This window comes from Cryptomeria japonica, chromosome 8 (genome assembly GCF_030272615.1).
Source record: "Cryptomeria japonica chromosome 8, Sugi_1.0, whole genome shotgun sequence".
Classification (NCBI taxonomy): domain Eukaryota; kingdom Viridiplantae; phylum Streptophyta; class Pinopsida; order Cupressales; family Cupressaceae; genus Cryptomeria; species Cryptomeria japonica.
Genome location: NC_081412.1, coordinates 226,878,724 through 226,950,812, shown reverse-complemented (window position 1 = coordinate 226,950,812; position 72,089 = coordinate 226,878,724). Strand labels below are relative to the sequence as shown.

General features: G+C 36.8%; 2 protein-coding genes across 7 annotated transcripts; both read left to right on the top strand.

The window, feature by feature from the left end:
- Positions 1–30,090: 30,090 nt before the first annotated feature.
- Positions 30,091–64,130, top strand: LOC131049274 (aspartate aminotransferase). 6 transcript variants are annotated; one of them, XM_057983326.2, is made up of 7 exons: positions 30,091–30,616; positions 59,469–59,705; positions 59,821–59,914; positions 60,052–60,155; positions 63,350–63,452; positions 63,577–63,620; positions 63,871–64,130. In XM_057983326.2, exons 2-7 carry the CDS (start codon positions 59,601–59,603, stop codon positions 63,871–63,873), a joined length of 453 nt encoding a protein of 150 aa, XP_057839309.2. In that variant the 5' UTR covers positions 30,091–30,616; positions 59,469–59,600; the 3' UTR covers positions 63,874–64,130. The 6 variants fall into 6 exon arrangements, with proteins under 6 accessions (XP_057839309.2, XP_057839308.2, XP_059065793.1 ...); XM_057983325.2 differs by having other exon boundaries at positions 30,092–30,616; positions 63,350–63,435; XM_059209810.1 differs by having other exon boundaries at positions 30,095–30,629; positions 63,577–64,130.
- Positions 35,520–36,506, top strand: LOC131857362 (uncharacterized). Its single transcript, XM_059209812.1, has 2 exons — positions 35,520–35,864; positions 35,998–36,506. The coding sequence occupies exons 1-2, from the start codon at positions 35,559–35,561 to the stop codon at positions 36,148–36,150; spliced, it is 459 nt and encodes a 152-aa protein (XP_059065795.1). The 5' UTR covers positions 35,520–35,558; the 3' UTR covers positions 36,151–36,506.
- Positions 64,131–72,089: the final 7,959 nt, after the last annotated feature.

The following is a 72,089-nucleotide window of genomic DNA, read 5'->3' as shown; positions in this document are numbered from 1 at the left end:
GGGTGTCACCATCATCTCTCCAGTCAGCAAGTGAAACGTGTTATGTTCACTATGCCAGCGCTCTGCTAAAGCTGTCAGTAATCCCTAGTTTATCAGAGGTCGGGGCATGTCAAGAAGGGAAGACAGACCACATCTGCTAATGTGATCTTGCTCCGCCTGATTAAGGCTGGGTATCAGCATCCATGTCTTTGGGAAACGCTCCCAAGACTGAAGAACGCTAAAGTGCTCCTGCAATCAAATCACTTCATCATATCAATTTCTTGATTTATCTATCTATTAGTCTATTTTACCCAATTGAGATTTTTATCAAATCTCATTGAGCCCCTATCAATGACGTTCATCTATCATGAGGTCATTATCAATTTTATCTCATCTCGTGCATGCATCGAGATAATCAGAACTAATTAACAAATTTAACAATCAGGAGCATCTAATTTTATCAATTAGATAGCTAATCAAATCTTACCCTATCAAAAATTGAAAAATCAAATCAAATCCTACCCTTTCAAAAATCAAATCCAATTGACAACAAATTTGAAGAATCAAAAAATCAAATCAACTCATCAAAATCAAAAATCGTGAAAACTCATCAACCAATCGCCAAATTGAAATAAAAAATCGTGAAAACCATCAACCAATCATCAAAATCAAAAATTGAAAAATCAAATCAAAAGCATCAAAAATCAAAAAACTCAATCATCAAAATCAAAAAATCGAAAAACTCAGTCAAAAATAAAAAAATCGAAAAACTCAGTCAAAAAATCGAAAAACTCAGTAAAAATAAAAAAAATAAAAGTCCCCCCCCCCACTCACGGTGCCGCCCGCAGCATCGAAGGCACCCACGGTGGCGCCCAAGGCGCCGCCCATGGCACTCGCGACGCCACTCATGGTGCCCGTGGTGGCACCCAAGGCACCTCTCGTGGTGCTTGCAGTGCCGAAGGCGCCCGCGGCCGCTGCCGAGGCTCCTCTCCTCCGCTCCGCCCTCCGCCTCCGCACCACAGGCTCCCCCTCCCCCCAAAAAAATTTTTGCAGTTTTTAAATATTGCGAAAATTTAAAATTGCAAAAATGACATTATTTTTTTTTTTTAATTGTGAAAATCAAAAACAAAAATTAAAAAAAAACAAACAAATTTATGTATTTTTTTGGAAAATACATGCATGCATAAATAAAAAATTTTGGGAGGCGTATGAATTTTTTTTTAAAAATCTAGAAAAACCCAACGCAAATCTTATGCTACTCCCCCAAATATGCCAACATCAGCATATATGAATCTTCCTACAACATGATATCAACAAACTGTCAGTTCTTTATCCAATCAATCTTATCAATTCTATCAATCCATCTCATCTGATCCTTTCTATCATGTCTTATACAGGATGAATCCTTCCTGGAACCAGACATTTTGATCAAGTCTTATACAAGATATATCATTCCTGAAACCAAACGCTTTGATCATCTTTGTCTTATACAGGAGGTGCCATTCCTAAAACCAAACTTGATCTCGATCTCATCAATCCTATCAATTCAATCAAACTCTATCAATCATCACATCAAGAACCACATCAAAATGATCGAAGAACTCGCACTTTCATCAACCATAGTTGCAGGAATCATCCAATAGTCTATCAGGAAATCAATTTCGCAAAGATCCAAAAAAATCCAAAGGTCAATTATCTCAATTGATCTCCCGAGGGGGCATCCTTCGCATCAATATCTATCAATCAGCGTCTGGGGCATCATATCGGCATCATATCATCTCAAGCATCGAATCCACATCATATCGGCATCATATCATCTCAAACATCGAATTCACATCATATCAGCATCATATCATCTCAAACATCGAATCAACATCATATCGAGATTTATCATCTCCAAGATCAAAACAAAATCATATCAAGATTTATCATCTCCAAATCAAATCAATATCATATCAAAACCAAATCTGCATCAAATGAAGACCAAATCTATATTCTATCGAATCAATAACATCATCAATCGAGCTTTCTTTGAACCAATGCATCGTCACACATCACTTCAAAGAGGGGCAAAATGTATACACCTAAAAATGGTTTGAAGATAGTTAATTAAATACGCAAATATTTGATTAATTCCCCTTCCTAATTAATTTAATTCACAAGCAATTTAATTAATTTCTCTATTCATCTACTAGTAAATAAATCTAAATGATTTATTTATATAGTTCATCTCACATCCCCCTTTGATTAATTAATTCTCAATTAATTAATGTCTCCCCATACTAATCAATTCTTCTAATCCCTAATTAAGATTAACAAACTCAAGTTTGTTGAGATTAATTACCATTTTCCAATTATTTGAATTTCTAAATTCAAATGAGTACATGGCTCCTAACTTTAACCACCCAACCTAACCATCCCCTAACCTAACCCATTCAATCTAATCTTGGGTCTAACTAAACCTATCCTATCTTGCACATTCTAACCTCCTTATCCTAACCTCTCATGGTGTGGATATTCTCTCCTTGAGACACATGGCACTTTTGCCACATATCTCCTCCCTTGGACACTTGCCCTCTCATGAGCAAGGCTCCTTGACACTTGTCACCACAGAGATGACAAGTGTCCCTTCCTCCAACCTCTTCTCCAACTTCCTCAATCTTGGCCCTTGATATCTTCAGATCAAATCTGGACCGTCGATTCCTGCCACCTCAGCTTTGGCCTTGGAAATCCAATAAATACCCCTCATTTTGGAGCAATATGGATCCCATCTCATATCAATTTAGGCATCATCACTATAGGCAATTTGCATTTCAATTATCTAGTAATTAGCATTTGGATTAATCATAGCATGTTAATCTAGTTTCTTGAATCATGCATTTCATATCATCTACATAGTCAATCATGATCAAATTAGCAACTCAACTCTTGAGTTGTCACTTTGGAGGTCATTGCTCCACTGAGAGCCCATCATCCAACACCTTCAAGGTCCTCAAGAATAGAGGAAAATGAGACATTTCAAGGAAGGCTTATGGTTTGCATCTTTCATTTAGTTTTTTAATTAAGCTTTTCAATTATGTTTTTATTGTCTCATTATATGTGTATGCCTCTTATACTAACCACATTTTTAGCATCACAGTAACACTTCATGGTGGAGAAGTAGGACCCTCTTATTGGTCCACTGGATCTACCTCTTCCTGGGTTGCTAGATACCCTTCCTCTATAGTTGCTCTTGCTATTAGAATCCCCACTTTTCTCTATAAGTTTGGACTCTCCTTGGGACCTTTGATCAGCTCTTCTTCCACCGAAATTGCCTCTATGGCCTCTACCATCTCTTCCCCTACCTTTGCCTCGGTTGCTTTGTTCTTGCTTCTTCCTACTTTTCTCTTCCACTTTGAGTGCAGTTGGTAACACTTCTACACTATATTGGGACACAATGAACTTAACTCTTCTTGTATATTCCATCTCAAGCCATTGAGATATCTTGCAAATTTTATGTTCTCATATTCCATAACCTTTGACCTTAAACATAGTCTTTGAAACTCCTTTGTATAGCTGCTCACATCTAACTCCCTTTGCCTCAAATTCTGCCTCTTCTTATGTAGTTAGATTTCATAATCATTTGGTATGTAGGTTTCTTTGATCTTAGACACCATTCCCTTCTAGGTTGCTATAGGTTGTTTCCCCTCTTTTTCTCTCTCAACTTGAATGAACTTCCACCATGTTAAAGCAGCCCCTCTCAACCTAGATTTGGCTACCTTCACCTTCTGGGCCTTTGTCACCCCATCACATTCAAAGTGATTCTCCAAGCCTTCAATCCACTCCATGACTGAATTTGGATCCATCTTTCCACTAAAAAGGGCTACACCTTCTAAGGTTTTTCCACTCAAATCCTTCAAGGCCTTCAAGAAAGGTTCTTGTTCAATAAAAGGGTTAGGTATAGGGATCTAATCTTCTATTGCTACCAATTTTCCCCTATCTCCTACCTTATCACTCACTTCTTCTGTCCTGACCTCTACTAAAACTAGTTTTGTCTCTAGCTACTCCAATCTCTCCCTTAGTGCTCTATTTTTCTCTTCTTTTTATTCTACCTTCTTGGCTAACTCACCATTGGTCACCATATTGAAACTACTCACTTCTACCAAAGACTTACTTCATGCTCTGATACCACTTTGATAGGGAGATACTCAAAAATTGGCTCAAGTTGTGTGTTTGTAATCAATTTGGCTTGCAAGTTCCCTCAAAGGTAATTGTTGAAGGTTTTTCCACTTGTTTAGGTATTGATTCTTTGCTTTCTTTCCTTCTCTATGCTTCATACCAACCCTAAGATCTTCCTACCATGTTAGTTCTTATCTTCATTCATACTTACTCTCAAGACTCACAAAAGTGCAACTTTGCTTCTTAGCTCCAAACACCAAAATCTCTCACCAAAAGTTGAAGGAGGTCTAGGAAATTTTATAACAACCTATTAGGCTTATTTAAACTTGGTTTGGTGATCTATTCAATTGTCTTCTTAGCCAATTTGAAGAAAATCTCAAAACAGGGCTACAAGGGAAGAGCCCCAATTAGCCCTCCAAAACTGCTAAAATGCTTATAACTCCACAAGCTGCCAAAACACTTCATGAAACCCTTGCATATCTGGATACCCTTTATGGATATCTTTCAATTTTGTGCTATGAGGAGGTGTAACAAGACCGTACAACTACTGTCCTATAAATGTGCCTAAAAACAAGAGTTTTCAAGGGTTTTGAGTCTTCAAACACCTTATCACCATTCCAAACTCTTCTTCAAACCACAAAATATTTTGAGAAGGTCTGTACCATAATTATGAAGCCTTCCAACTTCCTTCCCTAAAAGCATAAAGACAAACACTTGATGTGCAACCAAGTTTCAAGAGGAAAAGTGCTCAAAAACCATTGCATTCAACACTTTGGCTACTCAAAATGCATTTCCAACAAAATATTCATTGAAAAATCCTCCGATATGGTCTAAAATATTTGTCCAAATTTCATTCCACCTTAGGAAACCAAAAATGAGGTCCACTTGGTGGGGATTTGCAAAGAAGCTTTGTTTTACACCATGAAAATTCACTAACCGGGCTATAGGAGCTCGCCTAGTAAGCAACAAAAACCATTTTCTTTTTCATTTCCATAAAAAAAAATTGTATATACAAGAAGGATAAGTACATAAAATTGAATCTTAGAGGCCATGGAGAAAGAGCCAAAGAAAATCAAGTTGCTTCCATTGTTGAAGCCAAACCCTTACTCAACCGAAAACAGAGCTAAAACAAAATAATTTTGATACAATGTTAAAACTTCACACCAGCACACAAACCCAGGTGAGAAATATTTAACACAACATAGAAAAACTGCCCAAATGAAAATAGTACAGCCAAATGCTTAGGAAGTACGGATTGCTATAGCATATGGAGCAAAAATGCAAGAAAAGTGACAAAATTCTTAGTTTTTGTATTGAATTCTTCTTGTTTTCAAATGCCAACCTGATAAAAAGTTGTGTGAGGCTTTAAATAGAAACTTTCCACCCAAATCATGCCCAAGTATGGACCAATAACCACCTTTTGCCTTATTTTTACAAATTTTCCAAAAATTGTCAAAATGTTGCTTGACAACTTTGACAATTTTTAGTACAATGAGCATTTTTTACTTGTGAGCCAAATAGACTTAACTCCACCATGTGAAATGGTTTAATATAACCACACAAACATATTTCAATTCCTAACAAGGCTTTATAAGGTGTTTTGACCATTTTTCCATATTTTGCCCATTCCAGGCTTACAAAGCATAAAATGTCAAAAATAGACCAACAACTCAACAAACAACAAAACTAAGACACAAAGGACACTTAAACACACTAAACACACCCTTTGGAAATACAATAAGTCCATTATTCAATTGAGACCAACATAGGCCATTTCAAATCAAAATTTTATGAAGTGCTCCATGAGCTTCACTAGGTGCTCCTGCACCAAAAGGATATTCAAATATTTGGCGGGTAAAATAGACTATCGGTTATAGTATCGAAAAGATGACGATTTCAGACAATATGCATATACAGACTCTGATTGGGCAGGAGATGTGGATGATCGGAAGAGCACTACAGGTGGTGAATTCTTTCTTGGAAAGAAATTGATTTCATGGCTTAGCAAGAAACAATCATAGATTTCATTATCTACTGTTGAAGCTAAATATGTAGTTGTTGCAACTAATTGTACTCAGATTTTATGGATGAAACATATGTTAAAAGATATAAGGGTAAGTTATGATGAGCCTATTGTTATTCGTTGTGATAATACTGCTACTATTGATATGTCAAAGAATCTAGTATTTCATTCCAAATCAAAACACATTTCTATAAGGTATAATTTCTCGAAGGAAAAGGTTGAAGAAAAGGAATTCAGATTGGTTTATGTGCCTACTAAGAAAAAAATTGCATATATTCTAACTAAACCATTGCCTAAAGATATTTTTGAATATCTCAGAGATCAATTGGGTGTCTCCACCCCTTTGAAAGAGACTCAAAGATGCAGGAATGCATCAATCTGGTTAGCCTATCAGCCATACTTTATGATCTTGGTTGATGAGATGATATTGCTACTTAGAGGGAGTAGTTAGATGTTTGGTTTTTTATCCATCTTTTGTCATTGATGTCAAAGGGGGAGATGGTGTTCACATAAAAAATAGTTAATCTTTGGAGGAGATGGTATTCATGTTTTTGATTAAGGAAAATTAGGTTTTAAGGGACGCGAAACCCGATTACATATCGAAAAGAAAAGCAATAGAGAAAATAGAGAAGATAGAACAAAGAGAGAAAGGCTGCAAAAGAACAACACAAAAGACAACAGCCAGAGTAAAGAACAACAAAAGGCCAACGAGAGACTGGCACACCTAAAACAAAATTATATTTCAGGTGAAAATCTTTATAGTCTCTTTCACATACCTGACTAGCATCATCATCACGTTTGCTGCCTCTTTTAGGCCTTTATTTTCCTGCACCTGTTGATTACCTTTGGTCTTCAGCTCCATCTCTCTTGCATTTTGCCTAGTTTTGCGTTTGGAAGAAAGTTGAGCAAAACTAGAAGCCGTCTCGTCATCAACAATCACAATATCTTTATTCTTCTTATCCTGAACTCCAGGCAAGCAACTAGCGCATTCATATTTTGAGAAGACACCTTCAACATAGCCAAGCTATGCTCCATGAATTTCCTCAGAGCACTCTCAATTTTTTGAATCCAATTATTTATAAGATCATTATTAGACTCACCCTTTTCTTTGAGAGTCCTCACCACATCCTCTAGGTGCTTCAAATCTCCCTTTATAATCTCACTTTCTGACCACTCTGAAATTTCTCTTTCATCCTCTGCTGCACTATTATCCTCCGCATTTTCCTCTTTTCCTTTAATGTTGATATCCTTAACCAAATTATCAATTTTGAAATCCAACACTCTCTATTTTTCCTGAATGTTGGTAATGTTATCAACCACCCACTTCTAGAAATTGAACATTTCCAGAGTGCTATTTTTAGCAACATTCAGAATGGAATCCACATTCTCCATGTCCTAGGCAGAATCCTCAGACCTAGGGTTGCCCTCCTCCAAATTATGTTGAGCATCATCCCTATTGTCCAAATCATAGGGATTCTCCTTCGCCTCTGACTCTTCAAATCCTCTTCTCTCTACTTGTTATCCTTGTCTCCTTCCTCACCCTCAACCTCCTTCTCCTGCTCATTCTCTACCTCTTCTTCCACCTCCTTCTCTTGCTCTTGCTTATAAACAACCTTCTCTTCAGTGTCTTCTTCAACTTTTTCACTAACCCTCGATTTATTTTTAGGAGGAAGATTGGAAGAATCCTCATTAGAGTCAGAACCTTTATAATCCTCAGAAATATGGGCATTCTCCACAAAGGGTTCATCCTTATTAGCCTTAACTTTACCCTTAAGATGCTCATATATTAACAAAATAAGACCCTGGTGAGCAATGGGGTAGGAATTAGGTTTCTTAGCATGGTCAGCCAGACTATCATTAAGGGAGGAGCCCAAATAGAAGGGCAGAGATATCTTAGAGCCATGGCGAAAGTGATTAAGGATAACAAAGTGGTAATTATAGACTTTTGAAAACCTACCATCAACTGTAAGATACTCCATTAACACTTTCAACATTTTCTGCCAAAAGGATTTTATCTGGTTAGGGAGATAATAGGAAGTATTATCCTTTTTGGTGAGGCGAGCCCTTTCTTCTTCATTCTTGGGGAAATTATTGATGGCTTCCATCGAGAACTTGTGGTCTTTGTAAAACTTGATTTCGTCCTTCTGCAAACGGGTCACCTCAGCCACCAAATCTTCATCCACTCTCCAGGTCTAACCAAATAGAGTAACTCTGTTATTTTTCCAACCCTTGGCAAAACCACAGGAAACAGTCTTCTTGCTCCCATGCAATTTCTCCATATAATCAGTGAAGCCATATCTATGAAACCTTCTCCAAATTTTCCTTTTACCCTTCCAACTATCACAACTGGTGGGCTCATTACGGTTGAGATTTCCTCCCATAATGTGATAGTTGTTCAAGTTGAAACCCTCAAGGGAGCGCAAACTGACCAAATGCTGAAGAACAGAGAAGTTGGAATCGAAAACCAAGGTGATTTTCTTGTTTTTCAAGTAGCATTTTAAAACATACAAATTAACCCAGTACTTAATATGATAAGGCCCTTCACATCTATACTCATTAGTGCGACGCCTGAGACAGGTCATCATCTGAAAATCCACCTCACTCCAAAATCTATCATTGAAGTCCAAACCCATAAAGGTAATAATGAAATTAATATGTACCATGGATTCTGTCATAAAATAATTGCTCTCAGACTCTGTTCTTACATGATGACTCCCTGATATAATTAGCATCTTCCACTAAAATGACCCCCTTATTGGCTAACAAATCAGCTACCCTATTACCTTCTCTAAGGTATGGGTAATCCAAGAAGGGGAACTAATACCTTTAATAGCCTGAATTATAATAAGGGAATCCCCCTCCAGCCAATTCTTTTAAAATTGAAGCTTTGAACAAGTTGAAGACATTTTAACATTGCTAGAGCTTCTGCCACATGGTTGTTTTGAATTCCAAAGGGAGATGCAATTGCAACAACATAAAAGCCATAAGAGTTTTTGACAACCCCTCCCCCTCAAGCATTCCCTGGATTTCCTTTAGCTGCTCCATCGAAGTTCACCTTAACCCAATCATGAGGAGGGAACCTCCAAACCACATTATCTCTTCTACTCTTCATATCAAACTTCCAAACCTTGTTTATCAAATTTCATTCAGTTAGAATGCTTTTCTCATTATCAGTCATATCAATATAACTACACTGCTTGTTACTTTTGTGAATGGTATTGATGTTTTCTTTAATATCCCTACAAATCTTTTCAAAAACCACCTGAGAAGAACACCTAGTCTCCCTAAAAATTCTATTGTTTCTCTCCTTCCAAATATGCCAACAGGTCATAGGAAGAACAAAGGACCAAAGGGTCTTAATCATGGGAAGCTTGGTAGGGAAAATCCAATGCCAAAGGACTTCCTTAAAACAATTCTGCATAACCCAATCAAATTTCCATTGCGTCCACACTTTACCCTAGATTTCCCAGGTAAAAGAATAGTGAATGAACAAATGATCCGCAAACTCAACCTCTTTCTGACATAGCTCACACCTATTAGGAATCATAAATCCTCTTCGAACTAGGTTATCAATAGTAAGAATCTTGTTATTAATTGCAAGCTAGAAAAACATATTAACTTTTGGAATGAGGAATCTATTCCAAACTTTAGTCCATATAGGGCTGCAGGCCTGAGTAGCTATTTTTTTGTAAGTAGAAGCAATAGTAATATTACCCCTATGATTACTCTTCCATAAGAAGACATCATCCGAATCTTTGCTGACAGAAAAGGACAACAAATCATGCTGGAGCGAAGAAAATCCAGCATAAACCGCATCAAGTCTAGCTCATTTATTCTCTTCCCAATAATTACAAACCATAGAACCAAACCTCCTTTTACAATGTTCAATGAAATGACTACAATCCTGATTAAAAAGAGGCTCATCTTTGATCTAGACATCCTTCCAAAATCTGATTTTGTTACCTTTGCCAAGGACCCAACCAACTCCAGCTTTAGCAACTTTAATAGATTTTATCATACTATTCCATATAAAAGATCTAGCAGGGATATCTTTAGAATAGAGAAGGGAATGAATGGGCTGATTATGGATGTATTTGTCAAACCACACCCTACTCTAATCTCTCTTAATACCATATGCCCTCCAAATCTGTTTGGCTAACAAAGCTTTGTTGAAAGGTTTAAGAGATTTAATACCTAATCCCCCATTACTTTTAGGACCACAGACTTTATCCCAGACAACCAAAGCAATCCTTTTCTTATCTTCCACACCAGACCAAAGAAATCTTTTCTGAATTCTTTCTAAAGCTTCTGCAAATTTGACCGGTATACTAAACAAACTAAGAGCATAAACTTGCAAATTTTGAAGGGTAGCTTGAAGAAGCTAAAGCTTACCAGCCTGCGATAGCATAAAGCCTTTCCAACCAACCAATTTTTTGTTGAACTTATCAATCAAATAATTCCAAAAAGAGTTTGGAGGAGCCAAACCAAGAGGGAGACCCAAATAAGTAGAGGGGAGAAGCTCATCCTTACAGCCAATTATGTTAGCAATCTTCTGCTACCTCAATAAGGGGGTGTTGAAGAAGTAAATAACATATTTATCCCAATTAACCCATTGGCCAGTAGCAAGGGAATAAGATCTGAGAGCACTTTTGAAGGCAGAAGCTTCACTCACAGAAGAGTATCCCAACAATATAGTATCATCAACAAATGGTTGATGAGTGTAGAAGAAATTAGCAAAAGAGGGTTGCAACCCTTTGATGGTCCTATTCTCTTTCAACTTTTAAATCAATCTACTCAAACATTCTACCAAAATAGTGAACAGAATAGGCGAGATAGGATCTCCTTGGCTAAGACCCCTTGAAGATTTAAAAAATTTAGAAGGAGATCCATTAATAAGAATAAAAAAATTTGGTGTAGATATCAACTCTCTAGTGATTTTGATAACCTTCTCATCAAATCCAAAGGCCTCCATGATCCTAAAAAGAACCTGCCATTCAACCCTATCATAGGCTTTTGCCAAATCCATCTTTATGAGAAATCCCTCTTTGTTTGCTGCATTAAGAGAATGGATATTCTCGTGCACAAGAATTATAGAATCCAAGATCTGCCTACCTCGGACAAATCCTTTTTGCTCCTCAAAGATAACAAGGGGAAGAACAACCAGCAATCTAGAAGTCAACAAATTTTGAAATTATCTTGTAAAAAGAATTACATAGAATTATTGGCCTAAACTTACCCATAGAATCAGCTCCAACCACCTTAGGAATTAAAGTAATGAAGGTAAAGTTGAATTCTTTAAGAATTCTTCTGGAACCAAAGAATTATTTGACAACATTGGCCATATCAACCCCAACAATGGGTCCATATTCCTGAAAGAAAAACATGGAGAAACCATCCAGGCCCGGTGCCTTATCCCCTTGAAAGGAGAAAACAACTCTATTAATTTCAGATTAGTCTTTGGGAGATTGTTGGCATTTCTTAGCACTTGGATGTTTTTCACATTCAGTGTTGCCATAAATGCTAAAGGGGGATATTGTTGGCAATATGCTGGATTTGGTTAAGTGTTTTCACTGATGTCAACACTGTATCCCAGTTGGATATGGTTCTGCTATCCTGGTTAGAGTTGGTGTTTATCTTGGTTTTGGCTAAGCTTGTGATCTGGTATGATTAAATCTGTGGATTCGGTTTTGGATAGTTAGTCAAGATGACTATATGATTATCATATTCAGTTGGTTCATGATTTGGTGCTCTGGAAGCTATCGCTTATGTTCCCGATTGGTATTTCCTAGTACCAGTTAGCTTTATTGGTTAGTGATATTTGATGATATGATTTGATATTTTTGGTTTGGCTTATGGGAATTGTTTCTAACATGCTGAAGGTGTTTCTTGATCATGTTCCAATTGTTTGGTGGCTTCGCATTGGCTAGCGTGCTAATATGGTGGTCCTATTTGGATCCGATTAGATATTCTGTGTTATTGCACTGAAGATTTTTATTGGCTGGTGAAATGTGTTAGAGATTTGTCTTACCATGATTTTCAACGCATATAATTGTTTGGGTATTTGAATCAAGTCCATGCTATGTAATATAAATCGTAATATTGGTCCGATGATATTGTGTGATGTAATTTTTGTAATCATGGGTTTAGGGTTTAGCCAACCTTATCATAAGGTTGATGATCTGTATTTATAGGTGACTTATTCATGTAATTTGGATATCGATGGTATGGTATGCGATCGATGGTTATGTCTGCATTATCAGAGGAAGTTTATGTGCGAATAGTGATATATTATTCGACAAAAGGTTTTTTGGTGTTGCAAGCTAGACATCTGTGCTTAAATGAAATTGTATCAAGCATTAGGAGATGCTATTTTCATAGTTCATTCTTTCCGGATTATAGTTTGATGCTTTTGTAAGTTAGTGAAACTTCTCTTTTGTGATGAGCAGTGAGCTCTAGGCTTTTGGCCTGATTGCAAGTGCAATCCCCATTATAATTATTTCACATACTATTGTAGAGGTATTATCTAATTGTGGGTAGGGTATCCCACTGTGGTTTTTCCCTTTACCGGGCTTTCCACATCAATAATATTATTGTTGTGTGTACTATACTTTCATGTTTTATCTTTCATTATGTTGGTTTACTTGTGCTCCAGTATAAAGGTTATAATCTGCAATAGTTCTAATTGCTAATAGAAAAACTGATTCATCCCCCCTCTCAATTTTCTCTCGGTATCAGATCTGTCTAACATTAGAAACTTTCACTTGTTTATCACCTTCATACAAAATCTTAAGCTTCTCCTAGATCTCATGTGCGGTTTGAAGTCCCATTACATTTGTCATCTCAGAACTAGTCAGTGCACTAAGCAATGCTTCCTTTGCTATAATATTATGTTAAGCTTCCTAGATCTCATCAGGGGTAGCTGGTCCATTTGGAGGAATAGTATAGGCATTCTTTGTAATATTCCAGCAATCCTCTCTAGGACATTTCAAGTGTACTTCCATCTAGTTCTTCCATATAGAATAGTTACTTCCATCAAACCTCAAATTGTCCTTCTTAAAGAAAACACCTTGAGCTACCATCTTGGATCACCTCAAGCGGTCGAGCTTCTACTAGAGGATCTAGCTCTGATACCAATTGTTAGCAGTAGCCAAGAAGGAAGATTGAGAAGGGGGGGTGATTCAGTTTTCACTGAAATATCACTTTAACTATAAAAATAGATCTGATAAACTTTAGTAATTAGACAGATAAGAAAAATGAAAGCACAAAACATAACACCAAGATTTTAATGTGGAAAACTTGGTTAAGAAAAAAACCACGATGGGAACCTACCCACGGTAAGATGATACTCTATAGTAGTATGTGAAAATATTACAATGGGGAATGCACATGCATTGAGGCACACTGCTTAGAGCTCACTACTCAAAAGAAAATGGCTTGGAAGGCTACAACCCTCAGGGAAGTCTCACTGACTTACAATAAGATTTAGACTACAATCCAGAAGAAATGAACTGAAAGAATAACATCTTCAAATGCCTAATCACAGTTCTGGTTAAGCATAAATGTCTGCGCTGTAACACTAATCTCTCCTCAATCTCAACACCAAAGGATAAATCTCTTGTTCACACATAAAACTCCCTCTGATAATATAGACACAACATTGACATCTAAATTACATGACAATATCACCTATATATACAATTCATTAATCTTGACAATAAGGTCGGCTAAACCCTCAACCATCAATTACAAAATTACAACACACGATACAAAGATCGACCATTAGACCAATATAATGATTTACATAGCATAACATGGACCTAAGACAAATTCCCAAATCCTCAACTCAACTCAAAATCATGCCAATATCAACTGGAACACGCTACACCACCAGTAAAACTGCACAATATGAAAATCATCACCAGTTGACAGAAACCATGAAAACTCGCATAATGATCAATGTGGATCATCAAAAGAAATAGGAAACAATTAGGAAACACCAGAAAGTAAGTTAGAAACATCAAGAACAACTGCACCAACACAACTTATCAAATCTTCATTGATCAACATCTGAAACTCAGGAACACAACCAATCAACAATTGTCACAAAGAAAGATAACTTACGAAGCACCAAATCACAATCCATCTAAAATGAAGATATACAAGATCATCCCAAGAAATATCCTAAAATCTCAACACAAGATCTGATCACACCGGAATATACCAGAGGAAATACTGAACTCTGCAATACAGTGATCAACAAAACAACACTACAAACTAGATCATAAGATCTTCCTAATTTGTAATCACCAGAGCAATACACAAGAATATGTTAACATCAATGACAACAACATATGCTAGTAGTAGCAATGAGCAATAATATCCAACAACAAATCCATTAGAGTGTTGTAAGAATCAGTTAGAACAACTAATAGGATATGTAGTTATTTCTTCTTGATACCATTCTGAGAGTGCTCTGGTTTTTGTTGCCTTGGGTGTTGGTGACCAGTCCCCCTGTCGAGGTGTTGTTGTGCACTTGGATCTACTCAATGTCCATGTTTCTATATGTTGGTGGATGATGTTGTGTGGTGCCTCAACATTCTTCTATTCCTACTTGAGGGTGTTATATGAGTGGCATGTCTTTGCTTGGCCTTTTTTGTGGCTCATTGCTTTGGCTGGTGATAAGATCAACTTGGTTTTGTGATTAGTTTTTTGTCTACCTTTTCTATAAATATATCTGGAGCCCCTAACAATAGTGTGTGGAGGATCCATTGGTGTACAGTCCTTATCTTGTGTGTTTTCTACAATGGAAGTTTTTGGTTGGGTATTGCAAGTGCATGGACTTCCTAGTCCATTGGGGCCTCTAAACAATGTATCCCCTTTCTTCTTGTGTCGGATATGATCTGGATTTGATATTTTTGGTGCCCTCCCTACCTTTGGGGTCATATGTGGTTTTATAAGACCTTTCTCTAAAGAGTCCCTTTGAGGTGGATTTTTCTTTATTGGGGGTTGATTAAGGCTATTAGGGTGTTGGGTTCTAAGCATTTCTTAATGGAAGATGGATTTTATAGTGGAGTTGGTTATTTACTATTAGTTGTGGGTTGTATGTGGTTGCATACTTAGGGTTGGTTACCATGAGGGTGATTAAACAAAGAGGGCTCTGCTCTCTTCTTACCTACTCCTATGGTCATTTTTTATGCCTTTTGGAGAATGTAGTTTTCTTCTTGGGTCTATGCTTTTTCCCCTACTATTTATTAGCCTCTGGTGTATCTTCCCAAGAAAGGAAGATTGTGGGTTCTATAGCTAATTATGATTCCAAGAATGGTGGAACCCTTACTAATGCTGGCTATCACACTTTGCCTATTGTTACTGTGGACTACAACCCTATTGAGGTGGGGGGTGATCCCATAATAATGGGTTACACTTTTTGGCCAAACTTGACACTGAAATCAACATTTTGCACTAGATCTTTATTTTCTAACACTTCTAGCAGTTAAACAATTCAAAATTTGAACATGAAGTAAACTAGTGATTTGTGAGATTTTATATATATATATATATTTTAAAATAATTAGAAATGAATTTTCCATATTGTTATGTAACTTTTAGTAACTTAATATTTACAATAATTGACATTTTTCAAAAGTGACATTTATTCTATAATGCATAACATTTTTTATAGGAAGAAAGAAATTCTAATTTTAAAAATATAGATTTGTCACACAAATATCTAGTCCATGGATAGTTTTTAATAATTTTTTCTTACATATATTTTTTTAGTTAATTTTTTATGTCAACGTAATTGTAATTTGGACAGAGGTGTATTCCATAATGCATAACTTTTTTTGTAGACATTTGAATTAACTTATTTCTGTGTTGAAATGAGGATATCAATACATAGGGAAAATATATTTTCTATAATTTTTATTCTCTATATTTCAAAATTTCCACGTGTGAAAGACAATCCTTAATGTTTCATTAAAAAACTACATTCATAAAAAATAAAAAATAAATATATTAATGAAATTAAATATATTAAAAGTTATGCTATTTGGAAATCTTATAATAAGGACTTATGTACTTTTAAGAAAAAGTAAATTAAATGAATTCATGTGGACCTCCAAAAGCTAATGTGAAAGTGGGTTTTTATCAACATTTTGATAGGTATGAAGGAGACTCCACTGTAGGTATGATCTAAGAGTAGAGAGGTTCTATCCAAGATATTTTGATCTAAGAGGCTTTGATCTAACTCTCTCATATTAGTTACTTCAAATAGGACCTCTCAAAGGCTCAAATCATTATATTTTCTAAAAACTCTATGGTTTTAGCAAAAATCGAGATGTACCAAAAATTGTAACCCAGTATTGTGGGATCACCCTGGGCCATGATGTGCTTCCTACAGGGATTCCTATCATTAAAAGGTTTAGGGGTGCCTTTCAAAACCATTTAGGCTTATCCGCTATTGTCCATTTTATGACTATATTATTTTGTATTTTTTAAAAATGGATAAGTACTTTTAATATCATGAGGTTTCTAGGTGGCTTAAAAAACCAACTATCTTTGAGACCCTTCTGGTCTCCTCCATTTTTAGAGAAAGCTTCTATTAATGTAGGTCCTTTAGAAAAATGGTTAAGGGATGCCTTTCAAAGTCTTGTATTATCTCTCCAACTCGTTGAGTGTATTTTTTCTAGTGCAAGTGTTTTTGTTTGGATTATGGTTTGGGGTGCTCTCCTATACCCCTTTATTTTAAGAATGTAATCCTATTGAGCGTTCTATACCCTTGTTCTTGACAATTGGGTGCTCTAGTCAAAAGCCTCTATTTAAAAAAAGGGGTTCCCTCTTTTTGGGTGTTGGTAATCTCACTACTTGTGAGTTCCTCTATCTTATGTTAAGGGTTCGGGCCCTCTCCCACTTTAATTAATATGATCAAAGTAAAATGTAGATGCATAAATTAACAAGATTACATTCATCTTTAGAGGTTATATCCATGGATGTATAAAATAATTTGACCTAGGATAAAGCTACGTTTTAGCATAGAATTAAAGATAATACATAGATAAAGAAGTATTGCTTCTCCTATTGAAATTATGTATAAAGTATCATAAACATATCAATTCATTCTTTGGCCAAAGAAATGTACCATTCGTTCATTAAATTTATTTTACATGTTTTAACATCGGATCTAGAACAACACATTATGTGAGTTCTAAATTAGTTATTTTAGGTTAATTTATTACTTATGTAAATACAACCTATTTGATTATTCTAAAATTAATTTTGAATAAATATATTTTTAGTATTATTTTATTTCTTTTAATTCATATACAAATTTTTATAATTTAACAAAACATCTATTCAATAATAGTCATAATATTTTAAATTAGGCTGTAAAAAATAAATGAAAAATTTGATACAATCTCAATGCTTAAGAATAGATATATATTAAGTAAGAGCAAAATGGTATGATTGTTAAGAAAATAATAATTATGATGATAGAAACATAGAAATATTTTAAAATTCTAATACCATGTTATTACAAAATATTTAGTCTACAAATACAAATTATAATTAGCAATTGCACCTTGGTGTGCAATGGGTATGCAAAGAAGTGTATAAGTTCAATTAGCAAAAAAAATTGGTTTACTTTTGGGATAAATTTGTCTAGTAAATGAGTTAAATTGGTATGCCATTTGTTAAATGATGTTATTTGTGCAAAAATGGTCTTAATGGAGAAGTGACAACTTCAATTCAACTATGTATCCAATTACTAGTATCCAGTTATAGATAGTTTGCATTTTAGATCAATGACTACCTCTATGAATATTGCCAACTTGGCCTACCAACTATTGGACTTTAGAGCAAGATTTCCAGTGCATAGATATGAAATCCCCTTTCCTCGTCTAGTTTCTCACATTCATCTTGCAAGGATTTTCATTCTACCAAGCTACCTCATTGATTGGTAGTGAATCTCTTTGCACCCTCACCTCAAATTCTCTTCCCACATTAGTTTCTCTCTATTTTCATTTCTAACTGCTTGGATCTTTCTCAAAATATTGGTTGGGTGTATCATATTGGTGATTTCTCTTTTGGCTTCTTGGGTCGATCTCTGCTCCCCTCTAGATCATCTATCATTTTGGCATGGTTCATATGGGGTTGTAAGATGTCAATGATTGGTCCATGCTAATGTATACTCTATTTTGTTTTGGGTTTATGTTGATTTTCATGGGTTGAGCTCTACTCCCTAGTATCTTCAATGTGGTCTTATACTAGCTAATATTTGTAACTATTTCGTTATATATTAATATAAATATATACGCTCGATTTTTTGCCTTTAAAAAAATAAATAAATTATTATTTGAAATTTCATAAAAAGACATAAATAATTAAAATACAAAATTAATCTTTAGAAGAAGAATAAGAAGAAGAAGAAAGCTATTTTTTCCTTTTTTAGTAATTTTTCTTTTTACTTTTTGAAACTTAAAAACAAAATAGAATATCCTAATAAAAAATATAATATTAAAATACATTCTTATAGAAAAATATAATAATAAAAGAGAGTTTTTTCATTTATGTACATTCTTTTTTTGAATAGTAATTTTAAAAGATATTAATATGCTTCTGTAAACAGATTTGCTGCGGGCATCCCAAAGATTGTTATCACTTCCATCACTATTAAGACAAATATTCACCACTAAGTATCCTTCAGAACTTTTGCTATAAACTGAAATTTATTAAAATTAAATATACTGAAATATATAGAGAGAGAGCTCAAAAGAAAATTAATATTCTATCATATCATACCGACCTAGCATAAGCTTCAAGGCAATAAACGATTTGGCCACCCTTAAACAGCACACACTAACGTTTGACTTCTCCCATTCCGTTTCCCGTTGCATTCCTCTGACTTTCGACAGTCACGGTCACTACAACTTCTGCCCAATCCAGCTGTCACACTCATTCATAATAAAACTGATGGTTAAATTTGAATTTGAATTTCAAATCTGCATCTCCCGCCCAAGCCACTACAAGCAGCAAGAGGAGGATTTATCGCGCTCAAGATATTCCTTCGGGGTTCAACTTTATAAAATCTTCACTCCCGAGCCGCTTCACTTGCCTAAACAGAAAGCTACTTTGATATCGTTTTTTCTCCGCAGCCTTGCTTTAGATGGAGGCATACAAATAAAGATAGCAACGAGATTCAGAAATCATTTGAGATTGCGTTTCATGGATAGGGAATCCATGAAAGTGGCGACATAGGAAAATGATGAAGCTGAAAGGTTCCAACTTTTTACTAGCAAAAAGTATTCTTTGAAAGATTGGTCAATGCTTTGCTTGTCCCGAGTGGGAAACGATGAATTAAACTTAAAAAAATCCTTAATGTCACTCATACCATTGCTTTTTGCGAACATACTTAATATATCCTCAAAATTCATGGTAGATAGGGAAAACATATAAAACAATTCAAGGGATGAAACATGTCATTAATGAGGTTTAAAATGATAGCATATCAAAGGTGTTCTATTGTCAAAGACATCTAATATTGAAATATGTAAAATCTCGTTAGAACAATATTCTTATATGGAACAATGGTCATGCAATTGAGTTTCATATATAAAAAATTTCATTAGTATATATCACATAAATTTGTTGAAGGCACATAAAACAAAAGTTCACTAAGATTATTTGAAAAATAAGAATGATGATTTTGGTGATGACATGTAGAGGACTGTTTGGATTTTTTTATATTGAAACAAAACAAAATTACAAGGAATAACAGCTACCTCAATTGTAGCTGAAAGAAAAAAAATACATTAAACTAGATCACATGAGTAGCAAATAGACCATACAAATTAAGAAACAAATACAACATGCCAACAAGTGGCAGTGCTTGAAGAGGCATTATAGAACACTTGGACAGTTTAGATTTGGTTATAAACTAAAATTGAAGTTTAGATGTAGAAAAATCAATTTTCACTGAAAACTATAATTAGGTAACTTGGACTCTTTATAAATAGAGTGGAGTTTGAGTTGTAAAATGGTGAGTCATTGGTGACAATTTGTGGAAGAGAAAACAATTAAATTTGTTAAAGTGAGTCATAATCATGTTTACTATCTTCTTTTGAATTTTGAGAAAAAGAATTAAAATAAGAGTTAACAAAAGCTATACTAACACAAGCAATAAGCAATAGAAGAAAGTAGTTAGACTTAATACATAAATATATTTTTTAGATACTAATGTAGGGCACAAGAGCCAAGGCATGCCTCACCTATTATTACAATGCATAGAGAATAGAAAACCACTGACTAGACTTGAAAGGAAGATTTCACAATCTAAAGAAACTCAATATTTACAATACATTTCTAGAGTTGAATCCTTTGCAAGAGTATCACCAACATGAGATCTAAAGTAATTCTAACATTATAATAATACTACAAAACTTGCAAAATAACCCATACAATACCCAATCCCCAAGCACATTAATAAATAAGAAAATTGAACTCACAAATCATAGTTGGTTTACTAAGACCGTGGGTCAAAACAATGACCCATAATGACACTATAATTGGTCCAATTTCTAATGCCCAAGGGTGTCATGGTCTTTGTTTGGTATTTTTTGGCATGTTATAGGAGGGGAGGGTTATGTTAGAAAAACCTGACATTTATTAGAGAGGGAAGGTGAATGAGAAAGAAATCAGATTGGAGTATGTATCTACAAAGGAAAAGATTGCAGACGTCTTTACTAAGTCATTGCCTATAGATACTTTTGAGTTTCTCAGAGAGAATTTAGGAGTGATTACCCCTCCTGATAAGAAATAAGATGCATGGATTTGCATCAATACGGTGAGCTTCACAACGATATCTTGTGATCTGGATTGATGGGGTGACCGCTACTCAAGGGGAGTAGTCAGTGTTGTGGTTCAAGATGTTCAAATTTATAATGGTTCAGGTATGCAAATTTGTGCACCTTTGTCATTGATGTCAAAGGGGGAGAGAGAGCATGTGAAAAACCTTGAAGCATTTTGGGGTAGAGATTCAGAGTTGCAGAATTTTGAGTTGTTTGTCTAAGGGGGAGTTGATCCTTTGCATTGATTGTTTTTCACATTCATATATTGCCATCAATGCCAAAGGGGGAGATTGTTAGATATTGGTTGATATGTTGTCATTAATGTCAACATATATGTGGACATTGTTGGATGAGTTTCTGATTGTGTATTTCAGTGTTGCAGTCAGATTGTGTATGTCAGTGCTGCAGTCAGATTGTTGGTTTAGTTTGCATATTGCAGATGAGTTGATGCAGATTAATGTTTTTTGTGATATGTATCTTGAATTGATTCAGTAGAAGTTTTAGGGGTCCACATGTGATGATTTGATCAACTTATGAGGTTTGATATTGAGGTTTGTTATTCAATTGCTCGGTATTGGTAGAGTTTGACAAATCTGTGTGTGTTGCTCCATAATTGCAATATCCTTAGTTGCAGATGTGTGGGATGTGTTCTAGACATTGATGTGTATCCTCAATTCGAGTAGTTCATGATTTGAAAATCCACAAGAAAATCTTTTAGGTTGATAGTCAGTTTTGTGAGTGTTCTTGAGGTTCGGTATAATGATGATGATGATTCTAGTAATGTGAATTGTTGTGGGGCAATTCATGTTGCTTATGGATATTCCTGGATTGTGTGTTATGTGTATTGGTGGTCTGCATTGATCGTTGTGCAAGTTATTGAAGATTTTTCATGTCCAATGATGTTCTTCATGTTATGTGACATTCATGTTGGTGTAGCATGTTGTGGATGATCGAAGCGTATTTCTTGGAGGTGTTTCATATGTGCGGTTGTTGTTTAGGTCCAAACTATGTCTTAACCAACATTGTTTTGGCCTGCATGAATTGTTGTAGCGTGTGGTGAGCCAACCTTGAAATAGAGGTTGATGTCTTGTATAAATATATGTAATAATCATTGTGAGAGGTATATGCAAGTGAATGTGAATGTGTGTGATTGAATGTGTGCAAACAAGTGTTTGATCCTTTGGTAGTGTGAAGAAGTGTGTTGCAGAGCAGATCAAACAATGAGCTTAACCGAAACTTTACTCAAGCATATGGAGATTCTATATCATTAATTCATGATTCTCCATATGCAATATGAATGCTTTGTATGTCAGTGAGACTTCCCTAAGGGTTGTACCCCTTTGAGTTTTGTAATTTGAGCAGTGAGCTCTAGGTAGTGTACCTAAATGCATGTGCATTCCCCATTGTAATATCTCACTTACTCCTAACAAGGTATTATCTCATTGTGGGTGTGTTCCCACCATGGTTTTTTCCTTAACTAGGTTTCCATGTCAAAAATCTTGGTGTTGTGTGTGTTATTGATGTGGGGTTGTTTCATGATTTAATTGTTCATTATCATATCTATTTTGTGGTTTAAGTTGCAAAAGTTTTTGAGCAAACTAATTCACCCCCCCTCTCAATTTGCTGCTTATTGCCAACATACTAAAGGATTGCCTATATTCTAGTTCTTCTTCTTATACTTGACAAATTGGAGTCTCAAATGCAGGCTTCCCCATGGCCCACCAATCTATGATACACTCTTGCAAAGAAGAGTCACAAAGCCACATGAGTTGAAATTTGAAAGAAGGATTTTATGAGAAAGATAAACTGTAAATCGATAAATGAAATAAAGCAAGTACATATCTATGAATCCAAGAGATTTGTGAATGTCAAGATGACAAGATTTCATTATGAGTTCAAAGAAAAGCTACAAAAGAATTATTTCTACAACAATGCAAGTGTATCTCAAGACTAGAATGGATGCCAAATACAAGCTAGGTAGTGAGTTTATATAGACTTGAATACAAGATGGAGGTGGCCAATCCAACTAATAGGGTGTGACCACCAAGTAGTTTAAAAATAGAAAATGATACACCCTTTATATAATGCTCCACCTTTTAAGGAAGGGGACACCTTTACATTATATCCTAAATATTAATTAATTAAACTTTATGAAATCAAGCAAACTTAATAAAAGTGTAGGAAAACCTAGGACTAAGAGAAATAAATATCCCACCATGAAGATAAAAATAAAAGCCCTTACACATTCAATGAGTTGAACTAGTCTTTTATGTTGTATTAAAATGAATAGATTTGGTTTTAATAAAATTTAGATGGGTAGAATTTCAACTATGATACATGAATTTTAATTCTAGTTATTTTTCTACTATACCATAAAAAAAATTGTACTAATTACCATCCTTGAAACAATTCATCATAAATTACATGGATTTTATATAATTTTCTATTTAATTCTAAATTTAATTATGAAAGAGATATGTAACTCTAAGAAAGTTTTATTACATGTTTAAAAAATTAACAACATTTCTATTGAACCTATGAATCTAATTGCTAATTATACTTTTAATGAAAAATTTGGATGATACAATCTCCTAGTAAGAGATGGTGGTAGGTTCTCGAGTATAATTTTTATGATAATTTTAGATAGAAGAATCTCCTAAGGATAAAAAGGTGATATCTTTACATGCATTGGAAACAATATTTAACTCCCTCAAAATATAATCTTTAACTCGCAAATATATACACATATGATAATGTGATTGTTTTGGTATTTTCAAATTTTGATATTGTTTATTTTATAATGGAATTTTGACTCTATCATCAAGGTAAATTTGAGATGGACAACATTTCTTACAAATATTTATTCTACTAATAATATTGTCAAACATGAAAATTTTTAAATATAAGTAAGTAATTCCCTTGTCTAAATTAACTTTCTTGTGACATTTTAAATTAGTGAAACTCCTAAAAATAAAGGATGATATCTTCTAATGCAATTTTTTTACAACATAATGTGAGAGCCTACTTGGTTTAGATTGTTTGACTATATTCACTCAAAAATATTTAGATTTTAATTTTGATGTATGTGGTTTAATTTTTTTATGTATTGAATGATTCTTAAGGTAAGATTATATTTTGACAAAAATATAAAAGTTATTATCAAATCATGTTGTTGTTCAAACATTTATATCATATTTTTCTTCAATTTTTTTATTTTAAAAACACCTTTTATAAACTTTCAAGTATAATTTTGTCAATTTCCACATGTATAACATACATTCTCACATTTGAAGGTAATTAGAACAAAATTTTATTTTAAATGAAATGTTTTCATATAGCCTATAATTTTAAGAGAGAGAATTTAATTTTATTATTGTCAATACATTCTACAGTAAGAACAATAGGTGGACCTTAGAATGCAAGTGTGCTAACAAAAAATCTCATCATTCATCTTAAATTTAGCAACTATTTACACATCAAAATATTAATATTTAATTAAAACATAACATTTCCAAAATAAGCAATACATAAAATTTGCATTCTCCACACATATTATAGTTCACCAAATGGCTCTTGTTCTCTTTTTGCATTTACAGAGAATTGTAAGTCCCATCTGGTGAGCAAACCCATACTCGCCCTCGGCATTGTCGAGCAATTCCATAAACAGAGAATGATAAAAATACTTTGTGGGGATGACATACCTACATCGTTCACTGCCAACATACACTGCACAGGGAGGCCACCACACGATCTGTTCACCAACTCATCTCTTGAGCTGAAATGTCTTTTTCTCTTTGAAGAAAAAGGGCATATCCATCTACTTTAATGGAATAGGCAAACCTACAGAGGACTCTGATTATTTGCTTCGAAATAAGGACTTGGGTATTTTCCTTGCTCCTTGCCATTGCAGAATTGTTAACCAAACTAAATGGAACTGATTTATAAACTAAGGTGAACAACCCAGATAAGAGAAGGTTGGAGATGAGTTAGAAATCTCTGTGAGTAAAGGGAAGAACATGTGGTCGGGCTACGGATCTCAGCTTTTCTTCCTGTCCGCGTTTTGTCGAAGACTATCTTTATTTGACCGTTGGAGACCGCAATCTAAAATTATTTCTGAACCTCGTTGCTACCTTTATCTGTATGCCTCCATCTAAAGCCAGGCTGTAGAGAAAAAAAGACATCAGAGCAGCTTTCTATTTCGGCAAGTGAAGCGGGTCGGGAATGAAGATTTCATAAAGTTGAACCCAGAAAGAATATCTTGAACGCCATAAATCCTCCACTTGCTGCTTTTAGTGGCGTGGGCGGGAGATGCAGATTTGAAATTGAAATTCAAACTTAACTGTCGGTTTTATTATTAAAGAGTGTGACCGCTGGATTGGACAGAAGTTGTCGTGACCGTGACTGTTGAAAGTCAGAGTAGTGCAACAGAAAACAGAAGTCAAACTTTAGTGTGTGATCTTTAAGCCATCCCAAACCTGGCTTAAACAGCACACACTAAGCTGACAGACTGCTTAGGTGGCTCTTGTGGGGTCCATTCAATCATCTACGCCCTTTTCCGTTTTCCGTTCCCGGGGGCAGTCCCGTTATCGCGCGCATAAGCCAAACAAAATTCAAACTCATTACTCTTCCCGCGCTGCAGTACTCCACGTGAAGCTTCTGATAATGGTGTTCCGATAAATCAGGATATAGGCAAAATGGATTTGTTGAAAGGATTTCAGAAACTTTCAAGCAAATGCAATTGGCAGGTGTAAAGCCACGGTCTGCAGCCTTTTCCAGCATTCTCCTTGCCTGTCCCAAAACAGAAGATTTCGATCAGGATATGGACATCTTTCAAAGCTTAATAGAAGGTCTTTTTTATTCCACATTTTAAAGTTCATACGCTCTGGTATATATGTTTGCAAAGTGTGGAAGCATGGGTGAAGCGCGTGAACTGTTTGACATAATGCCTCAGCGATGTCATTCCATGGAACTCAATGATTGTAGGATATGCTAAAAATGGATTTCGCAAGGATGCTCTCTTATTCTTTGATTCAATGAAAGTACTCTGAAACACATTCTAACATTGTAAGCTTTGCTTGTGTATTTTCATGCAGCCATGCGGGTTTAATGACTGAGCGCTATACATAATTCAATCACATAATTAACCCTTATTGCAATCCGTTACAGGTTAAAGCAAAGAGGATTTTGTAGCTGCAACGAGCCTGGTAGACATGTATCCAAAACGTGGAAGCATAGAAAAGAAACATGAACTGTTTGACAGAATGCCTTCAAGAATTGCTTGATAAAATGCCATTATCCCAGAATGTACAAAATGGATTTGTTGAAAGGGTTTTAGAAACTTGCAACCAAATGTCAGAGCGTTTTCTGTGTCATTGGCTGTGTTTATTATATGAGTTGAGCAGCAATATGTATCTGTTCTTGATGGTTTGTAATGGTCTTTATGATTTGTATCTGGCTTGGTTTGTTTAACTCAGTAAGGACTTGAATCTGGTCTTTATGATTGGTATGCATAATTACTCTGGAATTTGGTAAGATTTGTATTTAATTTTTGTGATTGAGAGGCATTTCTGAGGTTAATTTTACTTCAAAATTTGTATTTTCTTTATATGATTGAGAGAATTTTAGGCTAAATTTGTGGAGAATTTATATCTGCTTTTGCATATGTTTGTATTGGCAATGTTATATTTATTTGGAATATGGGCTCTCAAGTTAACTAGCCATATTCAAGTATGAATTATTTTAAGGAATCAATTTTTTTGTTGTTTTGATGAGGGTTAGATGGAATGAATTAGAATAGATTAATTAATAGTAAATATTAAGTTGTAAATTTAATCATATCACAAAATAGTAACTAATGAAATATGATATTATTAATTTTATGATTAAAGATTGACTATTGATTGATGAAGATAATGAAGTTTGTATGTTTAAAATTTTTAGATGTTTGAGTAGTCTTGTATGTGGATCATAATCAAAATATTTCTTTTTGGATGTTTGGTTGACCTCATGAACTTGGAACTAAAATGAAAGTTATAAGTTCGTATTTTATATCCATAAATTCTTGCTATGTCGATTCTAGGCTCTCTTATGTGAATTATAAAGAAAGTTGATTGCTAGGAAATGATATTTTACATCATGCTATCAAAAAGTTTTCTCTCATCTAAAAGTTGGAGTATTTAGGAGCATCTTGATGGAATACAAGCTTCAAATATGCACATGAATTTTAGAAATATTGTTAGGTGATTCACATCACTAGGATAGGTTTGATTATATTTTTTTCTTAATTTCAATGAAAATGTGAATGATTTTACCTTTCAATTTTGGATCTTTCTTGATAAACGCATGATTATATTTCAAGAGTATGGAATCGTAGAAATGAATTTTCATTGTATGAATGAGTGTCTACTATATTACTTAATGAGATATAATATATATTTTCACAAAAAAAGTGAGTAGAAACAAATTAGACCCTAAAATGTCTAGGGAAGGAAAATCCTCAAATAGAAGTAGATAGAAAAAAGTGGTCAAATTGCTAAATTACAACATGGTTATAAAATCATGAGGAAGAAGAGGCAAGCTACATTGAAGGGGGTTCCATTAACCATCTAGGAGGCCCTACCTATCACGAATTGGCTTCCACCCCTTAATCACAACTTCTTAATCACCTTTGTTTAGATGGGGAATAGTTCTCATTAAAGACATAAACAAACTTACATTGTAATTCTTAGGGTATCAATAGGGCAAAAAACTCAAGAGTAATAGGGGAGAAAATACAATTCCTAGGTGACTTTGTAAAAGCCCTTTCCTTGTTTAAAAAAAAACCCATATAAAATTATCTAAAATATTATTAAGTTTCTAGTAGGAGCCCTTACAAGGATCCCACCAAGAAGAGTGATAAACATGCATTTGGGTAAGTATGCTTGAACAAAGATAAAATTTCATAACAAGAGAGAGTGGTTAGGATATGTACTAATGTAACATAAATACCTTCTCCTTTTTGCTTATAACAAGAGATAGTGGTTAGGATATCTACTAATGTAACATAAATACCTTCTCCTTTATGCTTCTTTCAAAATAAATTTATTGTAACATTAAAATTTTTAACTATAGGAGAAAACAACAATAGAAGTCACGCTAGGAAATTTATTGATTAACATCTTTGATCAATTCAATCACCACACTTAGTTGATAAAATGAAGTTGTAAAATGCCTTTATTTTGAGTCTTAAAAGAACGAAGAGGCAAAGAAAGTGCATGGAAGCATTTTATTATGGTTTTTGATGGATTTGGGTATGAAGTCAATAAATCATGCTCATGATTTTAAGCACAAACATAAATTCCTCTTAATTTTATGTCCTTATTCTAATTTTTTTTTACATTTTGATGATCCAAAGGAAAGAAAGTAAATTCACTATCCAATTTTTATGTCCTTGTGGTAAATTTATGTGGGATCCTTGTACGAACTCCTACTGGAAATTGAAAAAATATTTTAAATAATTTTGTATGGGCTTCATTTAAGCAAGGAAAGGGCTTCCACAAAGTCACTTAGGAACTATATTCTCTTCCCCATTACTCTTGAGTTTTTGGTCTTACTGATACCCAAAGAGTTACAATGTAAGTTTGTTTATGTCTCTAATGAGAACTATTCCTCATCTAAGCAAAGAAGATTAAGAAGTTGTGATTAAGGGGTGGAAGCCAATCCGTGATAGGTAGGGCTTCCTAAATGGTTAATGGAAACCCCTTCAATGTGGGCTTGCCTCCTCTTCCTCATGATTTTATAACCATGTTGTGGATTAGCAATTTGACCATTTTTTTCTATCTAATTTCATTTGAGGATTTTCCTTCCCTAAACATTTCAAGGTGTGATTTGTTTCTACTCATTTTTTGTGTGAAAACATATATTATATATCATTAAGATATAATAGACTCCCATTCATAAAAAAAAAATTCATTGCATTCATTTCTATGATGTCCTAATCTTGAAATCTAATCATTTGATCATTGCTTTTATTAGGAAATATTCAAAATTGAAAGGATAATCATTCACAGTTTAATTGAAATTAAAAAATAAATATAATCAAACCTATCCTAGTGATGTGAATCACCTAACAATATTTCTAAACTTCTGTCAAACAGTTCATGTTTCTTTTCTATGCTTCCACGTTTTGGATACATGTCTACCAGGCTAGTTGCAGCTACAAAATCCTCTTTGCTTTAACCTGTACGGATTGCAATAAGGGTTAATCATGTGATTGAATTATTCACAGCTCTCAGTCATTAAACCGGCATGGCTGCATGAAAATACACAAGCAAAGCTTACAATGTTAGAATGTGTTTCAGAGTACTTTCATTGAATCAAAGAATTAGAGAGCATCCTTGCGAAATCCATTTTTAGCATATCCTGCAATCATTGAGTTCCATGGAATGACATCGCTGAGGCATTATGTCAAACAGTTCACGCGCTTCACCCATGCTTCCACACTTTGCAAACATATATACCAGAGCGTATGAACTTTAAAATGTGGAATAAAAAAGACCTTCTATTAAGCTTTGAAAGATATCCATATCCTGATCGAAATCTTCTGTTTTGGGACAGGCAAGGAGAATGCTGGAAAAGGCTGCAGACCGTAGCTTTACACCTGCCAATTGCATTTGCTTGAAAGTTTCTGAAATCCTTTCAACAAATCCATTTTGCCTATATCCTGATTTATCGGGACACCATTATCAGAAGCTCCCCTTGTAGTACGGGCTGGAAGCGACTGGGCACGTGGAGTACTGCAGCGCGGGAAGAGTAATGAGTTTGAATTTTGTTTGGCTTATGCGCGCGATAACGGGACTGCCCACGGGAACGGCAAACGGAAAAAGGCGTAGATGATTGAATGGACCCCACAAGAGCCACCTAAGCAGTCTGTCAGCTTAGTGTGTGCTGTTTAAGGCAAACCTGGTAGTATCCGGTGACTCCTATTGAAAGGATATGTGTGGAAGTCAATTCATGTTGACTAAAGTCGCGAAAAATACACAAGCTTCCAAACAATTGCCCCATTCAACACGACGGGATGACAATGAATGCTTACCCCGAGTTCTTTTGATTTTGATTTGGTTCACATGTTCCAGTGGAGTTTGGAGTGCAGTAAAACCATTAGTATGCTGCATAGGGGTTGCCATGCATAGCCATATGGATGCATCCAATATGGTGAATAGACTTGTTTTGAATGTAATTATAATTAGCACTTGCATGTACTGATTAATTTTGAATGTAATTATTTATTAAGCCGATAGGCTTTAGTTAAGCTGTCAGCCCTCTGGAAATTTGTCAGCCTCTGGTAGCTTTTCGTCGGGACCACGTTTTTGACGGGTCACCATTTCCTGTGGTTTGGCAAGCTTAGTTGTAAGTGGTACGTCTCATGCGAATTTGTCAGTGAAGTTATTTCATCTGGCCTGGACATTGATGGCTGTGCAGACGGTAATCACTTCCATTATTTTGATGGGTCTCCAGAGAATGGACGTTTTTGGTCGGTTCAGCTTTTGGAAGGGCCAAGAACGACATGAGACGATCATTTAGAAAGTGGCAAGGGCGAGCTACAGAGAGACGCAGGTTTTCCAGACCCTTCTGGGTAAGAATCCGAGGTTTAAACCCTGCTTTTGTGCCGTGTTTGGCTTTCTCTTGTTTTCTCATTTTTTTTTTGCTTTGCCTGACCTGTTACAGACCATCTTCATGATAAACTTTAAAAGTGTGAAGGATTTTCCTATAAAAACATATTATGGTTTGTAGTTCGTACACGATTTTCTCAAATGGGTATATCTGCTTTTGCCCCCATTAATATTACACACTTTTTCACTTCAAGATCTAAGCCTTAGAATTTCTAAACAGCAACCGTTTTGGTAATTGGGATTTTATGCAAACCCTATTGTGGTCGTTGGTAATGGTCTTTATTATCTTTCCAATGCCTACATCTTTAACCTAGCATCTTTGAAACTGGCGGATCTGTTACCTAAAGCTACTGCATTATCTGGTGGAGATGCTGATGGCTGTGATGTTAGGCGAGATGCTGTTGGTAAGGCAAAGATTTCATAGAATAATTGCAACCGATGTCACCTTTGCTGAGGGCCTTCGAATGGGGTTTGCAATGTTGTAAGGCAAAATAATTTCTTGAGTCTCATTATCTAATTAGTTTGAGACACATTTTGAAAGCCTTATGATTCATTGGTCAATACTCTTCATTTTCTTTGTTTTCTTTGGTTAATTGCTCATGACCGTTTTGATGAAAAACAAAATTGGAGGCTGGCCTTTTTAATTTTTTTATTGGTTGAAACCTTTTTAGTTTTAATTGTTTAAAACCCATTTCAAATATGTATTGTTTGATTGGTATTGATTTTTAAAAAGTATAACTTTTTTTATATCATGCATATTTTAGAGTTGTTAGTGCCTTGAAAATGATTAGAACAGTATAGCTTATGTGATTAGTTGGAAAAATTGACCACCACAGTAAATTATTCAAATGAAACCATAGAGAATTGTGAATTTTTTTATTGGGTAGTGTTGACGTGTATTTTGTACACAATCACACACAGAATAAAATACCCAAGGGTACCATATCCTCTCTTGAATAAAGCCTCTGATTGCTGAAGATGTCGCAAAAAAGGATCAATTAGGGTGACTCCAATGTTCTTTTATGTAGGGTCTCTATGTGTGGATAAGCACCAGTGGTCGTTGTGATTGCTGTTTCATCAAGGGGCCTTACGTATCCGAATTGCAGGAACAAGATTTCTTTAAACTAACAAGTTCTCAAAAAGATCAAAAGGTAGAGTTTGCAAGGGGTAAATTCTAATCTAATCCTAAGAATGACTCAATGCAGGCTGGACTTGGCAAGATTCTACCAACTTCAATATTGCCATAAAACAACAACTCAACTGAAATTGATGCGATCTTCTAAGGTAACAAATGATCTTTCAATTCATCAAGGATTATAGACACTAGCACAAAGGCACATATCCAAATCTTAATGACGATTGAAGGTTTAAGTAATTCGAGTCTCTCCAGTTGACCACACAAGGCGTTCCTACAATCAATAAGAAGCTAGTGGTTTGGAATGTGAATCTCACCAAAGATCAAGCCCAACACTTAGTCCTTCAAACTTAAATATTACTTTGATTGAGAATGATTCAAGAAAACAAACAACCATGAAGATAGCCACAAGAATTGCAATAAAACACCATAACTTCAATATTTTATTGATCTCAAAGCCAAAATAGACAACAATTGCTTGAAATTCCTTCTTCAAAGCTCAATCTTGCTACAAATACTTTCTTCTCTCAAAAGCTCTAAACTTCTAACTATTTCTTATTGCTCTCTCTTTCTAATTACAAAATGAAAATGAGTGAGGGTATATATAGCATCCTCAATTACAATGAACGACCCAGATCAAAAGAAGATCAACGGTTGAGATTCTGACACATAAACCCTAATTAGGGTTTTATTACAAAAGTTCCCCTTTTTATTGAACAATATTAAATGCATAGCCAAATATTTAATTTGGCACAAAAATCTAGGAAACATAGACCAATGACAATTAGGGTGCCACGTCATCTATAACAACCTCTCTTCTAGAACCTTATTCCCTTTCCAATGCTCCTTTTTAGCATATGCAATGAATCTAGACACGATTCCTTCGATCTCAGCAATTGGAATCTTGGGAAGATTCCTCATTCGTTCTTCCAAGTGGATGACCTGATCGAAAGCTTTGAGAAGAGCCGCGTCCCATTCAGGTTCGAGTTCCTTGATTTTCTCAATCAGGAGCATAGTAGCAAACATTTGATCTCTTTGCTCATCTGTAATAACATTCTCATCTTTGCAAAAGATGACCTTGACCCTCTCTTCCAACTCTTGAAGATCCACATCTGTCTCAACTTCGATTCTTCGGCCAAGAATAGTACAAAAAACCCCAAACACCTTGTCCTGGATGGGATGGATAATCTCTTCAACTTGATTGCATTTGTTACTGATGTCCTCAAAAAGAACTTCCTTCATCTGGAGTAAAGTTGACCATTGGAGTAAACTATGGGGTCCTCCATCCATTATCTTCTCTTGTGCTAGGATCTTCCTTGATGTTTGTCTGATTACTTGTAGGACAAGAATGATAACATCTCTAGTATGGGCAAAGGCGGCTACAGTTATCATTAGGTTGTGGATGATCTCAAGAACCTGGATAGCTTGGTGGATGGTCTGCATCATCCTTGTTGCGAATTCAACAGCAACTGTATGGGATTTGTCAATCCAAGAGCTCATAAGCTGGACCAAACTCTTGACTCTCTCTGCCTCACCAACTGATTCAATGGGAAGTGCCTGCACAGGAGATACTGCTGGATCTTGACGCCCCAAAGGCTGATTGAGATGGCTAAAGTAGCCTCTCCATGCACCGACCTCTCTCTCAAGCTTTCTATTTTTCTCCATTTCTTCCCTAAGCTTGTCTTTTAGTGCTTCAAACCATAGTTTTAAAACTCTTTGACTCGCCTCGGACTCGCCACGGACTCGCGAGTCCTTTGGCGAGCCGAGTCGACTCGCCTAGGACTCGCGTGGCGAGTCCAGGCGAGTCCCTGTGAAAGACTCGCGAGTCTTTCGCAAAGACTCGCGCGAGTCTTTCACTCGGACTCGCGAGTCTTTCACTCGGACTCGCGAGTCTTTCACAGGGACTCGCGGGCCCAGAAAAAACGCGCCCGTGGGGCTTAAAACCAATTTTTTTTTCATTTTTTGACTTCAATTTGGGTTTTTTTTTGCTGGAGCAGGTTAGAAGGGTTTGGAGGAGTAGAGGGAAGAAGGAAAAATCAGCAAGAGAGATCTAGGTAAGGATTTTTCTCCTCCTTTTTTTTTTTCATTTGAATCATTTCATTGTTTTGAAACTGAAAAAAATCTTGAAAAACAAGGGGATATGTTGCCAAATTTTTTTCTATTTTCTTTCCTAAGTTATTTCCTCTTTTTTTTTTCTTGTTTTTGAATGCTATTTTTCCCAAATGATTCATTGTCATTTTTTTTGTTGATTTTCCATAAAACCCTGCTGATTTTTTTTTTTTCATGTTAAATCAGCAATGGCAAGTTCAACTCCAAGGGCAACCCCAAGGTCAGGAAGACAAAGAGATAAAGCTTGGAAATATGGGATTGCAGGAAGCAAAAAGGGGGAGGTCACTTGCACCGAATGCACAAGATGGATGACTGGTGGAATCAATAGATTAAAATACCACCTTGCACAAATACCTGGATATGGTGTGGAGGCATGCCCCAAATCAACTCCTGAAATTATTAGAGAGATGAAGGCCATTCTTGCTGAGAATGATATGCATAAGGAAGAAAGGCAAAAAACAAGAGAAGCCATAGCAGCTGCAATGAATCCCACATTGTCCACTTCGGGTCCCATTGGTCATAGTCGGGGTCGTCAGTCACTTTCATCTTTTGGTGACAATGAGGGTGAGGCTAGTGGCACTCCTGTTAGATCAGACCCTAATTTTTTTGTACCACGCAATGTTCCAGGTGCACAACCTTCACTTGAAGGTACAGGATGGAATAAAGAGAAGCATGAACAAGCACGGATAGCAGCTTCAAACTTTTGGTTTTACAATAATCTATCTTTCAATGCAGCAAACAATGTGTATTGGGAAAGTTTTGTTAATGCATGTACAGTGGCAGGTAAGGGGTTTAAGGCCCCAACAGGTTATGACTTCAGTGGGCCATTGCTAGAGAAAGCTGTGAAAAATACAGAAGGTGTGGTTGATGATCAGAAAAGGTATTGGAAGAGAAAAGGATGCAGCATTTTATCTGATGGATGGACAGATGGACGGAATAGGACTCTTCTCAACTTCTTGGTGGCTTCAAATGGTGCAATGGTATTCATAAAGTCTGTTGATGCCTCAAATGAAATAAAAAATGCAGAGACTTTGTGTAATCTGTTGGATGGTGTGGTTCGGGAAGTTGGAGTTGAGAATGTTGTCCAAATTATCACGGACAACGCAGTTGCATATGTATCTGCAGGTAGAATGCTTATGCAAAGGCATCCTTCGATTACATGGAGTCCTTGTGCTGCACATTGCTTGGACTTGGTGCTAGAGGACATTGGGAAGATTGGATGGGTGAAGAAGGTGGTTGAAGATGCAAAAAGTGTCACCAAATTCATCTACAACCATACTTGGGTGCTTGCTTTGATGAGAAAATACACAAATGGCAAGGACCTTGTGCGACCTGGAGTGACACGATTTGCTAGCCACTTCATCACTTTGCAGAGCATTCTTAGTGCCATTCCTCATCTTAAGCAGATGTTTGTGTCAGATGCTTGGTTGGGGTCTGCATACTCCAAAAGACCTGAAGCAGAGAAGATTGCGACCATTGTTTTTGATGATGGGTTCAATAAAAATGGAGAGGAGTTGACTGCGGTAAGTAACAAACACAAAAGTAAAGTTTATACAATCTTGTCTATTTGCTGATTTTATTTTTTAGGGGTTGATTTTGTATTAATTTAAAATTTGTTTTAATTTTTTTAAGTGACAGAACCTTTGGTGAGGGTTCTTCGTATGGTGGATGGAGAGGGCATGCCAATGGGTTTCATTTATGAGGCCATGGATAGGGCCAAAGAGGCCATTTCACATTACTATCGTGGAAATGCAAGAAAATGTGAAATCTTTTGGCGCATCATTGATCGTAGGTGGACAAACCAACTCCACCAACCGATACATGCCTTCGCCTACTTTTTGAACCCGAAATTCTACTTCTCTGATTCATTTAGGGCTGATGAGGAGGTCATGGCAGGTGTTATTACATGCATTGATAAGATGACACCTGATCCTGAGTTGAGAGACAAGGTTCTTGATGAGTTGGAGGTGAGATTTGACATTTGCAATTGCTCTATCTTTATTTATGAATTCGGAAATGTTCATTATTGAATTTGAGTTTGACACTTTGACTATCTAGTATCTATTTCTGAATTTGGAAATGTTCATTCCATTGTTCAAGATCTACAAAAGTGCAGAGGGGAGACTCTTCTCATCACAACTAGCAATTGATAGGAGAGGAAAACAACAACCAGGTAAAACATTTAGTAACTTAGTTCAACAGTGCAAGAAAAAACCTACAAACTTGATTGTTACATTTTTTTCTCAATTCTAATATTTCTAAATGTTTTTTGTAGATTTATGGTGGGAGAATTATGGTGCCGGCACGCCTAATCTTCAAAAGATAGCTATCCGTGTTTTGTCTCAGCCATGCAGTGCTTCTGGGTGTGAACGAAATTGGAGTGTCTTTGAAAGCATTCACACAAAGAAGAGAAATAGATTGTCACAAAAGCGGCTCAATGATCTAGTATTTGTTCGGTACAACCTTCGCCTTCGAGTTAGACAGGTGGAGGGTGTTTCACATGAGGCCATTGACTTGGATGAAATTGATCCATATGGTGATTGGACCATGAATGAACAAAATGATGGTGATGATGTCCTCCTTACCGAAGAAGAAATTGCAGAAATAGAGAGAGGCGCAGCACAAGATGCAGAAGGAGCAAGATTGGATGAAGATGAGGACGAAGATGAGGATGATGATGAGGACTATGACTTTGAAGAAGACTCATCTCACCATTTAGATACCACAACACCCACTGCTACTACTTCTAGCTCAAGGCCTGAAAAATTGAGCTATATTAGGAAAAATACAAAGAGGAAGATGTAGTCTTCTCTTTGGTTTGTTCATTCACATTGCTGTTTTTCACATTTGCAGTTGGACTTGGACATATCATTATATGTAATTTTGTGAACATTTATATACTTATGCTGCCATTATAGTATTATACATTTTAGAGTTGAAACTTGAAACTTGAATATGCTGCCATGAATGATGAAATTTCAAATATTGCGTGTTTGTACTTTGTAGATCATATGACATGTGTAATGTTTCAATTATGGCACTTATGTTCTCTAAATGCATTAATTTCTTTATGTTTTTTTGTAAAACTACGGTTTTTTTTTTTTGCCGAGTCTTTGACGAGTCTTTCGCGAGTCTTTCACGAGTCCGAGTCCGAGTCCAAAATTTTGGTTTGCCGAGTCCGAGGCGAGTCCGAGATTTTCAACTATGCTTCAAACGAATCGGTTGCCTCATCCAATGTTTGCTCAGTCGTGAGTGGACCAAGCTCAAATGTTTCTACATCATATTCTTCTGCGAGGATTTCACCTTCATACTTGTCCACTGCTGGTGTAGCTATCTGCAATTTCCTGGATCCTGTCTCATCTCTGAGCATCTTGGACATCTTAGGGGCTTTACTCTTTTCTGTCACTTCCTGAGAATGTCCAACAAGGCTTTCTTAATCAATCACATTATCTTCGTCCTCAATCACAATCACCCTTGTTAATCTCTCCTTCAACCAATCTGGAATGGCAGACCTCGTCTCCCTAACTTGTATTTCTTTAGGCAATGTCTCTTCTTCTCGGAGGGGAGATGTCACTTCGTCATCATTCTTGTCTTCATGTAGCTCATTGACTTGGAGAGATCGACTTGATGAACGTTGAGGTGCCTGTCCTTCTTCATGTTTATCGTTCTGTACCATTGATTCCATAGATTCCTCCATTTCAAGTGTCCTCTTCTCTTGTCGAGAAGATGTGCCGGATGAACGATCTCGATTGGCTTCTTTCTTCTTTTTGGAGGATTCTCTTTTCTCAGGTCTCTCTTTCCTCTTTGAGCCTCTAGGATGGGGATTACCTTCACTTGCGCTTCGAAGGTTGCCTTCACTTGTGTTTCTAGGATGAGGATTGCCTTCACTTACACTGGTCCCTCCTTCCCCTGGCCTTTCCTCCAAAGTGAAAGTCATAGATATGTTCTCTTCTCTCAACTTTTGATGTTGCACATCAACCCATCTGCGAGTACAAGACAAAACTGGAGCCATCAAAGCATCTAGATCCAAAACCTCAGGTTCGTTCCAATCTATCCTCACTGCTTTGTTTTCTTGGTCATAAGATGATTGGAGATGTCTGCCACTGTCTTGAGCTTGATCGGCCACTCTGTAAATTTTGCATTTCCTAATGAAATCTAAAGGCAATCTGGAATGCATCTTTCTCTTTACTTCAAAATTATGTGAGAGATTCATCCAAAAATCTTCTACCTGAGATTCATGTTTGTATTTTCTATCGACTGTCTCCTCTATATACCCATAAGGATCAAAACTCTCTCTCAAGGCGAAGAATGAAAATGAATATAAGGCCAACTCCTTCTCTGCATCATCCATGGCTGGAACATTAGGACATACCTCAACTGAATTTCCTAGTATGATAGGCACAGGAACTCCATTTCCATGCCTGTGTCTGAATGCCTTCGCATAAGCTGCCAACTGCCTAGTTACATCAAGTAACACTATTCTGTCTGTCGGATATCTCGGCAACATGTAGGGGGGTGAAGGACATCCATGAACTCTAATATAAGTAAATTTCTGAAATTGGATGAACCATGCGCCATACCTCTTTACAAACTCTTGTGTGTCTTGAGATAGCCGATTGTGAATCCCGCCTTGCAATGTCCTGGTGATGTTCATCGTGAAGGTATCATTGACTAACTTGTAGTCACTTCCTAGTGGATGATGCAAATGAACATAGGAATCACAAACTCTGACTTCCCCGGGCCCTCTTCCGATCACTCCTTTGTGAGGTAATCCTGCATATTCAAAACTCTTGATCAAGGCATATGTGACGTATGAACTCATGTGGAAGGACTTGGTAGCCTTCAATCTTCTTAACTGCACGTCCAAGCAATGGCTAATCATTCTAGCCCAATGAATTGTTCCTTTTCCTTGAACTATCACTTGGATGAAGTAGAACATCCACTTCTCAAAATAGAAGGCTTGAGGAGCTCCTGTGACTCGGTTTTGCAATGTTATCAAATCTCTATACTCCTCCTGGAAGTCGATCCTATGTGGTGTGTTTGGAATCTTGCTCAGGCGAGGACGACTCTTGAGTAACCAATTCTTGTTGATGATGCTCAAGCAAGTGTCTGGATCATCTTTGTACATGGACCTGGCTCCTTCTAAGCTTTTGTAAATCATATCTCTGTGCTCCGGAAGATGGAGAGCCTCACTTATAGCCTCCTCTGAAAGGTAAGCCAAAGTGTTTCCTTCTTTGGAAACGATCGATCTGGATTGTGGGTCATAATGGCGAGCACACTCGATCATCAACTCATGGCACTGGATTGCTGGAGGGAAGCCGACCGCCTTAATAATGCCACTTTCAATTATCCTCCTTGCGACAGGTGATGGCTTGCCAATGTAAGGGACCTCTCGAAACTTCTTCACACTGAAGTTTCCCAAGTTGGTATCTCCAATGTTGCTCCACTTCGACACGATCTTGGTCTCCATTTCTTCATTCCTCTGATCTTCCTTCATGAGGGCTGGATGACTGGTGCATGCTCCTACCTTTGGGGTCGCCATCTCGACACCTACACAACATTTCATAATGAGCAATATACCTTGGAACGTAGAAATATAGACTGGATTAAAGTTTGAATTTAGGAAACTTCATGATAAATCTTTGAATTATCATTTCCTAAATATAACGATGCAATTTGGAAATTCAAAATTTCAAAATTTGAACGAAGGAGATCTTGCCATACCTCTCTTTGAGAACTAGCTCTAAAAATCGATGCAAAAATGAAGAAATTTGCTAGGCAAAATGAAGATCGAAGTCCTCTAGCAAATGTGCCTCCTTCATCAACTTCACCACCCTTGGGGTCTTCAACGCTTTGAGGGAGAATTCGCTCCACTTCCAACAAAATTCGCACTTCTCCTTCGATGAGATTTCGCTCCTTCTATTGCTTCTCCAAATTGCATTTAAACAATGATTGAATGATGGATTAAAATGCTATAACATACCTCCCTTATATATGCGCTCATGCATTGCAATCCCCATAGGCCGACTTGGAAAATAAACAAAAAAATAAACAAAATTTAAATAAAAGAGGAGGCTGACCCTTATTAAAATGTTAAAATAAACCCCAAGCGCACTCCTTTTTTATTTAATTTTAATTTTAATTAATTTAAAATGCCTTTGCAATTAAAGTTTCTATTTTTTAAAAGGCTAAATTAATTATTAAATGCCTTATGCGAACTTATTAAATGCCCATTTAATTAAATATCTCACGTTTTAGCAAATTTGGCATTTAATGTAATTCAAAAAATTATTGGCGCCTAGGCATAGGAGATATAAGGGACATCTATCAACATCGCTCTGGTCCCTGGGAGAGGGACAGGAGCGCCCATGTATTTTGGTCCTCCATCCTTCATTTTTTACGTTTGAAAGTTCATCCTTGATGTTTGAAAATGGTATTTTCGCTTGGAATCTTGGGTTTGATTCATGTGATCTTTGGAAGGGGCGAACCTTGGAACATTTTCGACCTGGTCCCTGGGAGAGGGACAGGAGCGATTTTCACATTTAGCCTTGGTTCTCGTCTTTTCCAATCGCCAATTCATGTTGCAAGGCAATCGATGATCTTCCTTGTTTGCTTTATGCGTGCCAAACTCATTTCTTCAATACCAAATGAGCTCTTCCAAGGATATTCGCCCTGGTCCTTCAGTGAAGGACAGGAGCGATTTTTGCTTTTGAGCTTAAAATTGTCGACTTTTGACGTTAACTCCTTGTTCATCGTCTTCATAAAGACATTTTGGACCTTGCAAGACTTCGCCTTGACGTGGTTTTGGAAGGAAATGACTGATTCTATAGAAATCGCCCTGGTCCTCTAGTGAAGGACAGGAGCGATCTTTAATCCATGGCACAAATCCTTAATCATATTAATGTCAAATCATCTTCAGGGCGCAAAACTTTGTTCCTTAATCCATCTCGAGTCCTTTAAACGAAAATGGCACTTCAAAATGTTAGGTAATTAGGCAAATATGATGATTTCGCTCTGGTCCTTGGGTGAGGGACAGGAGCGCCTTAGGCAATTCCATCAAGTTCTCGTGGTCTTTGCAACTTTGTTCCTCTTTGAAGCGTTCCCAATATCATCTCCATCATGTGCCTTGGCTTGGATTTGACCAAACTTGGAAGGGAAGTCTTGATAATGCACTTTTCGCCCTGGTCCCTGGGTGAGGGACAGGAGCGCCTTGGCCAAAATAGGCTCCACTTGTGTTTTGCAAACTTTCAAAATTATCTTCAATGGAGCTATTATGCCTTCCTTTACTCGTCTCAAACGTAAAACTTGCTTCACCCTTGCTAAAAACTTGTCTTTTGAGAAAATCGCTCTGGTCCCTGGGAGAGGGACAGGAGCTTCCTTTAAAATCGCCTTGGTCCTTGAGAGAGGGACAGGAGTGCCTTAGCTAATTTGGATCGATTTTCTCCATTGTGGTCCATTCAAGTTATATTCAACGGATAAAACACACTTTCCTTGTTCTTCTCAAATCGCGAAATCATTCAAATCTTGCAAGGATAAGGCGAACTTGGAATTCAAGCTCCGGTCCGTTAGTGAGGGACAGGAGCGATTTTTGTCATCTTAGCATATTTCCTTACTAGTTGGTCGCTCAAATTATATTCAATGGACAAAACATGTCCTTCTTGATCTCTTCCAATCATAAAATTGTCCTGGTCTGGCAAGGACAGTGGAAATTTGGAAATCAAGCTCCGGTCCTTCAGTGAGGGACAGGAGCGATTTTTGTTTTAAAGGTCAAATCTTCAATCTTTCATTGCCAACGACCAAGTCTAGATACTCCTTTATGCTCATTTCATCCTTCATCACGTCCTTGATGTTTCATTTCGATCAAATGAGGCCCAAAATAATCTATATGAGCCATTTCGCCCTGGTCCTTCAGTAAGGGACAGGAGCGATTTGGCCTTAAACCTTAAAAACTTGTCATCTTGAGTCTTCAAAATCTTCAAAATCTTCAATTCACGCTCGATTGTCTCTCCTGGCGACCCTGCAAAAAGCAAATAAAACAAGTCAATAACCAAAATGCACAAAATATCATTTTCGCCCTGGTCCCTGGGAGAGGGAGAGGAGCGATTTTGCCCTTTTGGAGTTAAAATATCAAAATCTAGGTCTTCATATCACTTCATCATGCAGGGCTAGGTCATCTCCAAGGCTAGGAATCGGTTACCTTACTTCCAAAATTTGGTCAAAATTCACCCAGACAAAATGCATAATTTAATCATCAAAATGCTATCACTTAGACCTAACTTGAATTTGCCCTCAAAATCTTGACTGGACTCATCCTGAGACATACTTGACCTCCTGGCAGACTCATCGTATTTCAAAATTGCAATCTACTCGAGGATGCTCAATAATCTTTCAAAATTGGACTGGACTTTGGCTTGAAAACATCAAAAAGGAAACCCTAAGGCTTAACCCTAGTCCAGACGACTCACCACTTACTCAAAACCCTAAAAGCAGAGAGAAGAATAGGCAAAACAAAAGCAAAAAAAAGAGGGGGTCCCCGTTCTAATGGGGCAATGTGTGAAATGGTCACAACATCTGGCGACACCACTGAGAAATGTTGGAAAACATTTGGGAATCAATCTTTCTTGAAGAAAACTCAGAAAACCTCCCTCAACAAAACAAGGAGTTAAGAAACACTTACAAGAAGAGACCATCATATTGAGACAAAGTATCAAGTCCATAGTTACCCATGTGTGTGCAAATGAGTTAATTCCCCTCAACAAGACAATCATGATCCTCCAGGTTGCCCTGTGATAAGCTACGTAGTTTATCTGGACTCCAAAAGCATCCTGGATAGAGCCTCGTTGCCAGTCAAACGTCTACAGTCCCGACGAGGTTATCGCCGCAAGCTCACGAACATTGTTCCATTGCCAACCAAGCGTCTATAGCCCCGATGGAGTTATTCGCATATTCCCTCGAGCCAATTTGATATTTTCTTTTCAGCTCATTTTTTATTTTTTCCTCATTTTCATTTTCTCATCTTTTTGTTTTGATACTGCTTTTCAGTTTCGTCAATTCTTTTTGGGTCGTGAACAGTGAAGCTCACTAGGGTTTGAGGATTGCGGTGGTGCTGAAGTCAGATTTTAGATTTTTCACCGATCACAGCTTTGCCTGGAAACCACAACGACTTGGAGATTATAAGTGTGAAAAGATATAATAACTGGAGGACAAAAATATCTAAGTTCAATAAGCTAATCTTGCTTCATTGCAAATACGTCCTGACTCAAAGCTTTATTAAAAGAAACCCCCTTTGTAATTCCAAAAGACCTCATGATTGTCCAAATGCAACCAATATCCTAGCGAGAAGTTAGAGTGTTACATAACAAAATCACCCAATTTCAAATGGATACCCCCCAGGACAAAACAACTAACCTAAGACAAAACACCTAAACTAAGACCCGAAACAAAGCGAAAGGCAAACCAAAATGAAAGAAAAGCAAACGACAAAAAACGAAAGCAAACTAAACTAACTATGTACAAGGGAAGGCCTTAGGCATCCTACGACTAGAAATAATGTTTGAGATACCTCCCATTGACAGGCAATGGGATGTCCTCTCCAGTTAAAGTCTTCAATCTGAACGCATTTTCTCCCAAAATCTCTGAAATCTGATAAGGGCCCTTCCAAAGCTTATCAAATTTGTCATGCTCTCCCCTTTTCTCGTGTGCTTTATCCCAATACAAGACGAGATCTGAGATCCAGAACGCCTTGACTCTAGCTTGCCGATTGAACCATCTTTTCACGACTCCTTGATGTTTTGCAAAATTTTCTAACGCTTGATCTCTCTTTTCTTCTAGATTCATTAACTGTGTCAATCGGGCTTGAATAGCATTAGTGTTTTCCATATATTCCTGAATAAATCTCAAAGTCGGGATCCTGAGTTGCATGGGGAAAACTGGGTCTTGGCCATAAACCAAAAAATAGGGTGAAATTCCCAATGCGTTCTTTGTCCTGATTCTGTCTGCCCATAAGGCAAATCTCAATTGGGTACGCCATTCTCTCGGACTTCTTTCTAGCAACTTCTTGATAACATTGAGTAGGTTCTTATTGGTTGACTCAGCTAACCCATTACCATGAGGATAATAGTTTGATGAAAATTTGAGGGTTATTCCATACTCGAAAGCCCAATTTGAAAATCTTAATGATGTGAAGGCGGAGCCATTGTCGCAAACCAACGCATAAGGACATCCAAATCTCGTGATGATGTTTTCCTCCAGGAATTTAATTACGGCTTTAGTCGTGCATACTTTGAGTGCCTGTGCCTCTGACCATCTGGTACAATAATCAGTTGCAGTGATGATATACTTGTGTTGTGCCGTGGATGCGGGGTTGATGACACCAATAAAATCCATTCCCCATTTGGCAAATGGCCTTGCTTCGATCACTGGATTCAATGGCATGGCAGGATTTCTTTCTCTGAAGGCTGCGACTTGGCATGTGTGGCAAGTCCTGATATGATTAAATGTATCTTTGAAAAGGGCAGGCCAGTAATACCTTGCTCTTAGGATCTGATGAGCTGTAGCGAGGTTGGCTCCATGTCCGGTCCCAAACTTGGAATGAAAATGCTCAATTATTTGTTTGGCCTCATCTTTGCCAACACACTTCAGATATATTCCTTCGTGATTTTTGTGATATAGAACAGATCCTTGAAGCATAGAATGTTGACACTTTATTCTTAGTGCTCTTTTCTGCGTGGGTGTCATGCGAGCGGGACATTTGTTGTTAAGTAAGTATGTCACAATATCTTTGTACCATTCGTCAGGGGTGACATGCTCCAATTCATAAATCTGTTGGATTAATCCGGGTCCGTCAATTGCTAGCGTCTGTGCCAAAGCTTGTCCTCGAACAAGTTTCATGGGCTGGATTTCGATATCAAATTCTTGGATAATGGCAACCCACTTGCCTCTTCTTTCTCCTAATTCATTTTGCATGAGGAGAGTCTTGACTGCTGCATCTGGCACTATTGCATAGATTTTGGCCCTCAAGAGGTAATGTCTGAATTTTTTAACGGCCTTTACCAGCGCGTATGCTTGTTTCTCAATGTTGGGATATCTGAGTTCTGCATCTTTCAGTGGGGTGCTCATGAATGCAATTGGATTCTCGTCCTTTTCTTCACTTCTCTGGGTGAGAATAGTAGCACAAGTGTAGTCAGAAGCGAAAGAATATAGGTAGAAGGGCTTGAGGTGATCAAGACTGATCAATACTGGCGCTTCTGCGATTGCCATCTTTATCTCCTCGAATGCCCTTTTGGCCTGTGGTGACCATTCAATCTTTGCGTCCTTCTTCAACATCTCATTCAAGGGTCTGACTATCTCAGCAAATCCAGTAATGAATTTTCTAACAAATTTGATCTTGCCAAAGAATGATTTGAGCTCCTTCTTGCTAGCGGGTAAATTGATAGTGGATATAGCTTTTACTCTTTCAGGATCGATGGAGATTCCTCTTTCTGAAATGACATGTCCTAGAAGTTTTCCTTCTGTTACCCCAAATATGCATTTCTTCGGGTTGAGAGATACACCATATCTTCTGCACCTTTGGAAGACTCTTCTTAAGTCATCTACATGATCTTCTCTTTGCCTGGAGAAAACTGTGATGTCATCCATATATATAATAATACATTTTCCAATTAAGTCCCTGAAAGCGATATCCATGGCTCTCTGGAATGTGGCCCCGGCATTGATGAGTCCAAAAGGCATTCTCTTGTATGCAAATGTTCCCCATTTGGTGGTAAAAGCAGTCTTTAGTCGATCTTCTGGCTCGACCAGAACTTGGTTATATCCTGAATATCCATCTAGAAAAGACATCATCTACGACCCGTTGACAATTTGCAACACTTCATCCAGTGATGGTAGCGGATAATTGTCCTTTTCTGAAGCTCGGTTGAGATTTCTGAAATCAACACATAATCTGATCTCTCCACTCTTCTTTCTGACAGGAACCAGGTTGGCAACCCACGTCGAATGTCTTACCGGGAAGATGATCTTGGCTGAGAGCAGCTTCTTAACTTCTTGATATATCAGGGGTTCCAATAAAGGATTAACTGGCCTTTGTCTCTGCCTAAATGGCTTACTTCCTGGCTTCAAAGGGATTGTGTGAGTGATAATTGCAGTGTCATAAGTCTTAAGATCCTCATAACTCCATGCGATGACATTTGGGAAATCTCTCATATTTTTTCAAGATTCCATTTTTTTCTGGTGCGGTGTAGGATTTTCCAATGAACACATTTTTTACTTGTATGTCATCCCCTATGTTGATTGCATCGCATGTGTTTCCTTCCATACTGTGGCTTTTCATCTCCTTCAATTTGTCAGGATCAAAGATTCTTTCTAATTCCACCATTCCTTTTGGAATAGTGTTTGTTTTTAAATTCAAAACTCCTTCGGCATCAAATTCTGCTTCTCCCACTTCTTCTTCATCAATGATTTGAGCTAGGAAGACATCTGTGTTGGTCAAGAAATCCAGTATGTGCTTGTCGTCTTCAAAAACTTGAAAATTGGTGATATTATCTGGGACCGAAGGGACTGATGTTAATTCTACCGTGAACTTCTTTAATCCTTCCATTGCTAATGGTATCAAGGAGCTGGCGGCTTGTGCAAGGGAATTAGCCACTTGATTTTGATGTCTGTATATAGAATTGATGTTGAAGGCTTCAAAACTCTCAATAAGGTCCCAAACTCGATTTCTATATCTGGTCAGCCTTTTGTCATGGCAAACATACTGCCTTCTGATTTTCCTTATAGCTATTTCTAAATCTCCATACACTTGCAGTATTTTTGCTTTCTTTTTGATAGCTAACAATAACCCATGAATCAAGGATTCATATTCAGCTACATTGTTGGTGCAAGGAAATTGTAATCTGTGAGCAGCAAGGTAGGTTTCTCCTGTCGGGCTAATTAATTCGTAGCTTGCTCCAGATCCTTGTTTGGACTTAGAACCATCGAACCTCAATGTCCATATTGCGTCTCCTGGGTCTTCCGTCACTTGGTCCTCCTGGCTTTCGGTTGATGTATCGGATAGAGTTTCGTCCCCTGAGGAGCTATCAATTTCTAAATCTTGAATCTCTTCTATGATTAATGTTTGCGGGGCTCTTTTGTACACTTGTTCTAATGCAGTTTGGCACAAAGTGCAGGATAGTTCTGAATGGACGACATTATGTATCCTACACCAATTCGGAAGAAGCAGATCTCGAACGGATGCCAAGTTACCAAGTTGCACACTTTGTTGTATGTTTCTATGTACGAATTTTCTGAAATTTTCAAACATTCCATCATCTTCTTGGCCGGATCCTTGATCACTTTCCACGATAATTTCTGTAGATTCCATGACCTCTTGTTGATCATCTTTATCTTGTATGTTCTGTATCATCAGGACCTCACCTACTTTAGGTTTGTATGTCCCTAAATCTGATTCTAAGAACAGGACTTCATTGTCTTCCCCATACTCGGTTATCATAAGTCTCAATCTTCGAGTGCTGTCGATCTTGATTTGATTTGGGACTCCTCTCCATGGTAACCACATATGTGCAAAGTCAGTTGACACATACCCATTCAATTTTCGTGACCAATCTCTACTCAGAAGCATCCCATATGAATCAGGAATATCCACGACTGATATGTCTATGAAGTTTTGAACCCTCGGGTCCGCGGCCAATTGCATGTGGATATTGTTTAATTCTCCCATGACTGGAACTTTTGTCTTGTCTAGCTGAGTGACCTTTCTTTTGGTAGGGGCGGGAGTTATTCCTAGTCTCTGACAAACAGCCAGGGGCATCACATTGCTGGAAGCTCCTGAGTCATAAAGGCAATTATGTAGTAATTTCCCAAAAATTCTAACTGATAGCAAGAACGGGGCCGGTTCATCTTTTCCTTGGGAAAGGGCTGAAGAATCCCCACTGTGTTCTTGATGCTTCACTTCATTGACCTTCGGATTGTCATTCTCGGTGAGGCCTTCCTCTTTTGAGTGATCGGTCTTGTTTGGAGATTTCCTTTTCTTGACCACATCCTTCTTAACGGCAACCTCCTTTCTTGGAAGATTCTGACTAGTGGTGAGACTTTCTTCGATAGCAGGTTGAGTTTTCTTAGTCTCGCCCCTTTTGAGTAACACCTTTCCTTCTAACATGTCTTCTTTTTTGGCTGGGAAAGCTATGGTCTGGACCATGCATTCGTCTTGTTCAGGTTGCTCTTTGTTGTCGGCTTCCTCTTGGGTCATATTGATGGTAGCTTGAGCTTTGTTGGCCGAGTCTTGAACGTTTGACCTTATCGTACTAGACTCACTTAAGCTATTGATCACTGCATCTTTGATTTCTGAGATCTTGAGTAGCTCATAGAGTGGTAGACTAACTTTAACTTTCTTGAGTTCTTCTAACACCAACGTGGCCAATCTTTTCATTTCATTGCCCATGGGGGGTGCAACATTCTTTTGTCTGTATCCTTGTGGGTGTTGTGGATATTCTGGATTGTTACTGGCTTGTGGATTCGAAGGAGTAGAGAAATTGTTCAGAGGGATCGATGTGGTTAGGGGTTCCTGATTTCTCTCTTTTCTATGATATACCCTTTGGTTCACACCTCCTGAAGACTGGTGGAATACCTCCTTTATCCCTTCAACTAGGACACTGTTGTTCAAAGGTGGAAAATAATACTCTGAGTCTTCAATGGGTCCATTTGCAGATGCAGGTGGGAACTGGGAACCTGGTGGTACCATCGGCCCATTAGCAGATTCTGGTGGAAACCTCCCATTTTGTGCCTGATTATCTTCTCCTTGTGAATACTTGCAAGTTTCCACAATCATGGCTTGATCGTATCGCATGGTTGGGACCATTTTGTATCCTGTTGTGGGTGGATTTTCAGGTGGATCATTGTTGCGCATCTCCTGCTGGAATATGTCGGCCGCGATCTTGAATTCAGGACACTGTAACTCAGAATGTTGGTTTGTACTATGGAGTCTACACCAACTGGACAAGGCCGCCTCTGCTAGAAACACTTTACTGGTAGAATGATTTTCTTGATTCTGAGAATTTGGTGGGTTATCTAGTGGCATCACCACATTTCCATTATTGGGAGCAGTATTCCATGGTCTCCTCTGAAAGCCTTGGTTGTTATTTTCCTGATAATTGTTCTTGAAACCTTGATTATTATTTCCTTGGAAATTTTGATTGTTTGTATGTTGGCCATGGTTGACCCTCTGCATGCTTTGGAGTTGATTATTCTGGTTCCTTAGATGAGTTACTTCGGTTGACAACCTTTTGACTTGTTCAATCAACTCTTTCATTTCATCCTTTTCTTCCTGTGTTCTTGATGAGTTTGTTGCGTTCTGCAGGTACACAGGTTGTGTTGGTGGAGCTTGTGAAAGTGGAACTCCAGGATGAGGTACCAACTGGTTTGCCGGCTGTACATTAGGATATGTTGCCTGTGGAATGGGGTTCATAACTGGAGTTTGGTTGGCCAATGCCATACCAACTGCTTGCATTTGATTTGGTGCTGCAACAAGTCCCATATGTAATAGTGGCCCAGTAATATTCTGTCCCATGTGCTTACTGACTTCAATAGCTTTCGCGTATGCTGCGTTTAGATCATTTGGTATAGGATGTGTCCTTACGAACATGGCGGTAAGATGATCTAGGGCTCCATAATAGATCTCCCTCGGGTCAGCAATGAGGTAGGGATGTCGTAACATCGTGTATGCATGGTGGAACCTATTGTTGAAAGAGGTGATTGGTTCATGTTCTCTCCTTCGGATTTCAACAAATTGTCTATACAACTCGGCCGGTGTGGTTGGTATACCAAACTCAGCAATAAATGCATCCTTCATTGCATCCCAAGTCCTGATTGACCCTATAGGCAAATGAATGAACCAGAAGTATGCCTCTTCTCCCAATGAGTAGGGAAAAAGTCTACATGCTACATCTCCATATTCGATTTGTCTGTTGCGACGATGATCCTCGAACATCTTGATATGATCCTCTGCTGTACAATTGAAATCACTGACATTGAATTTGGAACAAAAGTGTTCTGGATTCTTTGGCATATCATGATAGACTGCAAATTCCAATGGTGATGGATTGTTGATTAGCCAAGTAGCGCCATTAAGTGCATGAGCAGGAGGAGGAGGAGGAGGAGCATGGTGTGCCATCGTTCTTCTTGGAGTTTGAAAACTTGACAAGAGACTTGATGAACTGGCTTGGCTTGTCGATTGAGAAATTGCTTGGATACTTGCTTGAATTGCTGCTTGTACTTGTTCTTGAAGAGACGGAGCTTGTGATGGCTTAGGAGATTCCTCCAATCTTAGTTCAAATTCTTTGGGAGTATCTTCTCTCTTGACTCGCTTCGACCTTGAAGTAAACTGAAGCTCACTTAGATTCTTGATGCCTGGTGTTGACCTCAATATCTTTTGATGTTTCTCCGGCGAGAAAGAACCAATGCGATCCAGCATGAAGTTTTGTGTTGCGGAGATTACTATAAGTTCCTTTGATTGCGAAGCTCTCTAGCTACGATTCTTTGGTGTTCTTCAGCCCTATCTTCTTCTTGTTCCAAGATGATTCTCACTCTGTTATATTCAGCTTCAGTTCTCCTTACGTTCCACGCTAGGTGATTCAATCCTGAAACAATATCTTCTTGAATATTGCCTATCTGCAAATTAGGTCGCACTACTTGATTCAATCCCTCATGTGGCAACACCATCGTGATTCATGATCATGCTCGAAATGTATTCTTTCCTTTTTTTTTTTTTTTGGTAAATTTTCTGGATAGTACTGTCCCTTCGGATTATGTGGTTCAAGGCCCTCCTTCTAGCGCCAATTCTGTTGACGTGTATTTTGTACACAATCATACATAGAATAAAATACCCAAGGGTACCTTATCCTCTCTTGAATAAAGCCTCTGATTGCTGAAGATGTCGCAAAAAAGGATCAATCAGGGTGACTCCAATGTTCTTTTATGTAGGGTCTCTACGTGTGGATAAGCAACAGTGGTCGTTGTGATTGTTGTTTCATCAAGGGGCCTTACGTATCCGAATTGCAGCAACAAGATTTCTTTAAACTAACAAGTTCTCAAAAAGATCAAAAGGTAGAGTTTGCAAGGGGTAAATTCTAATCTAATCCTAAGAATGACTCAATGCAGGCTGGACTTGGCAAGATTCTACCAACTTCAATATTGCCATAAAACAACAACTCAACTGAAATTGATGCGATCTTCTAAGGTAACAAATGATCTTTCAATTTGTCAAGGATCATAGACACTAGCACAAAGGCACATATCCAAATCTTAATGACGATTGAAGGTTTAAGTAATTCGAGTCTCTCCAGTGACCACACAAGGCGTTCCTACAATCAGTAAGAAGCTACTGGTTTGGAATGTGAATCTCACCAAAGATCAAGCCCAACACTTAGTCCTTCAAACTTAAATACTACTTTGATTGAGAATGATTCAAGAAAACAAACAACCATGAAGATAGCCACAAGAATTGCAATAAAACACCATAACTTCAATATTTTATTGATCTCAAAGCCAAAATAGACAACAATTGCTTGAAATTCCTTCTTGAAAGCTCAATCTTGCTACAAATACTTTCTTCTCTCAAAAGCTCTAAACTTCTAACTATTTCTTATTGCTCTCTCTTTCTAATTACAAAATGAAAATGAGTGAGGGTATATATAGCATCCTCAATTACAATGAACGACCCAGATCAAAAGAAGATCAACGGTTGAGATTCTGACACATAAACCCTAATTAGGGTTTTATTACAAAAGTTCCCCTTTTTATTGAACAATATTAAATGCATAGCCAAATATTTGATTTGGCACAAAAATCTAGGAAACATAGACCAATGACAATTAGGGTGCCACGTCATCTATAACAACCTCTCTTCTAGAACCTTATTCCCTTTCCAATGCTCCTTTTTAGCATATGCAATGAATCTAGACACGATTCCTTCGATCTCAGCAATTGGAATCTCGGGAAGATTCCTCATTCGTTCTTCCAAGTGGATGACCTGATCGAAAGCTTTGAGAAGAGCCGCATCCCATTCAGGTTCGAGTTCCTTGATTTTCTCAATCAGGAGCATAGTAGCAAACATTTGATCTCTTTGCTCATCTGTAATAACATTCTCATCTTTGCAAAAGATGACCTTGACCCTCTCTTCCAACTCTTGAAGATCCACATCTGTCTCAACTTCGATTCTTCGGCCAAGAATAGTACAAAAAACCCCAAACACCTTGTCCTGGATGGGATGGATAATCTCTTCAACTTGATTGCATTTGTTACTGATGTCCTCAAAAAGAACTTCCTTCATCTGGAGTAAAGTTGACCATTGGAGTAAACTATGGGGTCCTCCATCCATTATCTTCTCTTGTGCTAGGATCTTCCTTGATGTTTGTCTGATTACTTGTAGGACAAGAATGATAACATCTCTAGTATGGGCAAAGGCGGCTACAGTTATCATTAGGTTGTGGATGATCTCAAGAACCTGGATAGCTTGGTGGATGGTCTGCATCATCCTTGTTGCGAATTCAACAACAACTGTATGGGATTTGTCAATCCAAGAGCTCATAAGCTGGACCAAACTCTTGACTCTCTCTGCCTCACCAACTGATTCAATGGGAAGTGCCTGCACAGGAGATACTGCTGGATCTTGACGCCCCAAAGGCTGATTGAGATGGCTAAAGTAGCCTCTCCATGCACCGACCTCTCTCTCAAGCTTTCTATTTTTCTCCATTTCTTCCCTAAGCTTGTCTTTTAGTGCTTCAAACGAATCGGTTGCCTCATCCAATGTTTTCTCAGTCGTGAGTGGACCAAGCTCAAATGTTTCTACATCATATTCTTCTGCGAGGATTTCACCTTCATACTTGTCCACTGCTGGTGTAGCTATCTGCAATTTCCTGGATCCTGTCTCATCTCTGAGCATCTTGGACATCTTAGTGGCTTTACTCTTTTCTGTCACTTCCTGAGAATGTCCAACAAGGCTTTCTTAATCAATCACATTATCTTCGTCCTCAACCACAATCACCCTTGTTAATCTCTCCTTCAACCAATCTGGAATGGCAGACCTCGTCTCCCTAACTTGTATTTCTTTAGGCAATGTCTCTTCTTCTCGGAGGGGAGATGTCACTTCGTCATCATTCTTGTCTTCATGTAGCTCATTGACTTGGAGAGATCGACTTGATGAACGTTGAGGTGCCTGTCCTTCTTCATGTTTATCGTTCTGTACCATTGATTCCATAGATTCCTCCATTTCAAGTGTCCTCTTCTCTTGTCGAGAAGATGTGCCGGATGAACGATCTCGATTGGCTTCTTTCTTCTTTTTGGAGGATTCTCTTTTCTCAGGTCTCTCTTTCCTCTTTGAGCCTCTAGGATGGGGATTACCTTCACTTGCGCTTCAAAGGTTGCCTTCACTTGTGTTTCTAGGATGAGGATTGCCTTCACTTACACTGGTCCCTCCTTCCCCTGGCCTTTCCTCCAAAGTGAAAGTCATAGATATGTTCTCTTCTCTCAACTTTTGATGTTGCACATCAACCCATCTGCGAGTACAAGACAAAACTGGAGCCATCAAAGCATCTAGATCCAAAACCTCAGGTTCGTTCCAATCTATCCTCACTGCTTTGTTTTCTTGGTCATAAGATGATTGGAGATGTCTGCCACTGTCTTGAGCTTGATCGGCCACTCTGTAAATTTTGCATTTCCTAATGAAATCTAAAGGCAATCTGGAATGCATCTTTCTCTTTACTTCAAAATTATGTGAGAGATTCATCCAAAAATCTTCTACCTGAGATTCATGTTTGTATTTTCTATCGACTGTCTCCTCTATATACCCATAAGGATCAAAACTCTCTCTCAAGGCGAAGAATGAAAATGAATATAAGGCCAACTCCTTCTCTACATCATCCATGGCTGGAACATTAGGACATACCTCAACTGAATTTCCTAGTATGATAGGCACAGGAACTCCATTTCCATGCCTGTGTCTGAATGCCTTCGCATAAGCTGCCAACTGCCTAGTTACATCAAGTAACACTATTCTGTCTGTCGGATATCTCGGCAACATGTAGGGGGGTGAAGGACATCCATGAACTCTAATATAAGTAAATTTCTGAAATTGGATGAACCATGCGCCATACCTCTTTACAAACTCTTGTGTGTCTTGAGATAACCGATTGTGAATCCCGCCTTGCAATGTCCTGGTGATGTTCATCGTGAAGGTATCATTGACTAACTTGTAGTCACTTCCTAGTGGATGATGCAAATGAACATAGGAATCACAAACTCTGACTTCCCCGGGCCCTCTTCCGATCACTCCTTTGTGAGGTAATCCTGCATATTCAAAACTCCTGATCAAGGCATATGTGACGTATGAACTCATGTGGAAGGACTTGGTAGCCTTCAATCTTCTTAACTGCACGTCCAAGCAATGGCTAATCATTCTAGCCCAATGAATTGTTCCTTTTCCTTGAACTATCACTTGGATGAAGTAGAACATCCACTTCTCAAAATAGAAGGCTTGAGGAGCTCCTGTGACTCGGTTTTGCAATGTTATCAAATCTCTATACTCCTCCTGGAAGTCGATCCTATGTGGTGTGTTTGGAATCTTGCTCAGGCGAGGACGACTCTTGAGTAACCAATTCTTGTTGATGATGCTCAAGCAAGTGTCTGGATCATCTTTGTACATGGACCTGGCTCCTTCTAAGCTTTTGTAAATCATATCTCTGTGCTCCGGAAGATGGAGAGCCTCACTTATAGCCTCCTCTGAAAGGTAAGCCAAAGTGTTTCCTTCTTTGGAAACGATCGATCTGGATTGTGGGTCATAATGGCGAGCACACTCGATCATCAACTCATGGCACTGGATTGCTGGAGGGAAGTCGACCGCCTTAATAATGCCACTTTCAATTATCCTCCTTGCGACAGGTGATGGCTTGCCAATGTAAGGGACCTCTCGAAACTTCTTCACACTGAAGTTTCCCAAGTTGGTATCTCCAATGTTGCTCCACTTCGACACGATCTTGGTCTCCATTTCTTCATTCCTCTGATCTTCCTTCATGAGGGCTGGATGACTGGTGCATGCTCCTGCCTTTGGGGTCGCCATCTCGACACCTACACAACATTTCATAATGAGCAATATACCTTGGAACGTAGAAATATAGACTGGATTAAAGTTTGAATTTAGGAAACTTCATGATAAATCTTTGAATTATCATTTCCTAAATATAACGATGCAATTTGGAAATTCAAAATTTCAAAATTTGAACGAAGGAGATCTTGCCATACCTCTCTTTGAGAACTAGCTCTAAAAATCGATGCAAAAATGAAGAAATTTGCTAGGCAAAATGAAGATCGAAGTCCTCTAGCAAATGTGCCTCCTTCATCAACTTCACCACCCTTGGGGTCTTCAACGCTTTGAGGGAGAATTCGCTCCACTTCCAACAAAATTCGCACTTCTCCTTCGATGAGATTTCGCTCCTTCTATTGCTTCTCCAAATTGCATTTAAACAATGATTGAATGATGGATTAAAATGCTATAACATACCTCCCTTATATATGCGCTCATGCATTGCAATCCCCATAGGCCGACTTGGAAAATAAACAAAAAAATAAACAAAATTTAAATAAAAGAGGAGGCCGACCCTTATTAAAATGTTAAAATAAACCCCAAGCGCACTCCTTTTTTATTTAATTTTAATTTTAATTAATTTAAAATGCCTTTGCAATTAAAGTTTCTATTTTTTAAAAGGCTAAATTAATTATTAAATGCCTTATGCGAACTTATTAAATGCCCATTTAATTAAATATCTCACGTTTTAGCAAATTTGGCATTTAATGTAATTCAAAAAATTATTGGCGCCTAGGCATAGGAGATATAAGGGACATCTATCAACATCGCTCTGGTCCCTGGGAGAGGGACAGGAGCGCCCATGTATTTTGGTCCTCCATCCTTCATTTTTTACGTTTGAAAGTTCATCCTTGATGTTTGAAAATGGCATTTTCACTTGGAATCTTGGGTTTGATTCATGTGATCTTTGGAAGGGGCGAACCTTGGAACATTTTTGCCCTGGTCCCTGGGAGAGGGATAGGAGCGATTTTCACATTTAGCCTTGGTTCTCGTCTTTTCCAATCGCCAATTCATGTTGCAAGGCAATCGATGATCTTCCTTGTTTGCTTTATACGTGCCAAACTCGTTTCTTCAATACCAAATGAGCTCTTCCAAGGATATTCGCCTTGGTCTTTCAGTGAAGGACAGGAGCGATTTTTGCTTTTGAGCTTAAAATTGTCGACTTTTGACGTTAACTCCTTGTTCATCGTCTTCCTAAAGACATTTTGGACCTTGCAAGACTTCGCCTTGACGTGGTTTTGGAAGGAAATGACTGATTCTATAGAAATCGCCTTGGTCCTATAGTAAAGGACAGGAGCGATCTTTAATCCATGGCACAAATCCTTAATCATATTAATGTCAAATCATCTTCAGGGCGCAAAACTTTGTTCCTTAATCCATCTCGAGTCCTTTAAACGAAAATGGCACTTCAAAATGTTAGGTAATTAGGCAAATATGATGATTTCGCTTTGGTCCCTGGGTGAGGGATAGGAGCGCCTTAGGCAATTCCATCAAGTTCTCGTGGTCTTTGCAACTTTGTTCCTCTTTGAAGCATTCCCAATATCATCTCCATCATGTGCCTTGGCTTGGATTCGACCAAACTTGGAAGGGAAGTCTTGATAATGCACTTTTCGCCCTGGTCCCTGGGTGAGGGATAGGAGCGCCTTGGCCAAAATAGGCTCCACTTGTGTTTTGCAAACTTTCGAAATTATCTTCAATGGAGCTATTATGCCTTCCTTTACTCGTCTCAAACGTAAAACTTGCTTCACCCTTGCTAAAAACTTGTCTTTTGAGAAAATCGCTCTTGTCCCTGGGAGAGGCACAGGAGCTTCCTTTAAAATCGCCTTGGTCCCTGAGAGAGGGACATGAGCGCCTTAGCTAATTTGGATCGATTTTCTCCATTGTGGTCCAGTCAAGTTATATTCAACGGATAAAACACACTTTCCTTGTTCTTCTCAAATCGCGAAATCATTCAAATCTTGCAAGGATAAGGCGAACTTGGAATTCAAGCTCCGGTCCTTCAGTGAGGGATAGGAGCGATTTTTGTCATCTTAGCATATTTCCTTGCTAGTTGGTCGCTCAAATTATATTCAATGGACAAAACATGTCCTTCTTGATCTCTTCCAATCATAAAATTGTTCTGGTCTTGCAAGGACAGTGGAAATTTGGAAATCAAGCTCTGGTCCTTCAGTGAGGGACAGGAGCGATATTTGTTTTAAAGGTCAAATCTTCAATCTTTCATTGCCAACGACCAAGTCTGGATACTCCTTTATGCTCATTTCATCCTTCGTCGCGTCCTTGATGTTTCATTTCGATCAAATGAGGCCCAAAATAATCTATATGAGCCATTTCGCCCTGGTCCTTCAGCAAGGGACAGGAGCGATTTGGCCTTAAACCTTAAAAACTTGTCATCTTGAGTCTTCAAAATCTTCAAAATCTTCAATTCACACTCGATTGTCTCTCCTGGCGACCCTGCAAAAAGCAAATAAAACAAGTCAATAACCAAAATGCACAAAATATCATTTTCGCCTTGGTCCCTGGGAGAGGGACAGGAGCGATTTTGCCCTTTTGGAGTTAAAATATCAAAATCTAGGTCTTCAGATCACTTCATCATGCAGGGCTAGGTCGTCTCCAAGGCCAGGAATTGGTTACCTTACTTCCAAAATTTGGTCAAAATTCACCCAGACAAAATGCATAATTTAATCATCAAAATGCTATCACTTAGACCTAACTTGAATTTGCCCTCAAAATCTTGACTGGACTCATCCTATTTCAAAATTGCAATCTACGCGAGGATGCTCAATAATCTTTCAAAATTGGACTGGACTTCGGCTTGAAAACATCAAAAAGGAAACCCTAAGGCTTAACCCTAGTCTAGACGACTCACCACTTACTCAAAACCCTAAAAGCAGAGAGAAGAACAGGCAAAACAAAAGCAAAAAAAAGAGGGGGTCCCCGTTCTAATGGGGCGATGTGTGAAATGGTCACAACAGGTAGGAGCTTTCATGGGTAATGCCAATAAGTACTTCTTTGCATCTATTTTAGTTATAGTAAGAGAAGACCTGGTATCTGATCCAAATGTATGTGCCGTTCAGATTTGGTTATAGTTCAGTTAGAATAAAAAATCTTATTCCCAGATTTGAATTAGTGAAATCTATTTGTGTTTCATATGGCTTCATTTGTACATGTCTTTCTTTCTCTAGTTAGTAATAATTTAATAAATGGTTATAACCTACATATTTATATACCCATTCCTTCATATGATATGCTTGCGAATTTTGGTCTATACTGCATTTAATTGGCTTGTTAGAATGGAATATTGTTTTGATTGCAGCATTTTCAGTTGAACGTGGCATAAATGTAAACAGATATGTATTATTCTACAAAAGCATTTCTTGGGAATGCACAGGACGAACTAGATATTTATTTTCCTTCTGAAGATTTTATAGTTGTAGTACTGCAGAAGTCTGAAGAGATTTTGACAGTAGGAATTTTGAATTCCAAGGGAGGTTTTTTTGAAACCGGAAAGACTTTCTTTCATTTGTACATTATTTGTATCTGCAAAGCATGTTTATGGTGTTTACAGATACTTTAAAAAGAATGTCAGTCGTGAATACCAAACTACTCAAAGCTCAAGTTCTTTCTCACCAAGTACATCCACCCATTTTAAAAATTGTAGGAAAGCTCTTGGAAGTTAATAATGTTCTGAACAACTTCCTCAAGTTCAGAGGATTATGAAAGGAACTTGAAGTGTTTGAAAATTAAACCAATTTAGTGGACGTGTCTAGCCTTTCCTGTATTGTATTATGCATTAATATCACAGGAGAACCATAACAAGGTTAACCAAGATCAATCTGAGATAATGTTGAAAGTTTGCATTTTCAAGTCACTACAAATTATTAAATTTATGATCTCTTTGGAACAGGGTCAAGATGTACAGAAACTGCAAATAATTATGTTCGGTTTCGATATGGGAGATGCTACTGAATGGAACTGAATTTATGGCAACAGATTGATATTTACTGATTGCCAAGTGTTATGCTAATAGTGCTTGATTGCTAATTTGACCTTAGTTTTTAGTTACCTAGGAAAGTCATCAGTTTACTGGGAATGAATATATGGTTACCGATCACTATCGTTTCCCATCAATAGCTATTCTAGTCTCATAGGTAATAATGACAATGTTAATCACAAGAAAAATGTATGACTTACTATGTTCTCTACCTGAGCAGGTCTATATTCTCGCATGCTACAACCTTCGACTTTTTACAGCATATTGTCAAACCATGAATTTAATTGTTTTAGAGGGCATGGGTTACCTGATTCGTGAGCTTGAATTTTCGTAGTCATGGGGGAATCTTGTTTGTTCTTTTATATAGAGCTTAGAGCTGAAGATTTTAACTTTAAGTGTGATTGTAGAATTTTATATATGTGAATTTATTGTGGATTCTGTGCAAATGTCTAGGTCATCTAAAAAAAGGGACTCATCATTCATTCAGCATTAGGGCCATGGCTGAATCAGCTAGTGTAAATGGTGTACCGCAAATTGATATCTCAATAAATCCAAGGGTGGCATCTCTTAAACCCATAACAAACAATGGCAATATCAGATCATGCAACTGTACTTGTGCAAGTCGGAGTTCCTATTATCAGACTAACAGCTGGTGAGCCTGATTTTAATACACCAGACCTAATATCTGAGGTGAAAATGGACAGATAACAATAAGTTAATGAGTTTATCTAACTTGCATGATATAATTTAAACAACTTGAAAAAGTAGATTGCCTATTGTGATATTGGTTTGCCCTTCTGTACAGGTAGGTATTAAGGCAATTCAGGAAAGTTATAATCGATATACTCCTAATGCAGGAACCATGGAGACTCGAACGGCTATTTGTAATAACTTAAAAGGTTAATTTCTCATTTTACTCAATTGTCTCCACCAACATTGTCTCCTTTGGACCTTAAATGGAAACATGCATGTTTTCTATCTAATATACTACCTCTAAAGGGAAAATTAACAAGTTGTTACTTTGCTTGATATATAGAGGAAAATTGCCTCTCATATACACCTGACCAGATTTTTGTCAGTAATGGAGCAAAACAATGCATCATGCAAGCTGTTTTAGCAGTCCGTTCACTGGGTGATGAGGTAAGCATACTTCAATTTATGAGTTTTATTTTGCTTTTTTATTGACAAAATGCAAGTTATATTCAGGTAAGATACATTGTTATTCTATGTTGAAGCCAGTAGTGTTTTTATATTGTCTTATTCTTATAAGTATCTTTTCTTAATGTACTCGCTACTGGATAGAAATCTGGGGCCTAGGTAGTGGCCAAGGCTGAGAAGCTACAACTTGTAAACTGCTAGCTGAAATAAACACCTCTGAGCTTATAATATTATACACTATATAAAACAACTTATCTTTATCTGTTCAAATTTCTTTCACATTTTATAGTAACTTGAACAAGGGGAATTGAAGAAATGAACCAAATAGTGATATGCTGACAGACAACAATATTAAAATATGTTGCAGGATTTAACCCTAAAAAATACCAAATTATTTGCTTAAAACAAATTCATAGTGTCTAATCAGGAAACATCCTCATTCCACCATTTTCAATTGAAATTGACAAAATCGTTTCAAAGAACCCTAGGAATTGTCATTAAAAATAAATTGTAATTCTTCGATCTTTTATACCATATAAATCTCAAAATTACCCACAAAGAAATTGATGTTTGTCACAAGTAATTAGTAATCATGTTGTTGATAGCCTTGAAAAGATCACTCATATATTAAAAACAGTTACAAAATTAGTTTTACAACCAATTTATGATTTCTCTATCTTACCTAGAAACAAATCAAGCTCAGAAGTCATGTCACCAGTTCTATTTTAATCTTGAATCAACATAGACTTAAAAGGTATACTGAACAGTATTTCAGTTCCACAATAGTAGTTTGGAGATGTGAACTAAGCCCAAGGTCTATAACAGACTCTTAAGTGAGAGATATGAATGACAGAAGTGTACTCTAAATTTCACCATGGCTACCTTCGATATAGTCAAGAGCTTTGAAGTGTTTTGCTATAATCAGCAATGACTGGAGATTTCTTGACCATATCCCATATTCAAGCTGCATTTCGCAGCCAATCCTATTCACTAATTGGCCTTGCAAAGGAACGAGGCATTGCCAAATCCATTTCACTTTCACAAAGTTCTTTGATGTGTGCATCCTACACAAAGCATAATGCCTGAAACAATTATTATGAAAGAACCAAAAAAGTGAAAAGATATTTTTAGGTAGGAATGAACATTTTTCCTCTTAAATGCACAGTGATTCAATATGTTAATATTTTTTTTTCTGTTTGTTCAAACTTGCAATTTCAAACACCTACGGCTCACCGTTGCATGAAAAAACGCATACTAAATGTAACTAAGCCATTAATTAAAAAAATATACAAATCTACACAATGCAGATTTAACCATTCAAGAATAGCCATGTGTGTTAGATAGAAACACAAGTGCCCATTGCTATTTCGACAACATCTTGGAGAGAGATGTTGCCTGTGTGTTTAATATCTCTTGTCCTTTTCCTTTCCTTCAAGGCCTTAGTGATTAACGTGACTGTTGGAACTATAGAAGCCTCAACTCGCCTGTTGATAACAGAAAGCTTTACGGTTACTCGTATGCTATTCCATTCCTTAAATCGTTTTTTCCGACAATCTCTTCTCTGATCTTTCTCAGAGAAATCCCGAGAGGGCCTATTTTGGGCGCCAGCTTTGAAGGGGCGACAAATTCACCTCCAGTAAGTCTCAGGAAGACTTCAACAAGGACCATTTTTACTTAAACTCCAAACCTCCAGTTTCCTCCCCGGCTGCTACTCAAAAGATGTGAATCAACAAACACCTAAATCTTTATATAATAATGTATAGATTGTGAAACCCTAATTTATTTAGGGTTTTTTCTCTTGTTTAGGGTTTTGAAACAGGATCGAATTTAGGTGCAATTTTTACTGGGACTCGAAAACTTGCAAACTCTTCTTGTGAAACTCCCCGGCTGCTACTCAAAAAAATGTGAAGATACGGAAAACCTAAATCTTTATTATATCTATGAATGCTAGACCCTAATTAGCCGCGTTGATGAAAACAACACAGTAAACTTCGTAATTAACTAAACCCATATAAAATCTCCAGTCAATCTATGATGGCGTTCTACACATTCAAACCCTCCAATTTGAACCGATTTAATGGTGGAGAAAAGGTTGTTTTCCTCAAAACAATATAGGTTAAATAAATCTTACCGTGGATGGTTTGTTGTGACTTCCCTGAGTTCCTTCAAACATTTTGGTTCACGGCTATAAACACGTGTTTCAAGAATATACTGTAAAAGAATGTGGGTATACAAGAATGAATTCTAATGACGAAATGACTAATTTTTCAAAGCAATATGACATCAAACCTTGTAGAGGACATCACTTTGCAGAAGATGTGTTTGGGTTTCCACATTGGCATTTGGAGATGCTCCTTGATTGATGTCCGCCATTAGTAACTACTTGAGATATTTCGTAGATCAGAGGAAAAATTACGAAATCGTAGAGTAGCTAAAGCCCCATTGTTCCAAAATGCCCGTGCGTTGATCTTCCTTCTCCAAAAATCCAGAGATGTTTTTGCGAGTAGGTAGGAGTAAAAGCTCCCCACAGGACAAACAACACAACCACTCTCGAGGTCGCGAAAAGGAGGGTTTGCAAAGTGTTTGTGGTATCTGCAGTTGGATTTCCTGCATTCATCGCTTTATCTGCAGTTGGGTTTCCTGCTTCACTAAAGTGGGCACAGTCCATCGTCAAGAGGTGAGTCGGTTTTTATTGTCGTCGTTTTCCTCCTTGTTGATTTTTCGTACCATTTTTGCAAGTGGTTGAAGCTATCCATGAGACTCATTTGGCCTCAGCGTTGCCTAATTCAGGTTCATTGTTGGGAGGATGTTGGATTTAGGCTCCATCCTCCTGTAGCATGGACAAGGGCTTGAAAGGAGCATCATATGGTCGCAATTGATTGAATTCAGTCTCCCCGACTCTTCCCCATTTGATTGAAGGTGAACCGCAGTCTACTAGAGTGTGATGGACGGGGTGGCTAGCATAGATCGTCTACTTCAGAAGCCTTTATTCCTTGGTGGACCACGAGAACGATTTCACACCATTAGGATTTCATTGTGAATGTAAGCGGTGTGTGTAGGAATGGTCTCTTGGTCCTCCTTTCGTTTGTAGGGTATTACTGTCTAATTCTCTTTCTGAGATCTCATTATTTCTATTATATTCAAAGAATGACTATTTTCTTGGTCTGTTTGTACAGGTAATTGCAGAAATGACTGGTGGAGGAGTAGACTACAGTATCGAGTGCACAGGGAATATTATTGCAATGATTCAGGCATTCCAAAGGTATGAAATGTTAGCCGGTGAGAAACTCCACATGCTCCTCTTGTTCTCTTGATGCAGTCTTTCATCTTCTCACTCTTCTGTTTTGACGGCGAGACTTTTTTCTTTTCTTTATCTCTAGAATTTTTTTGTTTCTTTTTACAGTAGTTGGAGAAAGAAAGAAGCTAAAAGAAAGCAATTGGGAAGAGGTATATTTAGAAAGGCCCTTTGTGAAGTATTTTGAAAAAATTGTTCAAGAAAAATCTCCAACTTGGTATCTATCTTTCCGCACCATCCAGTCACACAACTTGCCTAAGTTTCATAAGTTTCTATTTAAATGATTGCTTAGGCAATACGTAGTTTATGATGATTATCTTTGCATTCCAATGAGCATGTTTGTTATCTCTAAATGATTGCTTAGGCAATACGTAGTTTATGATGATTATCTTTGCATTCCAGTGAGCATGTTTGTTATCTCTTGTCCACTAAAGCGCTATCATTCAATGAAATGATTGGGCACATTTTGCTGGGCCAATTTGCTATCACAATTGAGTACTCTTTCTTGTGCTCGGTCATGGCTGCTGAACCCATGAAACTCATGGAGACGTTGTCGTATGGTCTACTCGGTATTAATAATGGCATGTACAATTCAAGATTCTTACTGATAGATGTCTATGTTACATGGTATGCATTTAGAAACTAAATTTGTTACTTGTTCTTGAATCATTGTACAATACACATATCGCTGCAATGTTTGTACTCTTTTTTTTCACTCTAAAATCATCCATTACTTTTGAAGTGGGCTTTACTTTAATAAGTTAAATCCTTTTTCTTTTAAGCACAAAATCTGTCTAATTTTTAGAATTACCACTCTTGAGGTTGTGATTAATTTTTCTTTGACAGTCTTGGTCTTTGTTGCCTTGCACCTGCAACTGATTTAAGGTCTGAAATGTTTTTATATCCATATTTGCATTGGTGAAATCCTGTACAATTGAATCCATATATCTAAATACATCTTAGAAAGCTTGTACATTAGATGTTGCAACTTACTGGTTGATACTAAAATTACTTTAGAAACATCTACCCTTCTTATCATAACCAAAACATGCCCTTCTATGGAATAAAGAGATTTTTTCATATATTTGGAGCACATACTTTTATGGAATAAAGAGATTTTTTCATATATTTGGAGCACATACTTTTATTGCATCCAATAGAATCCTGATCCAGCAAGGTAAATGCAAAACCATTAGCTTATTATCTTTCTAATACAAGCCCAGGGTACTGTTTACACGCAGTATATGCATTTTATGCTATTCAGAGAAAATGTTCAATTAGTTTCTTTGAATATCATTGCTGAAAGAAGGAATATTTATATTTATGACAAGGGTTATAGTTTAAAAGGAAATTTTGGCATGTTATTATATGTAATTGCTTTATAATTTATATTGAACTAATTTAGGATATGGTGAAGCATTGTTAAACATAAAATTTAATTTGATAATTTTTATATGAATTTTATGTTTCAATCTCAAATTTTAAGAACGATAAACATTGACTTTTAGTGACTAAGTCTTAATTAATTTTCATTTAGAATCATAAACACAAAAATCAGTAGAGTTATTTTGAAGTAAAATTGATAAAGAAAATATAAAACAATCATTATCAATGTTTGGGCAAATCATGTGTTTGCCTACAATGCCCACTTCATGGGAAACTCAACTGCAGAGAGAGGAAGAAGAGACTTTTACAGATTTATGACAAGAAACTATTGCTTATAAGATATAAACTATGTCACCAGATCTATGGCTTGTTCGGTCAGTGATATGGGTTTTTTAATCATTACAATTTGTTAATAAATATAATGGAATTGCTAAAAAAAATGTAACTTTGTCAATAAATATAAGAGAATTGCAATTGACAATTGATATTTCAGTTTGTTTTAAAAAATGGTTTTGGAAGTCCAAATTATTATTATATATTTTGTTTTGCATAGAGTTCAAAAGCTTTTAATTATATGTTGCCATATTTGAGCTTTTCATTGTATGTAACAAAAAAATGAGATATTAAGATGTTATACTATATTTTTCTCTACAACTTACTTTTGTTTGACCACAGAATTGTAACTACAAGATATTTAACATTTTTGACTCAAACTTGCTTTACTCTATTACAATTTCCCAAAACAGCGGATCCAAAATCCCCTTTTAAACATTATCCTCCTCTTATTGTACTTCACTAATAAATAAAAATGATCAAATGTAAAGATTCAATTTTGAAGGTACCCATCTTTCACTTTCAAAAACCCTGCCTATCGGCTTTGTGTTGTGGGCACATTGGGTGCAACTTCTAGTTATTCTAGCAGGTTTATTAAGTAGGAATGTGATTATAACTAGCACTTGCACTGGAGGGACTATAAGGATTATGTTGATAGTTTTTTTAAGTTTATATGTTAAAACTCAATGAATTTTTATCAATAATTAAAAATAATAAATATTTATTTATATGCTATAATCTACTTTATAAGAAGTATGATATTCAATTGATCTAAACACTTAAATAAGTATTTTACAAATTAAAAAATTGGGAATGATAGCTACTTTTGAATTGCCCTCCTCTTAAATGGGTGATCTAAAGAATTGAATTAACACTTGCTATTAACATTTCTTCACTTTAAATTAGATTTTGCAACCAAATTGATTAGTTTCCAAAATCCAAAATCCATAGAAAGGTTTTATTTATTTGGACAAAAGCAACCAATGTATATATTATACACCAAAGATAGTGACAAGTTATTGTAAGTTATGCTTATAATTCCTTCCTCTCTCTCAAGAAAGAGAAGCAACTACAACATCAAGCAAGTGTCTATTTCATCAAACTATGGTACCCACAAAGAAAATTTGCTCCATTATTATTGTTAACAAATGGAGCAAATTACAGTATTAAAATACAACAAATAGCACAATAGAAAACTAAAAGTGGGGCTTTTGAACCTTGACTAGAAAGGTTATACATAATAATAGTCGTGTACATACATCATTACATATATGTTAGATGTTGTGAGTTCATTATAAATTGTGCGATAAGGGGGCGATATTGAGATTGTCGGTGTTTTAAAGCTCCAAGCTTATTTATTTTAAGTTAATAGAAGTTGATCATAGTTTGATCCTTAATTTTATATTCATTTAAGAACAAATATCATACATTTGCATTGAAGATTTTACATTTACACAAAAGATAAATTGCTAATGGTTTTGACGTAAATATCTTTAAAGTTTGCTAGATGGTTATTTGAAAAGCTATTTGGTAATTAGAGTTTCAATTTAAGACCAAATTATTTTCTATAATTCATTTGAAGTAAATATTATACAAGAGATGAGTACCAATGTAGATGCTACTCCCAAGCACAGACTATGAATTTCACAATCTGTTGGTATGAAATCATAAGAGTTGTAAATACAAAGAATGCAATAAGTAATTTCAATTTTTAAGTGCATTGGATACACTCTTCATGTTCCTTGTGCCTTCCAATTTGTAGCACAAAACTTGCAATAGGGTATGATTAAACCCTTTGCTTGAGCTTTCAATAATTTAATTAAAGTTTCCTTAAAATTATAAAAATTGTACAAAAAATTAGAAAAGTTAAGCTATCTTTGCCTAGGACATTTGAGAGGCTCTACCAATTTCTACTCTATTGTAAATACATAGAAGAAAAAATAAATTCAAATCTATCAATGAAGTTATCTCAATAGTAAATAAAATAGTATAAAAAACAAGTCAATAAATAATTAATAATATAATGGGTCAACAAATATGAACATCATTTAAAATTACATTAAGTATAATTAGGTGAATGAGCCAATTTTGTATACATATACTATGCAAGTCAAAAGTACAATGTAAAACTCTTGTATAAAATCTTCTTCCTTGTTCTACATATGACTTGCTGATTGTATTCTCCTAGTAGTTTGATATGTTCAATAAATTTGGGAATTAGTACAAGGGAAAAAAAAAGAATAATGCTTTTCTCTCTTTTCAAGACTAAAATTGTTCATAGATGTCTTATTTCCATCATGCCTGTGAAGTGTGATACTTGCAACTGCAACACAAAACACTAAATAGATCATTACAAGCAAAAGAAAGATAAAACCATGACAAAGCAACTTGTCGCCTCCTAAGAGATGCGAGTATGGATTTGCTCTCAGATGTGGATAAACAATCCCAGTGACTTGACTACACCTAGATGGAGGATTTGAAATGATAATGATATGTAAAGATGAGATTGATTAAGCTAGATTGATCCAAGAGACTAATTAAGCTAATGATATGCATGACTAAGCTATGATGAGGATGCAATTAAGCTAGAAAAGAGATTGATTAAGCTACATGATTCAACAATTATGCTAAAAAATGATCAAATTAAACTAAATTAAGATGCAATTGCCTATAATAACAATGCTCAAATGATATGCCTGTAGTAACAATGTCTAAATTGATGATGAAATGGGATCTTTTGTGCTCTAAAATGGGGGATATTTATAGGATTTTCAAAGCCAGGGGTGAGGTGGTAGGAATCAACGATCAAGATTGAGTTTGAAGATATCAAGGGTGAAATTGGAGGAGGTTGGAGAAGAGGTTGGAAGAAGGGACACTTGTCATCTTTGTGGTGACAAGTGTCAAGGAGCCTTGCTCATAAAAGGGCAAGTGTCCAAGAGAGGAGACATGTGGCCTAAGTGCCATGTGTCTCAAGGGAAGAATATCCACACCATAGGAGGTTAGGATAAGGAGGTTAGGATGTGCAAGATAGGATAGGGTTAGGAAAACCCAAGGTTAGGTGGAATGGGTTAGGTTGGAGGTATGGTTAGGTTAGGTGGTTAGAAGTTAGGAGGCATGTGGGTAATTTGAATTAAAAAATTTAAATAATAGGAAAAGACTAAATAATTTTCAACAACTGCTAAATTAATTTATTTTAATTAATTAGGGGATTAGAAGGAATGAATTTAAATGGGGAGGATTAATTAATTTGAATTAATTAATCAAAAGGGACTTTTGAAATGAACTTATTAAATAAATCCTTGGATTTATTAATAAGTAGATGAAAGGGAGATTTTAATCAAATTGCTAATGAATTCAATTAAATTGGGGAGGGGGATTAATTAAATAATTGCTTATTTAATTAATTACCTTTAGACCATTTTTTAGGTGTATACAATTTTTGCAATGGGAAAGGCAGGCCTTCTATTTTGAAGATTATAAGAAAGCAACTGGGCAACAATTTTGGCCATGATGTCTCTTTAGTTTATCTTCCACTTTCCTATAATATAGATATGGGAATTATTACAACCGTTACTTTTTGGTAGGGCGCCGCTCTGTTTAAATCAGAGGTTAGGTCTCCCCTTCTAATTGAAATGCTATCAACTTCTCCATTATCTTCTTCCCTTGGAGGGTCTAGAAGTAATGTACATGAAATTAACAAAGCATCATCTCTTATATTATCATTGTTCAAGGATCCCTTTTTACTAGGGGACCTATATTTTCTATGCCTTTGGATAAAGATACAGGCCCAATGGCTTCATTGCCTTGTTTTTTTGAAAAATATTGCCATTTTGTTGGATTGGATGTTTGGAAAGTAGAGGAGGAGCCAAGATGTAATGGTAACATCCTTAAGCAATTTAACACCACATATTTCTCTTATTCCTAAATTAGCCTCTCCAAATTTGTTTATTGGTTTTAGACCTATTTCCTTAATTTCAATTTTTTTACAAAGGCTATTTTACTGAGATTAGCCAAATTGATTCCTAAATTCTTTGTGGAGTGTAAGAATTGACTGTGAAGGTAGCCACCCAACATGTAAAGGCAATAGAAAGCACAATAACAAGAGAGAAATAATATGATAAGCATCATACTCTCACCTTCACAAGTTCAGTGATTGCTCGGTGAGAGTCTTCTCCAAAATTCTTATGTCTATTTTTTCTCTCATATCAAAATTATATTCATTTAGCTATTATGATATATGCTCATCTATTTCTTGGGGATTTGCATGTGATCCACAATTGACATCAAATCCTGGTTCGGTTCTCACTTCTTGGAGAATCTAACATGGTATCAGAGTCATGTTATCTAGTATAGCTCATTGTTAATATGATTTATTTGAGAGATTTGAGATTATTATATACCTTATATTTTCCTTTAAAACAAAGTATTCTCTTCTCTTGCATTCTCGTGTGACTTGGAGAATCAAAATAGTTTAAAGGAAAATAAGCTTCTTGTTAAATTTGGTTTTATATATGTGTTCTTGTGAGATCTGGGTGATTGCAGTTTTTTGGTAATATTGGAAGCTTATTCAACATTTCCAGATTGTCTAGAAGGCTTGAGAAAGTCAAAAGTAACTTTTATTTCACCAAAATCAGAGTTTGGAGGATATAGCAAAAAAATCAGAGTGAAATATTTTTACTAGAGTTGTTTTCATTTTGGTTTAGTGTTCCAACTTCTATTCACTTTTAGGATAAATGATTTCTGGGTTCTCTGTCTAGCATCAAATTTTTTTTTGGTTTTTGATGGTTTTCCCATAAAAATTAAAATTTTTATGCAAGAATCGAGTTTGAACAGGACCTAAGCCATTTTTCTAGCAGGCAAATTCAACAACCTTTCTTAAAAGTTAGATAACTTTTACCTCGGGTGTCATATTTTTGCAAAAGAATACTTCTTTGAAAGCTAGAAATGAGCACTTTCCATTATTTTAGGTCTCATTAAAATATTTTACCTTTTTTATCAGATATTGTAGGTTGTATCGACTGCATTTGTTTTTCCTTGAATAGGTAATATCTTTCACCTCACAACTCTATTTTTTCAAAAACGAATAGTTGTTGGAAAGGCATTGAGATGAATTGAGAAGGTATAAGGCTAACTTTTTCATATCTTGTATCAAAATTATTGGTATTCAAAATTTCTATTTTGGCAAATGGAGCCTTAGAAAGCATTTTAATCTGATAAAAGGCATTGTAAACACACTAATTATAAAGTGCCAACCTTGTAAATTTTTTGTTTTTTGTTTTTTTGGGGGGTGTCATTTCTAAGACTAGTGGAAAGGGGAGGTGTCTCTTTATGTCTTTTATGTTATCATGAACGAAGATAAAGTTCCATTCATGGGTGGGTTAGTCATGTCTCTTGATAACTATTTTCATCCTTATTTTTTAAGCTAACTTTATAAAACTATTTGTCCTGGAAACAAGGGATAAAGAATCACTGCCTTGAGTAGGATCTACTACCCTATCTCCTTGGACGCATTTCTGAGCCAAATGACCGTGAATAAAAGAATTATTGGTTTAACAATAATGACATGGTCTATGAATTAATATGTCTTACTATTTATGAGGATATTCTACATCACATAGAGCACACTGAGTTCCCTTTCACTGCTTGGACCATCATCCAACAGTTGTATGGAGACATTGGATCTTCATCTAAAAGTGATGTTTCTTTGGATAATCATGCTCTTGTGGATGATTTTGAGACTTCTATTGCCCCATCTTAAATATGGACATATTTGGGTTAGTGCAGGATCATGGGGGGCCAAAAAGTGGTGATGTGAAAAAAATAGCCTTCTCCACTCACCTAAAAATGTGAAAATCCATGTTGACTTTTTGCTTGGCCTTGGTGTTAGTACACCTTGGCATGGTAATTACCTAAGCAAATCGGATATCCGATTTTTATAAGGAGAAGAAACGCCTGGTTAAGCTTAGCAAGACCTACTACCCTCCCAAGGCCTTTGCTAAGCCTTGGAGGGAGGTTTTGTGTAATGCCCCGTCAGGAACCCTAAAGGAAAACATCATAATCTATGCAACTAAGGGTGAAATAATTTTTTTTTTAAAATGCATGAATTAAACCTTAGTACATCTAATAACATAGCGGAAGTTTTACACCTGAATTTCCTAAGGGTTGCCAACGAATATTACTTCATAAATTAAATATTTAAGATAAAATTTCCGCAATGAAAGAATCTAAATTTCTTCAAGCAATCATATATTATATACATCAGAAATCAGTAATTGAAGTAGCATATATTACAATATTTCTTTGCTTTCAATATTCAAAAATACATGTTTTCAAAATGAAATTACATCATGAGCTAAAATGATACAAATGAAAGTTACATATAGTTTCTTTTCAAAACCTCTAGTATTTAACTAAAAGATGGATAGGAAGAAGAGTCGGTACATGAATCACGATCCAAGATCATCGACGAAATCCTTTCTCGCCCGAAGATACGTAACAGAACATTCGATGGGAAGTGACACTACCACCTGACCATGTGATTCCGAAAAGGAACCACCCCACCGTGCTGGAGATAGTAGATAACCCTCAAGCAAGCAAAATGATACAAAAACAAAAGGACTACAAGACTCCACTTACATTCATGTGACCTAACTCACAGAACACTAGTGACTCTAAGGAGAAAGTTTCATCGCATGTCTTACGGTGGATACCATGGTATAGCCTCCATAGGTCCCGACCCCCATCCTTGGTTATCCTGGTGACCTCTCCTGAACCTCCGATTCCAACTAAGACTCATGCGGACCTTACCAATCCTCTCATGAAGACAGGGTGGTAAGTTTGCCATTCCAGGCCTTCTCGCTACATTATGAGCCCTATACTAGCACTCACCTATGTGCGAGGCA

What these genes read in the sequence shown, in the direction of transcription:
- LOC131049274 (XM_059209810.1), top strand. Translation starts at nt 59,601, where the DNA reads ATGGCAATATCAGATCATGCAACTGTACTTGTGCAAGTCGGAGTTCCT. An exon ending in CACCAGACCTAATATCTGAG is followed by an intron (nt 59,706 to 59,820) that starts GTGAAAATGGAC and finishes CCTTCTGTACAG; the next exon opens with GTAGGTATTAAGGCAATTCA. An exon ending in AAGGTATGAAATGTTAGCCG is followed by an intron (nt 63,453 to 63,576) that starts GTGAGAAACTCC and finishes TTCTTTTTACAG; the next exon opens with TAGTTGGAGAAAGAAAGAAG.
- LOC131857362 (XM_059209812.1), top strand. Translation starts at nt 35,559, where the DNA reads ATGGTGGATGGAGAGGGCATGCCAATGGGTTTCATTTATGAGGCCATG. An exon ending in AGGTTCTTGATGAGTTGGAG is followed by an intron (nt 35,865 to 35,997) that starts GTGAGATTTGAC and finishes CCATTGTTCAAG; the next exon opens with ATCTACAAAAGTGCAGAGGG.